Source organism: Sus scrofa, chromosome 5 (assembly GCF_000003025.6).
Source record: "Sus scrofa isolate TJ Tabasco breed Duroc chromosome 5, Sscrofa11.1, whole genome shotgun sequence".
NCBI classification, from domain to species: Eukaryota; Metazoa; Chordata; class Mammalia; order Artiodactyla; family Suidae; genus Sus; species Sus scrofa.
The window spans coordinates 65433243-65503473 of NC_010447.5; the positions used below are offsets into that span (position 1 = coordinate 65433243).

The 70231-nt window shown below is 51.2% G+C and overlaps 1 protein-coding gene, 1 long non-coding RNA gene and 1 other non-coding gene across 6 annotated transcripts; 1 reads left to right on the forward strand and 2 right to left on the reverse strand.

Moving 5' to 3' along the window:
• On the reverse strand, nt 6094–8965 carry KCNA5 (potassium voltage-gated channel subfamily A member 5). Its single transcript, NM_001006593.2, is given in 1 exon segment — nt 6094–8965. A coding segment is annotated over 1 exon segment (1803 nt). The 5' UTR covers nt 8694–8965; the 3' UTR covers nt 6094–6890.
• Nucleotides 24558–38934, reverse strand: LOC100524923. Of its 4 annotated transcripts, XR_001303564.2 has the most exons (5): nt 33388–38934; nt 30733–30813; nt 29658–29732; nt 28397–28510; nt 24558–27133 (listed from the first exon to the last, which is right to left on the reverse strand). It is a non-coding gene; the product is annotated as an uncharacterized LOC100524923 (long non-coding RNA). The 4 variants fall into 4 exon arrangements; XR_002344128.1 differs by having other exon boundaries at nt 29658–33575; nt 34231–38934; XR_002344129.1 differs by having other exon boundaries at nt 24558–26995; nt 29658–38934.
• MIR9813 (microRNA 9813) lies at nt 46359–46428 on the forward strand. The gene has a single exon (NR_128498.1). It is a non-coding gene; the product is annotated as a microRNA 9813 (primary transcript).

Below are 70231 nucleotides of genomic sequence, written 5' to 3' on the forward strand. Positions count from 1 at the left end.
ATTCTCCTCTGTCATGTTCCATCACAAATGCCTGGATTCAGTTCTCTGTGCTATAGAGCAGGATCTCATCGCTCATCCACTTCAAATGCAATGGTTTGCGTCTATTAATCCCAAACTCCCAGTCCATCCCACTCCGTCCCCCCACCTCTGGCAACCACAAGTCTCTTGTCCAAGTCCATGAGTTTCTTTTCTGTGGAAAGGCTTATTTGTGCCATATATTAGATTCCAGATGTAAGTGATATCATGTGGTATTTGTCTTTCTCTTTCTGACTTACTTCACTTAGTATGAGAGCCTCTAGTTGCATCGATGTCACTGCAAATGGCATTATTTTACTCTTTTTTATGGCTGAGTAGTATTCCATTGTGTATGTATATCACATCTTAATCCATTCTTCTGTCGATGGAAAAAATGATCTCTTTACATATACACAATGGAATATTATTCGGCCATTAAAAGGAAAGAAATAACAGCATTTGCAGCAACATGGATGGACCTAGAAATTATCATGCTAAGTGAAGTTAGTCAGGCAGTGAGACACCAACATCAAATGCTTTCACTTACATATGGAATCTAAAAAGAGGACACAATGAACTTCTTTGCAGAACAGATTCTGACTCACAGACTTTGAGAAACCTATGGTTTCCAAATGAGACAGGTTGGGGGGTGGGGGGATGCCTGGGGGTGTGGGATGGAAATGCAATAAAATTGGGTTGTGACGATCATTGTACAACTATAAATGTAATAAAATCCATTGAATAAGGAAAAAAATTAAAAAAAATAAAATTTTAAAAAGCAATCTCTTTATTCATTCGCATGCTCGATTTCCGATTCTCCCCACCAGTGTAGGACACCAGTCAGGGGAGTTTCCTTGTCAGTTAGTTGCACTGCCCAGCATGGTGGCTGCTGCATGGTAAATAAAGTTGTCCAATCCTTATCTGCTGAATGAACAGAGAACTGAATGAATGAGAGTATTAAGGACACCAGATTATAAATGTTTCCTTTTTTCTCCCCTGGACGGTGAGCTGCCTGCCTGTGGGATCCAGGCCTTCCCAGTGCTGTAGTTCCATTGCTTACACTGGCTTGACATTCACAATAAATGCAGGTTGAATTGAGTAAAATCAAATTGGAGGAGACAGATCAGGGCTTGGCAAGCAGGGCTGTATACCCAGGAGGCAGCCGTCAAAGGCAAACTGCATACGAATGAACTGATGTGGCAGGAATGTGCCTGGGGAGGCGGAGGGGGTGGGGTGGGGGTGGGGGGTGGGCAGGATAAAGAGAACCGGGAGCAGAGTGGAACACAGAGAGGCATCCAGCCTAGGAGTCTGGGCAGCCAGACCTGGTCCCAGTTTACTTTAACTAGGGTGTGACCTTGGGTAAGGGGCCTCCTCCCTCTGGGTCTGTTTGCTCATCTGTAAAGTGAGTGGGACAGACCAGATTATTTGCAATGTTCCTTCCAGCTGAAGCATTGCCTGGTGCAAAGTTTGCCATTAGAAAATCCATGCCGTGTCTGTGGGGGAGGGGAGGGAGTGGGCTGGACGGGGAGTTTGGAGTTAGTAGATGCAAAGTATTACATTTAGGATGGATAAGCAATGAGGTCCTGTTGGACAGCACAGGGAACTCTATCCAGTCTCTTGCGACAGACCATGATGGACAATAATATAAGAAAGGGAATGTAGGCATGCCCATTGTGGCTCAGTGGGTTAAGAATCTGACTAGTATCTGCGAGGATGTGGGTTTGATCCCTGGCCTTGGCTAGTAGGTTAAGGATCCCAGATGTGGCTCGGATCCCGCATTGCTGTGGCTGTGGCTGTGGCCGTGGCTGTGGCTCTGGCCGGCAGCTACAGCTCCAGTTCGACCCCTAGCCTGGGAACTTCCATATGCTGCAGGTGCAGCCCTAAAAAGACAAAAAAAGAAAAAAAGAAAAAAAAAAAAAGGGAATGTATATATGTGTGTGTGTGTGTGCGTGCGCACGTGCACGTGCACACGCACCTGGGTCATTTTGCCATAGAACAGAAATTGGTGTAATGTGGTAAATCAACTATAATAAAAAAAAGAAAAAGAAAAGGAAAATATATGCCAATTAAGAGAGAAGGTAGCAAGCCTGTTGCTGGGTCTGGTGGCCTGAGGGCTGGAGTCGAATCACACTGTCCCCACCATGCACACTGCCCGAGGCTGCGCCAGCCCGGGCCCAACGCTGCAGCCAGAGACGATCCCACAGGGCAAGTACCTCTGCAAAACTCCCAGAGTTATGTCAGGTCCAGGGACAAACCTAGGGCCCAAAGAAAAGGAGGCCGTCCTCCGGCAACCCCAGCCCGAGTCCACCAACAGCTGGGAGAAACCTGCACCACACAGACCCCCCAGGGCAGAAGGTGCAGTTTGGCGTTTTCTTTCTCCTCCCTAGAAATAAAGCAGCCTGTCCCGCAGCCACCTGGAAAAACAAAATCTAACTTTCAGGAGGAGGTAGAAGCAGGCACCATCTTCCTAATAAGGCTTTCCTGGATCTAGGAAATCCCAGCCTGAGATGGGCTCCTTAAGCCGGGGTTGGCATTTGCAAGACATGCAAGTTCGGTGAAGTAAAAGCAAATCAGGGAGCCAGGTCAGAGCTTTGCAGGCAGGACCGGATGCCCAGGAGGCAGCCTCTGCGTAACAGAGAAATGGTTTTGACAGGAACGTACAGCTCCTGAGCTTGGGCTGGTTATAACGTTTTTTAAATGACTACATTTCAGTGATTATATAAGTACCTACAACAACAGCCTCAGTTTTGCCTCTTGGTCTACAAAACCCCAGATTATTTACTATCTGGCTCTTTTCAGAACTTTTGCTAACCCCCACCCTAAGTAATTGTTGAGACCCCCTGCCATTAGGAAAATCAGGACTCCTGCTATGGTCCTGAGGAGCCAGCCTGTAACCCTGGCCTTCGTCCCTAAATGATGGTGATGGGGACAGGGGGCCAGTCTCCCCCAGCTCATCCGTCCAGTCCCTTCATCCTGAATGGCCTCCTCTCTTCCTGGCTACTCTTTAAGATCTCCAGAACCTTCTCTCTCTCTCTCTCTCTTTTTTTTTTTTTTTTTTTTTTTCTTTTAAGGGCTGCACCCACAGCATATGGAGGTTCCCAGGCTAGGGGTTGAATCTGAGTTTAGCCACTGGCCCACACCCCAGCCACAGCAACTCGGAATCCGAGCTGCATCTGTGACAGTTCACAGCAACACTGGATCCTTAACCCACTGAGTAAGGCCAGGGATCGAACCCGAGGACTCATGGATACTCGTCGGGTTCCTTAACCACTAAGCCACAACGGGAATTCCCAGAAGCTTCTTTTTTGTACACTTTTTCTCCTCCCTTTCCCAACCCTGACCCATCACTTTTCATTTTGGAATCCCCTATGAGACAGTGGTTCACACACTTGCAGGACTTGATTCGTCCTATATTGACTGCTTCCCCGGTAGGACTGGAAGCAGATGAATGCAGGAGAGCATCCTCATAAGAGTCTCAGTATCCCCAGCACAGCAAGGGCTGTTGGACCAGGGGCAGCTGTTGAACAGCGGTGTGCTGATGAGGTCAGCCGCAGGCAAGAGCACCTGAGCATCCCAGGGACACAATCACTGTGCAAGGCCTGCCGTCTCTGGAGGTGACTCTCCCCACCAAGAACAATCTACTCTGAACCTGGAAGTGTTCAGATCATTAACAAGAGAACAAGTCACAGACCCACCAAGGGTGGGAACTCTGTTTGGCTTTCACTCCTGGGAGTGTCCCTGGGCAGAGTGGATCAAGAGGCTGGAGCCTTTTAAGCCGTGACAAGACTCTTCTTTCAGAACCTGTCCTTGCTTGGAAATTAAGTAGCAAATGTGCAGACAAAAAAGTAGGTGGTGAAAAAACGGGGGCCAGTGGAATTTCCTGGCTGGTGCAGCAGGTTAAGGATCCGGGGTTGTCGCTGCTGTGGCTCAGGTGGCTGCTGTGGCACGGGTTCAAGCCCTGGCCCAGGAACTTCCCCATGCATGAGTGTGGCCAAAATAAAAAAGGGGGAGCCAGAGGCTCTGCAGGAGTGCAGCTGTTCTTACTTAAACGCACCGTAACTGTGCATCCGTCCCCTCTATGCAGTGGTTGCCAAAGAGGGTAGATTATAAATCCAGGGATGGTTTCCTGCTGTGAAAGCCAAGATGCAACATCTGGATAAAGGTTTGGCTGAGGCCACTTCATGTAATCTCCTTGGGAAGGAAAATCAGCCACAGCAGCGAAGGGGAGGGGGAACAGGATGGCCCCCCAGGTGAGAGACCCTACATTCGCATTCCTTTCCCTCCAATCACAAGAACAGGCAAAGCCCTGGGATGACTGGAGTGACACGGGGGCGGGGGGGTGTTTAGAGAATCAAAGCAACAGGTGTACTGAAGGTGGAGTGAAATACCTGCCCTGCCTGGTGGGTGCCCCCCTGCCCGCCCACCTTGATGCCCCAGGACAACACTGGCCTCCAGGACGAGAGGCTGCAGCAGGGGACTGGGGTCCCTCTGGAACACCTTGCTCCCCTTTGCAAACCTGCTGGGCAGCACCCCTACTCCCACCCCAAATAGAAAGACTCAGACTCTCATTCCCACCCCTCCAACCCTGAGGCTTTGTATAAGCTTTCACCCATTTACTGGACCTTATAAAGATGTAGTCAGTCTATTTGGATCAACACCTATCAGGCATCTGGACACACTTAAGAGGTGCAGTTCTCTCTCTTTGTGGTTGGAGCCTAAAGAGAATGACCTTCAGGACAAAGGCAGTGCCTCCTCTTTTATCTTCAAGGGACAGTAGAGCCCGAGGGGTGGCCCCGCCTCAGCCTGGAGGGGTGCTCTAAACCACACACACACTAGCTTCACAGCTTTAGGGGGCTGGGAAGTGAGACGGTGTGGAGGAGAGCTTTGGCAAGCTGCCCCGGCTTTTAGGCAGACTGTAAATTACAAATAAATAAAGCATCTCTGTTCTCCCGCCTTGACTTCAGCGTGTAATGAAAAACAACAGAGCCCTGCCTACACAGTCCCGTTTCCTCCTCAGAGGTGCTGTTCATGGTTCCCCACTGGAAATGACTCCAGGCAGTCAGACACTGGCTTTCTATCACCGCGTTGGCGTCTCGCTTAAAACCACAGTCCACAGACATCAATTTCCTAGATCTTCCCTCGTTCCCCTCCTCACCACTCCCGGGGAGACCTGGACGTACCCCCAAAACTAGCCATCAGGCTCCCTGCTGTCCTGGGGGCCTTGTGGGTGTGGACCACCCGTCTGCCCCCCCCCCCCACTGCCCGCGAGAATGCCAAAAAACCTGTCCTTGGATTATTCAGCAGAAAAAGCAAATGCAAAAATCAGGAGCCCCATGTGAGTAGCTAATCCCAGAGAGAAATCACCGCCAGTTTATACCTTCTGTGATGTTTTGCCACAACCATCCAGTAACCAGGGGACAAAAGGATTTGTTCCGAGTTTAGGGATTACTGGGGGCAAGGCTACATGCTGGGAGAAACCAGCTTCTAAAGTGGACAAGCAAATCCTTCCATCCTCTGGCTGCCTCTGTCCACCACCAAGGCAATGCTGTCTTTCTTGACCTTAGGGTCTGGGTGGGGCGAGGAGCATAACCAGGCGCTGCTGCTCCCTCCCTCCGTGATTTGATTTTCAAGGCTGCATTTCTGTAGAGAAGCTTCTGGTCTGGGAGAACCAGACTGGATCCTTAGAGCTGCTGAGAACCATACAGGGTTTAAAACTTGCAGACAAAGGCTGGGAAACCTCACCCCAGGAGACTGCAGCAGGACTGCCCAGGGGTCTGGTCATCTTTTGCCTTTTGGGTCCATTCACACTTTTTCCTGATAGGTGGGTCTAATGCCACCCAAGCTTGTCCCTGTCCTAATGCCCTGAGACTAATAGAGTTCACCCCTCTGTCTTCGAAGCACAGAAGGGGTCCAGCAAAGAGATGATAGTCCAATCATGAGCTTTGCAAATTTTCTACCCTGGTCAAGGCAGCGTTTGCTCTGACTCCAGAACCAGAAACTGCAAGGGATAGACCTTTTTTTTTTTTTTTTTAATTTCCAAAAGATACATGAGCTCTAGAAGAAACTAACACTTGCCTCGACCAAGTAACATTTTATTTCCTGGGATAAAAATCAAGAGAATGAATTATCAGAAGTCTTCCTCCAACATCGATGCTTTTTGAAGAAAGTTACAAGAACTGGTTAAGGCGCACAGAAAAAGTTAGACTTGCTTTCTTCCAGAGCATTCTCTGCCCTAGACACAAAGCACCGAAATCACAACTCAGAAAAGAGAGAGGCTTGCAGATAACAGGAACCAGAACAGCCAGACCAGGGTCTCGGACTGTAATAGAAATATCACAGGAGAATGTTGCCATAACCTCCTCTTTCATAAATACAATGTATGTCTTGAAAATATATCCAAAATCTCTCCATCTGAACTACAGTACAAAAATCCACTCGCCAGCCATAAAAATAATATTTTCTCATGTACACAAATATAATTATATGTAAAGCAAATTTGGAACACAGGGATGGGGGGAGATTACCAATTCTCTGGGGATTGGGCTATTTAAAGCCATTTTTGTTTGGGTTATCCCTCTGCTGGGTCTAGGAAACTGGCTACAAATACATCCATCTCACAGTGCTCACCATTTCAACAGCTCCTGCGTCATGGAATGTGGTACTTTTTAAAAATAGGTGACCCTGGGTGTCATGGAAAGAAGAGGAAAGAAAAACTAGGGGATCAAGGAGACGCAGGAGGGGAGCAGTGAAAGAAGAAGGGGCGGACCTAGGTTACAGGGTGGGCTAGAAATACTCTTCGCCATGAAGTAGATCCCCAAGGTCAGGAGGCCCCCCGCTGTCCCCAGCTCTCTGCCAACTATCCACCTGCATCCCCCTTACAAATCTGTTTCCCGGCTGCTATCCAGGCAGAGGGCATACAGAGATCTCCGCAAGTCCACATTGCTCTTGGCCTTGAGGTTACACTTCTCTAAGGGGCAACTGCCCCTCCGGGATCCATCTGCATTATCCAGGGCCCCCACAGCCTTGCAGAGGGACCCCTTGCTCCAGCTGGCCTTCCGCTGGCCACCGCTGGCCAGTCCTGTCCCCTGGCTCTGGCTGCCCTGCTCTTCCTTAAGGGCTGCCTGCTCCTCGTGGTCCGTCTCCCTGTGGTAGAAGTAGTTGAAGTTGGAGACAATGACGGGTACAGGCAGGGCGATGGTGAGGACCCCAGCGATGGCACACAGAGAGCCCACGATCTTGCCCCCCACGGTGACGGGCCTCATGTCCCCATAGCCCACCGTGGTCATGGTAACCACGGCCCACCAGAAGCCATCCGGGATGCTGGAGAAGTGGGTCTCTTGGTTGTCGGCCTCGGCGAAGTAGACGGCGCTGGAGAAGAGGATGACGCCGATGAAGAGGAAGAAGATGAGCAGGCCCAGCTCCCGCATGGAGGCCTGCAGGGTCTTGCCCAGGATCTGCAGCCCCTTGGAGTGGCGGGAGAGCTTGAAGATGCGGAACACGCGGACCAGGCGGATCACTCGGAGGATGGCCAGCGACATGGCCTGCTGCCCGTTCTGGCCGCCCCCTCCCCCACCCCCTGGCTGCTGTTCCACCAGCTCGGTGCCCAGGGTGATGAAGTAGGGGAAGATGGCCACCACGTCGATGATGTTCATGATGTTCCGGGAAAACTCAGCCTTGCTGGGACAGGCGAAGAAGCGCACCAGAAGCTCGAAGGTGAACCAGACGACACACGTGGTCTCCACGATGAAGAAGGGGTCCGCCAGGGTCCTGGGCAGGAGAGGCGCCACTGTGGGACCTGAGGGAGGCGGCGCCGCCGCTGCCCCGCTGCCATTGGCCCCTGGGGCGGGTCCAGGGGGCTGGTGGTGCACCGGGGGATGGCGCAGCAGCTCGCGTTCATCCCTGAACTCAGGCAGGGTCTCCAAGCAGAAGGTGATGATGGAGATGAGGATGACAAGGACTGAGACGATGGCGATGGCCCTCGCGGAGCCCGAGCTCTCCGGGTACTCGAAGATCAGCCACACCTGGCGCTGGAACTCGTTGCGGGGCAGGGGCTTCTCCTCCTCCTTGATGAAGCCCTCGTCCTCCCGGAAGCGCTCCATGGCCTCGTCCCCCAGCTGGTAGAAGCGGATCTCATCCGCGAACACGTCCAGGGAGACGTTGACCGGCCTCCGCAGCCGGCCCCCGGACTGGTAGTAGTAGAGGATGCCATCGAAGCTGGGCCGGTTGCGGTCGAAGAAGTACTCGTTCCTCAGGGGGTCGAAGTAGCGCAGGCGCTTGGCGGGGTCCCCCAGGAGCGTGTTGGGGAATTGCGCCAGGGTGCCTAGCTGCGTCTCAAAGCGCAGCCCCGAGATATTGATGAGGACGCGCTGGTGATGGAGGGAGCCCGCGCCCAGCACCTGGTCCTCCGCCACGCCCAGGGCGGGGTCGCCATCTCCCTCCTCTTCCTCCGGAGGCAGCCACCTCGACTGCGGCAGCTCCTGGGGCGGCGGCGGCACCGGCCGGCCTCCCGGATCCGCGCGCCTCTCTGCTCCGCGGCCCCTTGGCTCCCGCTCCTTGGGTCCATCTCCGAGCGCAGCCGTCGGGGGGCAGCGGAGCTCTCCCCCTGCGGTGCCGGCCTCCCCTCCTTCCTTGACGATCATGGCACCGCCATTCTCCAGGGGCACCAGGGCGATCTCCATGGTCCGGGAGCGGGGGGCATGCTGCGCCCCTGCGGACTGACTCCCGCGCCCCCCTCACACCCTGCTGGGCGACCCGCGCCTGACGCCTCTTCTGCTGGCCGCCGGCACGGCTGTGGGGCGGGCTGGAGTGGCTGGCCGGGTCCCCTCGCTCGGTCCTGACGTCAAGAAGCCGCTGCCCTGCCCTCTGCCTCTCTGGGTTCTGGCAGCCCGTTACCAAGCAGCCAAAAGCCGCCTTCCAGCAGATGCAACCTCCAGCCGCCCGGCGCGGCCTCCGCCCCGCGCGGCTCCCCGCCCCCTGTCGTCCTCTCCTTCCCCCGCCTCCCCTCCGGGCTCAGAGGCAGCGGGAGTCTCCCCGGAGGGCGCAGCTGGGGCCCGAGCGAGGAGGGAGGGGCTGAGCGGGGCTCCGCCGGCGGTGGGAGGAAGGAAGGGAGGGAGAGAGGGAGTGGGGAGGATGGAGGAACAGGTTGTACCGAGAGCGCTGAAACTCCAAGGGCAACCAGATGAGAATAGCTCTGGATTTCAGTTCACCTGGGAAGCCCGCTGAGCGCCGATGGGCTCAGGGGGAAATGAATTGCCCTTGGAGGGATGATTTTGAGATGAGAGGGAGTATGAGAGAAGGCAGTGCTTTTTACGTTTCTCCCTTGGAGGAATAAAGGGTCTCTCTTCTTTGGGCAGAATTACAAACAGGAGGGGGCAGGATAGTTATGGACCTTGGGAAAAAAAAATGTATATATATATGTCTGTATCTCCAGATTGAAGGTGAAGCATCTCTTTTCCCATCTCCCTGCATACATTGGTACCAAAAGGTAACTGAGGGAAAATTTAGTGTGTCCTGCCGCTTAGTAAAGCCCCCATTCCCAGTGCAGACAGCGGTGGTCAGAGGGCAGATGCCACCCAGCAGCCCTAGGCAGCCAGCTGGGTCTGGGAGATTCGCTGCCCTGACGCTCACAACCTCGCTGCTCTCCCCACAAAGCCATTAGCAGAAACCATGAGCAGGGAAGGGGAGGAGGGAGAGAGAGAAGCTGGTGAGAGTGGTTTCTGCCTGGTGAAGCTGGGAGCCGGAACCAAAAGCACATCTGTGTAGGGAGTTGGGGTGGGGGCTCTTCAGGAGAGGGAGCCCCGGAGCTTGTGGAGTGCCCGGGGCTGGAGAATTCTCAGCAGTAGAATAACAATCCATACATACTTGGCTCTTTTGTTGTGTCAGGTCCATTTTCAGCACTTTACAAATATTGACTGGCCTATTCCCTTGGCAACCCATTTTCTCAGCAATGTTATTATCTCCACTTTTTAGAGACAAGGAAAATGAGACACAGAGAGATGGACTAACTTGCCTAAAGTCACACAGTTAGAACACGGTAAAAGCTGGGATTTAAACCCAAGCAAGCAGAGTTCAGGACCCTGTTCCTGTCCCTGTGCTCCTCTCTAGAAATGAGTCACCCCCTTTCAGATATAAGGGTAAAAGAGTTCCTGCTCCCCAACATCTGGGCTGACAGTTTTCGTTCCTCCTGCGGGAGGCAGGAGGGTGGCTAAGAGGACAGCTGAGTGCTTCTGGGTTAGAGAGCCAGGCTATCCGGCTCGCCCTAGCCCTGCTGGGTTTTAGCGAGGAGCATCCGTCCAGAGAGAAATATGCTTCAAGGCAAGTCTGGCCCATCCTGGCACAGCTTCCAGACGTGTTTTTGGTTTTACATTACCAGCAAGTCTCTGTCTTCGAATATCTGTTTGATTGTCTATTTCTGTTCCTGTAGGTTGTTGGGGGTTTTCATAGGTGATGTTACAGCCTCTTGTCTGTGAATGCAACACACACAGGGGTGGTTTGGGAACTGGGTACACAAGTGTTTGTTGGAATGTGTGGACTCATAAGCTTTTGTCAGTGTTGGAGGAGTGGGGGGTCCACCTGGCTTTTTTAAGGGATGGCGAGGGTGGATGTGTGCTTGGCGGATGCAAGTTTTCATGGTGTGCCACTCTGCATGTGTGGTGGGCTGTCCTAGCAGATGTGCATGAGTGAGGAAGAGACGTAAAGGTGAAAATGAGTGTGTGGAGGCATCACTGGGTAAGTGCAGGGCTTTGCATGCCCCTCCCCAGACCTGTGCTATTCCTGCTCTGTCTCCTCTGGGTTTTTCTTCTTCTCTTGCTCTGAGGTTGCCAGTTGGGATCAGGTCTGCCCCTGCCCCTGGAACTGCGGAACTGGAAAGGGTGGGCTCAGCGGCCTGGAGGGCCTCTCTTGTTCACTGACCCACACCTCTTGTACATACAAGGATGTCGTCTAGGCTCACAGGGGTTCCTTGGGCTCGCTGGGGGAAAGAGCTTGTCTTCCATGGACCAAAGAATCAGAGCACCACGTAAACAGTCCTTTAAGAATGTGGTACTTTGTTTTTTGGCTGCACCATGATAAGTGAAAATTCCTGGGCCAGGGATCGAACCTGCCCCACAGCTGCAAACTGCACCACAGCTGTGGCAACACTGGCTCCTTAACCCACTTCACCACAAGGGAACTTCTCAATGTGATACTTTCTTAAATCTCCTTTCCATACCTTTGCTAGCTTGCATCGATTTCCTGTAAAACGACCTTCCAATGTCACGTGCAACAAGCAGGGGGATTACTGCAGGCTCTCCCTTAAAGAAAGAACTAGCTTTGGAGCTCAGGGAATGCAGTTAGCTGACAGCGCCCAGCTGTTATCACCTCCTGGCTCTGCCTGCTGTCATCCTCCTGGGGAGCCGCTGGCAAGGACTGAACATGGCAAGTTTACAAGGACCTGGCCAGTTCTGTGTCTGCCCAATGCAGAACCCTGCAGCTGTGCAGTCTTGGCACTGGGTCACCCCACTGGATCTGCTAAGACTTTGTAAGAAAATCATTGTCTGAGATTCTTGCTCATTCAACCCTTCCTCCTGCCCTTTTCTTTCATGGTGTCAGAACAGCATCTTAGTCTGAGGATGTCCCTTGCTGAGTTTTGCAGTCTTTTGGCTTTTGTTTTTGGTTTTTTTGGTTTTTTTTTTTTTTTTTTTTTTTTTTGTCTTTTTGTTGTTGTTGTTGTTGTTGTTGCTATTTCTTGGGCCGCTCCCGCGGCATATGGAGGTTCCCAGGCTAGGGGTCGAATCAGAGCTGTAGCCACCGGCCTACGCCAGAGCCACAGCAACGCAGGATCCGAGCCACGTCTGCAACCTACACCACAGCTCACGGCAACGCCAGATCGTTAACCCACTGAGCAAGGGCAGGGACCGAACCCGCAACCTCATGGTTCCTAGTCGGATTCGTTAACCACTGCGCCACGACGGGAACTCCTGGCTTTTGTTTTTAATCTTTCTTTTATGGCCTCTCAAAAAAGGCATTCCCAGATTAACAAATCTGACTAGCATCCGTGAGGATGCAGGTTCGATCCCTGGGCTTGCTCAGTGGGTTAAGGATCTGGTTGGTGTTGTTGTGGCTGTGGTGTCGGCAGGGAGCTATAGCTCCGATTCGACACATAGCCTGGGAGCATCCATATGCCATGGCCCTAAAAAGCAAAAAAAAAAAAAAAAAACCCTTTTGCACTCCTGACTCTACCTCGTTGTCTTTCTTTACAGAGGATACAGGTGCACATCACGTACCTGAAATCTGCTTTCTTCTCCACCCAATCAGTCCTAGGAGTGAAGCTCTTTTACCCGCGGTGCTTGACGGCCACCATCACCCATCACCTGAGGATCCTGTTAGGAGGCAGGATTGACCCCTTGGAGGGCTTAGATTCAGACCCGCTCCCCAGTGGGGGTGACACTTCTAGCCTAAGGTCACGATTTGGATGGTGTCTCCTCTCAAACTTCAAATGGTGTCTTTGTTTTTTTATTTTTATTTTTTTGTCTTTTTTTGCCTTTTTCTAGGGCCGCTCCTGTGGGGAGGTTCCCAGGCTAGGGGTCTAAACGGAGCTGTAGCTACTGGCCTACACCAGAGCCACAGCAACTTGGGATCTGAGCCGCATCTGCAACCTACACCACAGCTCACGGCAACGCCGGATCCTTAACCCACTGAGCAAGGCCAGGGATCGAACCCGCAACCTCATGGTTCCTAGTTGGATTCGTTGACCACTGCACCACGACGGGAACTCCCAAACGATGTCTTTGAATGAATTATTTGCAACACCTACATTATATCCCTAAAATGAGCTCTCCAGAGGAAAACAAAGGAGAGCTCTCCACTCAGTTCACGGGACGGGTCCTATCAGATGGCAGCAGGACACTGGGGGCCTGCAGAACTACGGGGAATGAACATTATGAGAAGAAAGGCGCAGAACTACGGGGAATGAACATTATGAGAAGAAAGGCGAGCCCCGCTGAAGTGAGAGGAAAGGGAGAAGACTGGGAGGAGAAAGAAAATTAACTGGCACCTTTCTTAATCCCTCCAAAAATATTCATGGAGCACCTACCCTGTGCCCGGTTCTCCAGGGTCTGGGAGATACCGGTGACCAAGACAGACGTACTTCCTCTCCGGACTTACATCCCAAGGAGGGCGAAAGTCTCTGAGCATCTAACCACAGTTGTGAGGGGCACCTCTAGAATATAGGGTGCTGTGAGAAGAGTTGGTGGGGTCTGACCCCCATCTAGGAGTCAGGGAAATTTTCCACTGTGTTTTTGTTTGTTCGTTTGTCTTTTTAGGGCCACCCCTCTACCCCCACCTATGGAGGTTCCCAGGCTAGGAGTCAAACCAGAGCTACAGCTGCCGACCTACACCACAGGCACAGCGATGCCAGATCCGAGCCGTGTCTGCGACCTTCCTCACAGCTCACGGCAACGCTGTATCCTTAGCCCACTGATCGAGGCCAGGGATCGAACCCGCAACCTCATGGTTCCTAGTTGGATTTGTTTCTGCTGCACCACGACGGCAACTCTGAAACTTTCTAACTTGATGATTTGGGGAAAGCAAATTATTTCTGTATAGATGGAATGAATGTTCCCAAGGCCCTGGGGTGGGAGGGACAGAGCTGGTTGGAGGAACTCAAAGAAAGTGATTGTAGTTGACAGATAGGGGGGCAGATTTCTGGGAGATTGGGCCAGAGAGGGGGAGGAACGCAGGCGAAGAGCTGGCTAGGTCAGATTTCACAATCCGCCCCCCACCCCAACCCCAGCGGGAGATCTGATATACTTCTTTCCTTCCACACTCAGATGCTTTGCTTGTGTCTCTGTAAAGCAAATGTGCCAACATGCTTCTGTTTTATCTCTGTTACTTATTTTAGTCTCTTCTCCCCGTCCACTCTCGCTAAAATGGATACCTGTGTGTGTGTGTGTGTGTGTGTGTGTGTGTGTGTGTGTGTGGTCTGTCTGTATCTATCTCTCTACCATCTATCTCATACATAAATAATATCTACCACACCATTTGTCCATGTATAGCTACGGATGGTAGGAAGGATAGATATTAGAGAGAGAGAGAGCTTGACATCAAGGGTCATACTTTGCTCATCTCTGACTGTCCTCACCACACCAAACCTGGTACCATGTCCATATTATGAATTTCAATAAGTACACATTGAACCCAACTGAACCAAGGGAGAGGAATTCCACTCTGGAGCAGAGAGGGAGGGAAAACCCAAGGGATGGGAATGGAAAGAGGATTCGCTCGACATTCCCAGTGGTGCTGGAGGTGGACCTGACAAGACAGTGAAAAGACTCATCTGGACAACCAAAGATGGGAGGCAGTGAAAAAAATCTACTTGGGCCCCTTATGGTCCAGGTTCTGTATTTGCCACATTCTCTATTATTACACCAATGGCCTCGGCTTTGTGGGTGAAAACAGCTTTGTGGATAGAAAGAATTTAATATGTTGGACTGGGTGCTTTAATTCCTAAATTAAGATTGTGCTTGAGAGCTAAAGGTAGTGTGGCTGTGTTTCTAATGTAAGAATAAGTTAAAACAGAAAAACATGGATATCTGCTGAATTTTTTATCTAGGTCAAGGGAAAAGCTTCCCCTGTGGGGCAAAATTTAAAGGGACAGTCGGGGGCAAAAATAAAATTCTGTCCTAAAATAAATAAATAAATAAATAAATAAACATACATACATAAAGGCGTTTCCATCATGGCTCAGTGGTTAATGAATCCGACTGGGAATCATGAGGTTGTAGGTTCGATCCCTGGCCTTGCTCAGTGGGTTAAGGATCCAGCGTTGCCATGAGCTGTGGTGTAGGTCACAGACGTGCCTCGGATCCCAAGTTGCTGTGGCTGTGGTGTAGGCCGGCAGCTGTAGCTCTGATTAGACCCCTAGCCTGGAAACCTCCATATGCCATGGGTGCGGCCCTAGAAAAGACAAAAAAAATAAAAATAAAAATAAAATTCCGTCCTAATGATGTTGCTCATCTTTGCTGTCAAACATCAATTTCCCCCCTTCTCCCACCAGGTTGGAGGGGGTGACAGACATGGGAGCCTCATCAGAAATATGATGAGGGGTTCCGGGGACAGCCTGGACAGACACACCCTGCAAGCCCGCCAGGGTGCTGGCCAGTCGGCCAGGGCTCGGGCTCCTCCCCTGCTTCTTCCTTGCAAGGGGAGGAGGTTCTGCTGAGCGGAAGGCATCTCTCAAGCAACCCTGCGCATCCCTGGGCATCCCTGGTCACTCCTGAGGGAGCTTGGATTTCTTACGGAAGAGAAAAGGACTCTGGGCTGTTTCCCCTGTCCCTTCCCCATCACTCTGCTAAACCAGTTATTTCAAGTTCCCCGCATCACCCTGAACCTCCTCTCCATTAAAAAAAAAGAAAAAGAAAAAGGAAATTGAACAAAACCATCACGGTGTTTCCTTCACCAGGGAAGCCGCACCCCCAGTTTGGGGAAGACTTGTTTTCTTGTTTTCCCCACGACTCCTTGGTCAGCTCTGTGTCTAAGGAAACACAGAGCCCCTGGGAGTCAGGAGCTGGGAGACAGGACGTAGGACTTCTTAGGCTGGACCAGAGAGAGCCAAACAGAAGGCGGCATAGTTAAACCAAAATACCTTTTAAAGAGTTAAGAGTAAAACTTGAGGAAGGAGTCCCTGTTGTGGCTCAGCAGGTTACAAATCCAATTAGTAACCATGAGGTCGCTCAGTGGGTTAAGGATCCGGCGTTGCTGTGAGTTGTGGGGGAGGTCGCAGACACTGCTCGAGTTGCTGTGGCTGTGCTATAGGCCAGCAGCTGTAGCTCTGATGCCATCCCAACCTGGGAACTTCCATATGCGGCAGATGCAACCCTAAAAAGCAAAAACAAAACAAAACAAAACCAAAAAGCTTGATTAATAAGTCATTGACAGGCGGGGTCTTACTGCTGAATGTTCCAAAGTATGGTCCTTATTATTAAATACTAGAGTAAATAGTAATTGAGTAAATATAATTATATTAATAACAGAGTAAACAATAATAATAGAGTAGCTAGTGATTGGTAATCAGCAAAACCCTCTCTCACATAAGCCTCTTTCCCAGATTCCTTTCCCTGGCAGATCTGTGCTGGAAAACATCTTAACGAGGGGAGCAGCTGTTCTCTCCTCCCCCCCCGCCCCCCCCACCCCGCCCTTTCCTTTCTCACTTGCCCCTCAATCCAACACCTTGGGAAGGAAGTTCTGGAAATGACCATCCTTTCCTGTTTGATGGAATCAGCACAGGTGGGGTAAAGCAAAACACGGGTGCAAAACAAATGAGTTTGCATTTGCAGGGTGTTTGCAGGGGAGACAGGCGTCTCTGCTGCATTAAGAGATGGAAGCAGGAGGCCAGGCTGAGGGTGAGGGGAGAGGAGAGATTATGCTGAAATTGACCCAGATCCTGAATGAGCCCTCAGAAGGCCGGTAGGGTTTCCTGTTGAGAGGGATTAAAATGAGAGCCATTCACAAATCAAGGCTCACATCTGGAGCTTGGCTTTTTCTATCCCCCCGACCCCTCCTTTCCTAATATTATCCAGGAATAAATTCATTAATGGGTCCAGCGCATTTTTCAGAGGCCGAGCATAGAAGAGAAAGTGACCCAGATGGAGAGAAGTGGGAGGGGCAAAGGATGCTAGCCCTGGGGAGTGAGGGTCTTCCCTCCCTGCTCCCAGACCCCCTTCATCCACCGGCGGGTGGGTTAGGGATGCATTGGGAAGATTTTTCTCTTGTCCATCTTTCCGTCCTCACATCTCACCATGTGTTCACTCACATAACATGAAAACCCTTCTAAGCCTGAAATCACGAAATGAGAGCTTCATTTTTGGTTAGGGTTAAAGATATTTAAATTGATTTTTACTTTCTCAATAACAACTGCAGCATGTATTTCCTAACTCTCTGCTTAGGCACCTCGATCAAGGAAGGCGTTATTGAGTATTTTATAGTCAATGGCTTGTCTAGCTAGATTATTGCCCACATTGTGTAAAGATATTTTAATGAGTTTAGGTTATGTATCCAGGTACATGAAGAAAGCACTTTATTTTAAAAGTGCAAAGCACATGTAAAACTGTTTCGTTATTATGTAAGGAGTGTCCCTTCTAAGTTTGGAAAAAACAGGTGATCACTCTGTGATTCATGCAAGCCAGACAGCACCCATTTTTCTCAACGTCTTTCTCAAGAAAAATCCTCTTTATTCTCATTTGATTACAAGATGGTCAAGTCACGGAACAGGATGAGGGCTCAGTCGTGGTTTCAATATAACTGGATCTGGAGAGAATGGCTTCCAGAGGATTTCGACTCAAAGTCTGTTCCATGGACCAGCATGTCATGACCACCTGGAAGCTCATTAGAAATGTAATTCCCAGAGTTCTGGTTGTGGCTCAGCGGGTTAAGAACCTGACTGGTATCCATGAGGACGCAGATTCGATCCCTGGCTTTGCTCAGTGGGTTAAGGATCCAGCGTTGCTGCAAGCTGCAGCATAGTCACAGATGCAATGCGGCTCGGATCCTGCATGGCTGTGGCTGTGGTGTAGGTCACAGCTCTGATTCGACCCCTAGCCTGGGAATTTCCATATGCCACGGGTGTGGCCATAAAAAGACAAAAGAAAATGTCATTTCCAAGCCCCTCCCTGACGTACTAGATCAGAATATGGGAAATGAAACCCAAGAAACTGTTCTTGGCTCTCCGGCTGATTCTGATGCCACCCGAGTTTCAGAACCACTGTCCAAGACTAGTACCACCTAGGACTCTGGCCCTTTCATTGGATGCCTTGGGGCATAAAGAATCCAGCAGCTGGGATGTCCATTCTCTTGGCTATGAGCTTGGATGTGGATTGAGGTAGATCTGCATAGAGGGCCTTCGACCCCTATCCACTACAACACTCAGCCTCTCTAGGCTTCCGCTTCTCCAGTGAAGACACAAATAGTACCCACCTCCTACAGTTGTTCTAAGCGGTACATGTCTGGAGAATTATAAACCCTCCATAACATTAGTTGGCGCTGTTAGTCCTAGTTAGCCTGCGTAATCTGGCAGCTTTCAAAGGTATGTGCAGCCCTAAATCATCCGCACTGGCCACCTGCAGTGACTCGTGAGGTCACCATATTATTAACAGCCTTTCTCTTTGTTGATCCGATGAGCTAGCCATGGTCTCCCAGTTTGATGGAAAGTGGAACAGGATCCCTGGGCCTTAACTTCAGCATCACAAATGCCCTCCTCTCAGCCCCCCGGCCTTCCTGTTAGTATTAGTTTCCTATTGCTGCTCTAACAAAATACTCCGCACGTAATGGCTTAAAACAACAAGAATCTAATTTCTTTCTTCCTTCCTTTCTTTCTTTTCATTTCTTCCCTTTCTTTCTTTCTTTCTTTCTTTCTTTTTTCTTTTTTTTTTGACTCACCCATGGCATGTGGAATTTCCCAAGCCAGGGATCAAACTCACACCACAGCAGTGACAGTGCCAGATCCTTAACCCACTGAAACACCAAGGAGCTCCCCAAATCGATTTTCTTATAATTCTGAAGGTTAGAAGTGAAAAATGGATCTCTCTGGCCTTAAGGGTTCAGCTGGGCTGGTTCCTTCTTGAGTCTCTGGGGGACAATCCATTGCCTCAGCTTTTCTATCTGCTAGAAGCCCTGCTTTCTCGGCTTATGGCCTTTTCCTTCAACGTCAATGACAGTGACAGCATCACTCCAACCCCTGCTTCCTTGGTCACACCTTCTCCTCTCACTCTTCCGCCTCCTTAAGGCTCCTTGTGGTTACGATAGCTTCACCTATATAATCTAAGATAATTTTTCTATTTCGTGATCCTAAATTAGTCCCATGTGCAGAATCCCTTCTAAGATGTAGGGTGATATGTCCACAGGTTCCAGGCATGAGGACCTGGACTTCTCTCAGGGACAATTAACTCTGCCACATGGTTCCTGCCCCTCCTAGGCAACAAAGAGACTCCCGGGATAGGACTTGGAGAGCTGAAAGCACCCGAAGCTGTTGGCTCTTCAGAGCCTTTCATTTTACAGTCATCCAACATCTGGAGTTTTTCCCTGGGCAAGGAGCAGAGGCTGAGCAACCGGAGACCCTGGTTTCCAACCCCGATCTGCAAAGTCCAGGCTTGGTGGTTTCACCAGTGGATGAGCTCCATGTAGCAGGGAAATAAAAAACTCATGAGGTGTCCATAGGATGAAGTCATGATTTTGCAGATCCAGACTTGCTGGAAGATGCAGGGTGACTCTAAGGGCTGAGTCATACCAGGAACATTTCAGTCTCCCTGTCTGGGGAGTGGAGTTTATCCTGTTTTCTCCTTCTGTAGAAGCTGTCCCTCTCCTCCTGAAAGTCCCCAAGCACAGGTGAAAGATTTGTGAATTCCAAGCCTGGTCTCCCATCCACCACTGCCACATTTCGAGAAGCCAGAAGCAGGGTGATTTCTCACACACAGCAACCACTTCTTTCTCTGGTCAAGACAGAAATCTGGGAAATGGCAATTATCTCATAGTATCACCAACCTTGCAGCATGACATTATCAACTGTTGGAAATTACATGGTTTTCATTTGCTGCTATTTTCACGTCTGTCGTCTTCTCTGCCCCCTCCCCAGCCCAGTGCCAACGCCCCCCCCCCACCCTCCCAGCCTCTCCCTTTCTTCTTATTAATTTTGCGAAATAGCTTTCTTATTTGTAGCAGGCTGATGCCACTTGCAGGAATATGATATTGAGGATTGTAATAAGGGCTTTCACAGTTTCGGGTGGCGCTCAGCCATCAGCCATTAGATGCTTCAGCTCAGCTTCAGAGCCTTTGTCTTGGACAACGAAGAAATGGCTAGAAAAGGCCCCAGGACATTTCATTTCGTGAACTGTCTGGCTACTCTGGGTGATACTGGAAACCAATGACCGAGTTGCGAGGGCTGCTTTTCTGGAGGAACAAGTTGTGGGCGTGAGGTGTGTGTTTCCGTGGAGAAAAGAGATTTCCACTGACGCTGTCTTTAGGCAATGTAATTAGCATGGCAGTGGAAAGCAGAAAACCAAGACTTTGAGTCCCACTCTGCCCCTCTGACTCTTAGCTACATGGCCTAGGCAGGTACTTTAAACCCTCTAAATATATATATATGTATATATATATATATTTTTTTAATTTTGGGAGATCTGGTTGTGGCTCAGCAGGTTAAGAACTTGAATAGTGTCTGTGAGGATGCGGGTTTGGATCCGGTGTTGAGTGGGTTAAGAATCCTGTGTTGCCACAAGCTGTGGTGTAGATCATAGATGCTTCTCAGACCCCAAGTTGCTGTGGCTGGGGTGTAAGCCGGCAGCTGTGGCTCCGATTTGACTCCCAGCCTGGGAATATCCATATGCCGTGGGTGTGACCCTAAACACAAAACAAAACAAAACAGAAAGAATGGATAAACAACAGATCCTACTGTATAGCACAGGAAACTATATCCAATATCCTATGATAAACCACAATGGAAAAGGATGTGAAAAAGAATGCATATATACTATAACTGAATCACTTTACTGTACGGCAGAAATTAACACAACATTGTAAATCAACTATACTTGAATAAGTTAAATTTTTTTAAAGAGCTAATTTTAGTTAATCTGGTGTCTATTATAAAATCGTGACAGTTAACATGTCTCGAGCTCTTGTTAACGTGCCTTCAACTATGCCTTTTACATACGCTTTGGCATCGAATCCTCTAATAACACGCTAAGAGGTAGTGGTTATTATCCGTCCCAGTTTAGAGACATGGAAGCTGAGGGCTAATGCAGTTAAGACCCTTGCTGAAAGTATATTGAGGAGGCCATGGTAGGGGCCTGGCAGCTGCTGGTTATTGTTATGCATTTATAGGGCCTGGGCCTGTCTTCTGAACTCCTGCGGAGCCGAGGGCGGTTTCTCCTTCTGACTTTCTATATCCAGCTCCCAACCTGCCTTCAGTCATGTCCAGACCCTGATAAGGCCTCATGGGGAAAAGCCAGTGACAAAGGTATGAATGACCAACAGCCCCGTAGGCCTGCTCAGGACTTTGCCTGTAAGCTCACAAGAATTTGGGATGAGAATTTGGGATGTCAGCATCTTATCCAAACCGAGTGACTCCAAGAGGCAGCAACTTTCCGCCTGGTGTCATGTGGCTTCCCAGGTGGGGGTCAGCTGACTGCATCCTCAGAGAGGACACTCCCTGTCAGCCCCGCCCTCCCATGCACTGGTCCAGCCTGTGCAGCTTGGCCGAGGTCAGAGGGAGTGAGGAGAAGAGGACATTACTGAGACAGATGTTAACACCATCAAGATTGGAGGTCCAGTTTTCAGTCTCAAAAGGAGCCTTCTTGGAGGCCATGAGAATTTACCAAACACTGGAAATTTAAAAAGAACCCCCCCCCATTTTTTTTTGGCTGCATTCTCAGCATGCAGAAGTTTCCAGGATAGGGATCGAACCCATGCCACAGCAATGACAGCATCAGATCCTTAACCCTCTGCACCATCAGGGAACTCCCAAGGGCTTGTTTTTTTGAAACAGCATTGAGAGTTGCCAGGAGCTTCAGCTGGACCATGCCAGCTTGCACTTGAGATAACATATTTTTAAAGATCTGGGCTTTTCCAGGAAATTTCTCTGGGGACATGCTGAGCCCTTGACCCTATCACCCTCTCAGGATTCATCAAAGACAGCTAGGGGACAGGTTAGGATGAAGAAGTGGGGGGTTGGGGGTGTCACGCTGCTTGGAACTAAATGTGAATCCCGTCTCTGCACAACTTACTGGCTGTGTGACCTTGGGCTAGGCATTTAACTTCTCTGTGCTTTAATGTCCTTATCTGTAAGATGAATAATAATAATAGTAATGGCACTTAACTAGTATGCATTTTTATAACTCTTTATTGTTGTAAACATCGTTAATATTTGTAAACTACCCACATCGGTGTCTGGCACACAGCGGGATTATGTAAGTGTTTATTAATAAATGAAATGTTAAAGACGCCTGGCATCCTCAGTGAGGTGCCGTCCCTGCCAGGACGAGAGCCCAGCACATTCCTTTTTGGAAGGACTATAATTAGAGCCAACCAAAGGACGCAGGAATTTCTCATGAATTAAGGAAATGTGGTGGCTGGGCAGGGAGGCAGTGTGGGAAAGTCGCAGGCTTTGGAATTAGACAAATCTGGATTTAAATCCCACTCTACCTCTTACTCTCTGTGCAACCCTGAGCGAGTCTCTGAATCTCTCCAAGCCTCCCTTCTCTCATTTCTAAAATGGGGAGAGTAATACATGGTGTGCAGTGTTGTTACCCAGATCGATCATCCAAAAAGGAAGTGGGATGCAGGAGGCCCTCAGTCAAGGGCAGCTCTGTTGTCACCGTGGCCTTCATCACCAGCACCTCCATCATGACAGAGCTTTTTTTTTTTTTTTGGCTTCTTAGGGCCACACTTCTTGCAGCATATGCAGGTTCTGAGCCTTCGGAGTCATTGAATCGGAGCTGCAGCTACCGGCCTATGCCACAGCCATAGCAACACCAGATCCTTAACCCACTGAGCGAGGCCAGGAATCGAACCCACATCCTCATGGATACTAGTCGGATTTGTTAACCCTGAACCATGACGAGAACTCAAAGGAGCTTTTAAGTCAGTGATTCTACCCAGGAGGAGTCTAGGGAAGGGTGTCAACGTTAAGGGATAGGAGATGAGCATGAAGGTGGAAAAATATATGCAATGCAATAATGTTATCTGGTGTATGGAAGATGAAAATACAACTGTTTTCCAAATACAGACCAAATAAAGTGAGATGCAACATTTCTCTCCGGAGAAAACGACTCCCTGGGGAAATTGCCAGATTGGCGAGCGAGGGCTGGAGGATGGAGACGGGGAGGTTTCATTTTCCAAAAGTGCCCTGTATCTCCAATTGGTGCTTCAATAGACATGAAGCCCATATATACAGTAAGTATGAATTTTTCAAAGCCTCACAGACAATGAATTCACATGTGCAAAATGTTAATTCCTTACAGTTTTCTATAACCAGATTCAGAATATTTTTAATATTGAGGCTTCATTCTAACAGCAGAAAATTCATCTCGTCACTTCCAGGAAAACCCGTTAAATCTGGCAATGTCGACACACTCCCCAAGAAGTCCTAAAATGATGTTTCAGGTTGATACTTCCATCAAAGTCAGGCTATTTCTCCCATCCTGTTTCTTTCTTTCTGCAGCTGGATGTTAAGCTCACAGTAGCGGGGTGGGGAGGGCATGGGGGGAGCAGTGCTTACAGACACACACGTGACACATAGAAGTTCCCAGGCTAGGGGTCAAATCGCAGCCCACGCCACAGCCACAGCCACAGCCACGCAGGATCCAAGCCTTGTCTGCAACCTACATCACAGCTCACACGGCAACACTGGATATTTACCCCACTGAGCGAGGCCGGGGATCGAACCCACGTCCGCACAGATACGAGTCAGATTCGTTTCCACTGTGCCACAATGGGAACTCCCTAGACCTAGATATGTCTTCATCTCATATTCCAGCACCAGAATAATCATTTCTGTTGTCGTTCTTGGCCTCGCTGCTCCACCCCAGAAATCCCTTGAGATGCTACCGAAGCCCCATTCAAAATCTTGGGAGGTTTCCCGTGTCATCTCTGATGTGTCCCCCTCCTGTTAGCTCTAAAACTCTCTGTAGCCCCACCAAGATGCTCTTCTCTTTCTTAACTTTTTGTTTCCCCTTCTGGGAGTGGGGCATGGGAAGTTTTAGTTGCCCTCCTGTACGATGACCAGATTTAGCAAATAAAAATATAGGACACCAGTTATATTTGAATTTCAGATAAACAAGGAATACTTTTTTAGCATAGGTATGCCCCAAATACTGCTTGGGACATATTTTTGCTAAAATTTTTCTTGGCTTTTTTGGAGGGGAAATTCAAGCATAGTGGGAATCCTGCGTCTTATCTAGCAACCCTAACTCCTGGGCTAGTGTAAAGCCACGGGGAGCTAGGGGCGCTGTCTCAGGCCCTCCCTGGTGTAGGCGGGCCATACCACCCTCTGACCTTAAGGCTGCTGCCTGTGCAAGCCCAGCACACTTCTCCACGTGGAAATAAACAAAGCCCAACCAAATGGGAACAAGCAAAGGCTATGTATTCAGAGCTGGCTATAGCAGGCTATTAGCCACCATCGTTTGTGTCTTGGCAGAGATTCGAAGGCAGACAGAGGTGGGAAAGCATGAGAGTGGTAAAAGAGAAAGCTTCAGGTGTGCCTTGGTCGGGGGCTCTTGGCCTAGAGAACACACTAATGCAAGCGGAAATCCTATGTGGTTAGAATGCACACTTAGCTTTCTGTGATTGGTCCTACATTGGAAGCAGGGACAAAGATTAGGGAAGCTTTCAGTTATTAATCAATCTGGTGTTTGGGCCCAGTGTTTTTTTGGGGTTTTTTTTGTTTTTGTGTTTTTAGGGCTGGAGCATAGGGAAGTTCCCAGGCTAGGGGTCAAATCAGAGCTGCAGGTGCTGGCCTATGCCACAGCCACAGCAACGCTGCATCCGAGCCGCATCTGCAACCTATACCACAGCTCAGAGCAACCCTGGATCCTTCACCCGCTGAGGGAGGCCAGGGATGGATCCTGCATTCTCATGGATACCAGTCGGGTTCTTAACCTGCTAAGCTATAGCGGGAACTCCTTTTCCTTCTTCCTTGAAAAAGTAAGCTACTTTTAACGTTGTTTTCCCTCTGCGTCTCTTCCTTCTTCCTCTCTTTTCATCTTGATCCCATGTGAGGTTTGGCACCCGGTGAGCTAAAAGGTGAATTCAATCACTGGGGAGGCAGTGTGTCTGGCAGAGGGGTGAGGAAGAAGATGCGGGCTGAGGGTGGAGGGGGAGATATAGATACCCGATACCAACTTTCCCACTAGGAGTAGCTCCAGGACTTGCATACTTAAATGGCCCTGTTTATGGGAATAAATGCCTTTCACCTTGACCCAGTCCTGGAGGAGGCAGAGCCCCAGTCGGGGAGTCAGGAAGCCAAGACCTAGCCCAGCTCCATCACTAGGGTGATTCAGGGCCAGTCTCTTTTCAGCTACAGAAAGCATTTTCTTCACAGTTTGTAGATCCTAAGGTAGGTTGACCATCATTGCCACGCAAGACACCCAATCCAGTGCTGTTACAGACATGATCGAGGCCAGAGACCGAACTCGCAACCTCATGGTTCCTAGCCAGATTCATTTCCGCTGCGCCACAACGGGAACTCCCAAACTTCTACCATCTTAATTAAGAATGTGGCTGTGTGTTGACAAATTCAAATAACTTTATGTTTTATAATTTCACACACTCTTTCCACATGAAAGAGCCCCCTGCACAGCACCCCTGAACCAGGTCACATTGTTATAACAAAGTGCAACTTAAAAAAAAAAAATGATGGACAGCTTCAGTGCACTGAGAATTTCCCCCCAAACCCTCCCCACCACATTGCCTTCCCCCAGGCTCTCCCTGCCACCCAAATCTTGTTTCATTGAGACGTGACCCAGGACATTTTGCTTCCTCTTGTGCTACTTAAATCAGGGAGAGGCAGCCACAAAGGACTGGACACGTGTCAGCTCTGAACCCTGGGATGACTAAGCCGTCTCTTATTCTGGATGCTAAGCAAGTGAACAGACCTCACTTCTGAGTGTGTGTGTGTGTGTTTAAAGATTGCCTTAAAATAGGCCCCCACCTGCAAAGGCACTCAACCTGCTGTGGAAGAGTGTGTGGGATGTGTTTGCATCCTGCGTAGCTGGGAGGAAATTTTCTCTGAGTATTCTGTCCACAGGATGCAGCCCCGCCTGGCCTTGAGTTCATTAACCAGAGCACCTGATGGATAAACAGTCCCCAAATAACCTTATGAAACCTTTGTCAGGTCTTTAAGGTTCTTGGCAGTGGAGGCATCACCAAATATGAACTTCTCTACTGGAGGGAAAGAGCTAACGGGAGAGATTATAAAGGAGAAGGAGCAGCAGCTCAAAGGCATAGAGGCAGCTCCCTGGAAATCTGCATTCCGGACACCCATCCAGTTCTGGTCTTAACCAGCCCAGCAGAGGTTTGCTTCTGCCAACTCTGTGGTTGGCTCCCTTTGGTTGACCCTAGTTCCCCCTCTGGCAAGCGGATGGCGGCATTCATTACACCCCATCCCTCCTTTTCTCACATCCCTCTTTGGAAGCTCTCAGTGGACCATATATGCAGAGATTTCTTACGGAATCCATGTTTCCCATCAGGACAGAAGTGTTAATGATCCCAGCAGCTTTTATTTGGCTAGCATGGCACTTTCCAAGATTTACAGAAGAGACAAACAAAAAACACCAACAGAGAAAATCATAAATGGAAACACACGTGTATTCAAAAGCAAAGTATTTGGACATGTATGAGTAGCCCTTTCTGCTGCCCCATACACACAGAATCATACAACTGTGTAAATGCACCTTAGGTAATAGTGAACAGACAGAAAGATGTGCAGGGGAACTGTTGGCATAGCCCCAAGAGAAATCACACAGACCCACACTCCTTAGATTAGATATTCTCAGCCATCCTCTCTGCCTGCAAGGGGAAGATCAAACCAGCCTTGCCTTCCCCATGCTCCCAGCCCTGCTCCCAGCCCTGACTGCCCATGGGGGAATATAGGGGTCTAAATGCACATTTATTGAGATACTGTGCCAGGGGTGGGGACCACTGAGAGTTCAGTCCCTCCTCAGAAGGACTCACGTTTAGTAGAGGAAGGAGGTGTGCAAATAGTGACGAATCCACATGAGATGTGCGTTCAGGAAGCTGGGTCCAGTTCTGTCCTCCTGAACTCTGGGAAGGCGGCGAGAATTGTTATTGTCCTTTCCTCATAGGATGAAATACTTGCCCAGAGGAATCTGCTCAGCACGGGTGGGCTGTGGGCCGTATCATCTTTCACCAAACTCTCCATGGGGAGGGCTCTGCTAGTTTCAGTCCTTGGCCCCACCTTGTAGGTCAGCTTCTCCCACTTGCCTCTCAGGTATGTCTGGTGGTAGAAGTTAAGGGAAAGGCTGATGAGACTGAGGGTGAACAGGAGAATGGTCACATTGAGCCTGCCAGGGAACGGACACTCTTTGGCAAAGAGACTGCAGGAGGAGTAGGCAGCAATGGTCACACATTGGCCCTAGGGAGAGGAAATATGAGAGGAAAGAGAAGACAAGAGAAGGTGAGGGGCAGTGCTGAGGGCAGGAGGGAGTCTCCCTTGACTTTCTTGTCATTCCCTCTATCAGCAGGGGTGGACCTCCCATGGCTCAGGAAGAACAGGGATTTTGAAGCCTGGTAAAGCACCATCCCCAGGCTTTCCTACCCATGATCCTAAGAAACTTCCTGATCCTCTTCCTGGTCTGGTCCCCAGGTTGCCCCCACCCAGCCATGTCGTGTTGGTTGACACTGACGATGACCTCAACTCATCCTGAGCCCCAAGAAGGACAGCTCAGGTTGTCACCACCACCTGGTATTGGTACTCCCCAAACCACAGGGTCCCCAGGCCCCTGGGGGTAGATTGGTGACCACAGACACACAGGCCATTAGCCCTCCAAGGTCATCTAGCCCAGCCGCCTCATTTCACTGAAGATAAAAGGCCTGAAGCATGTTAGTCACTTGCTCTGGGCCCACATCTCATCAGGGAGTCTGGGTTAGTTCTAGGATCTGGTGAGCTGGTGACTGAGACCCTTGCAAGTTGAGAGACTAAGGAAGATCCAGTGATGAGAAGGACAGATAACTCGTCACTGGTGCAGCCAAGAATAGAAGCCTGGGCTCAGCTGTGGCCCTTGGTACCAGAAGGTCTATCTCACCAGCTGCAGGATGGTAAGAGTTGCTTCTAGCACAGGTAGGGCTGCAGGTGGGCCCCCAGACTGGCCAGTCCATAGTACAGGTACATAAAGACATGGACCAAAGAATTCAGCATCCTGACAAAGAAGGCTGCAGAGTGGGGTAGGGAGAGAAGAGAAGTAAGTGGAGCAGAGCTGAGTGTTCTCTGGGCTGTCTCTTTCATGTTTCAGTCCTCCGAGCTGCAGGTGCATCTCTGCACAGCCCACAAAGCCCCCTGGGAGGTCCTATCATGAGGAGATCCAGCATGAGTCATCCAAGGTCATGGGGTTAAGAGGATGCCAAGGAAAGATTCTTACACCCCTCTCTCTTGCCTGAGGGCCATGAGCATCCCCTAGCAGCCTGTTCCCCCACACCAGGGAGGGGTGGGGTGGGGATGCCATGGAGCAACAGAGGGAAAATGGGAGCAGAGGCCAGGAGTCATAGCCACAGGGAAGGGGAACCTGAGAGCCAAAGCCTGAAACTACAGGGATGCAGCCCTCCCAAGCTGGCACTCACCCCAGCAGAGAGAGGCCTCACCACCAGTCCTGGGCCAAGGCTGCCCAAGCCCCTGACTCACCTTGACCCCTGGCACATATTTGACCCCAGCCCACTATCTGAAGAGCATGGTGCTGTGGTGGTAGACGTGCAGGAAGCTCATTTGCTCTGACTCCTTTCGTGATAGGAAGATGACCTGGGAGGAAAGAAAAGAATTAACTCTGGGGCCATGGTTTCTCCAGACTCATCTCCTGGGGCCTCAATGACCAAGGGCAGGGTGATTCTGACTGTTTTGCTGGAAGAGAGGCTAAAACTCAAGGGAAATGACACCAGTCAAATGCCTGTACAGCCCCTACTGTGGGCCAGGTATATTGGATGTATGAAACATCATATAAACACACATAATGTTCTGTGGTTTATGCTTATCTCCATTTTACAGATGGCAAAACTGAGGTCCAGAGTTGAGGTAATTTGTTCCAGGTTCTGCAAGTACTAGGAAGCCCATCTAGGATTTGAACACAGCCTGGCTTCAGAGCCTGGGCTCTTTCCAATATTACCTCCCACCCCTCAAGGCACTGGGGAGTAAACTCGGGTGTCGAACACCCAGCCCAGGACCCAGACAGTGGTAAGACAAAGTCCCAAAGGTTCTCCGCTCAGACTCCATTTTGGCAAGATTCATTTCACCCTCAAAACCATGACCTCACCCCAGCTCACGCAGTCCTACAAGCCTTCCAGATTCACAAGCAGGGCTTCTTGTTCCTCAAAGCACTTAAAGATGGCTTTTGCTGTTTAATGACCTTTGCCACATATGTCAGGCTTTTAAAATGTATTTATCTTCCCATTTTCACTTGACCTGGAACCTGGTTGTAAATGCTTCCTCAGGGAGCATCCTTCTTCCTCCGGGTCCGGGGACTAAGCATTGGCTCTAACATCAGCCCCAGGTGAGGCCATAAGGACACTGGAGGGAAGCCTATGCACAAAGCACCTTCAGAACCATCCTAGGGAGTTCCCGTTGTGGCGCAGTGGTAAACGAATCTGACTAGGAACCATGAGGTTGTGGGTTCGGTCCCTGCGCTTGCTCAGTGGGTTAACGATCCGGCGTTGCTGTGAGCTGTGGTGTAGGTTGCAGACACGGCTCGGATCCTGCGTTGCTGTGGCTCTGGCGTAGGCCGGTGGCTACAGCTCCGATTGGACCCCTAGCCTGGGAACCTCCATATGCCGCGGGAGCGGCCCAAGAAATAGCAAAAAGACCTAAATAAATAAATAAATAATAAAATAAAAAATAAATAAAGAAAGAACCATCCTAGACACAGCTGATGGTTAATTCCAAGGAATGGACTCACCACCCACTGTGAATTACTCCCTGCGACCAGTAATTCAATGGCCTTTGAGAAGCACCATCAGCACACGCTCGCCATCTGCTGGGAAGAGATGGGAATTGCAGTCAGACTGCTACCCTGCTGGTGGTACCCCTGGCCCTGGCAACACTGACTTCAGCCCCAATCCTCACTGTCCCTCTGCAGCCCCTGCTCCCACAGTGCCTACCTGTCTGCAAAAAAAATGCCCATTAGCATAGGATATAGTGGGAGAAGCTGCTCGGAATGATAACAGAAGGATTCTCCAAACTGGAGCCAGGCCTTTTTTCTTTTTTGGCTGTACCCGCAGGATGCAGAAGTACCGGTACCAGGGATTGAACCCAAGCCATAGCAGTGACTCAAGCCACAGTAGTGACAACACTAGATCCTTAACTGCTAGGCCACCAGGGAACTCCTGGAGCCATGACTTGACCAGCACATGGATCACCTGAGGGTTTTTGTTGAAAAGCAGGTTCCCAACCAGCGTGCCTGGGGTGAAACATGAGGTTCCACTTTTCCAACAAGCCCCCAGGAGATGCTCACGCCGCTGGTCTGTGGACCATACTTTGAGCAGCAAGACTTGAGCCCGCTGTTCAATGATCCTTGATTCAATACCCACATCACTGCCTGGTGACTTGCTGAGCCTCAGCTTGATTTTTTTGTGCTGCAAGGAAGCCTTTTGTTCTGCTTCCAGTTGAAAGAGAGAACAGATAAAAACAACCGATATCTACCACTTAGCTACCACTTTGCGTGTGCCAGGCCCAGGGCAAACTACTTTCAAACATTTTCTTCCTATTGTTTCTTTTTATAAAGTAGGCAGTACTCTCCCATTTTATAGATAAGAAAATTGAGGTCTGTATAAGGTAAGTAAGCAACCCATGATCACACAGCAAGGAACTGGCAGGGCTGAGAGTCACAGTGAGATCTTCTGAACCTGTACTGAACCGATCACGGCCTCCCATCGAAGTCTTGAATGGTGACACCTGGATAGAGCTCTGGTTTTTTTTGAAATGCATCCTATGACCCTTCTCTCCAGGCCCAACCCTCCCACTCCTTGTCATACCCTTAACCCCAGCTCACTCCAGCTGTAGTTCACCGGCTGGCAGAAGCAGCTGTAGCTGGCCAGGAGCGAGGTGGCCATGAACTAGGAGGAAGAGAACAGAAGATCAAGTGGTGATGCCCGCCCCACCCCCACCCTGGTGGGACCTGAATGAAGCCCTGGAGGCAGTGGCCTCCTCCCATCACGTTCTGGACACCAACCATCCCTCCCCAACCCCAGTGACACTTGGTGAATGACTGCCAGTCAGATAAAGCCCAGGGAGTGGCCAGAGCAACGGCTGGGGCTTGTGTGCATCTTGCTGGTCTCCAGTGTTTTGTATGTGGGCAAATATGGACCACAAACCCGCCCTGGGGCCCTACAATGTATGGGACCCGACGTCAGGAGGGGACAGGAAGATCTGCACACATCAGCACGGCCCCAAGAAGCTGAGAGCCTCTCCGATGATGGGTGGGGGTACACGGAGGGGAGGAGGAGGGAGCTCCTAACTCCAGGAGTTGCAAGTGGAGGCTCCTAGTAGGGGAGGGGCAGCCCCAGACACAGAGAAAGAGCGGAATCGATGAATGAGGGCTCTTGAAGGCTGTTTTAAGGAGCTTGAATTTTATCATTCATTTATTCCCTTGACAATGAAGCACTGACTGGTTCTAAGCATCTTTCCATGCTGGACCCTGCTCTGAGCCCGGAGCCACCTTGATAAAACAGAGAAAAATCCCACCAGGAGGGACTCTATGCACTCTTGGCAAAGGCAGCTACCAAGGGCTTCTGGGCAGGAAGCTGACATGGGCACGTCAGACTTTCAAAGGATCATGGTGGCCTCGGGGTCATCTGGGACCACAGTTAAATGATGCGTTCTGGGAGTTCCCGTCGTGGCGCAGTGGTTAATGAATCCAACCAGGACCCATGAGGTTGCAGGTTCGATCCCTGGCCTTGGTCAGTGGGTTAAGGATCTGGCGTTGCTGTGAGCTGTGGTGTGGGTCGCAGACGCGGCTCGGATCCCGCGTGGCTGTGGCATAGGTCAGTGGCTACAGCTCTGATTAGACCCCTAGCCTGGGAACCTCCATATGCCATGGGAGTGGCTCAAGAAAAGGCAAAAAGAAGAACACACAGAAAAAAGAAAAAAATGACACGTTCTGTGGGGCATGTCCTCACAAGGTAGCAGGCATGATGGGGGCCCGTCTTTACAAAGAGCAGTAAGGGACAGCCCTGCCTTTGACACCCTCACCATCTGGAGCAGACACAGGCCCGTTGCAAAACAGGGGAGCCTAGAATCTGGGTATTGCTGGTAAAGGTTTCACAGGCTCCAGGGGGCAGGGGGCTGAAGGCCGTGTGCGCCCATTCCTCCCCCCCGGCTGATTTCAAGGGACATCGCTGCACTGGGAGACGACTCGTACATTTAGAGCTGGCAGGTTGGTGGGGCCACCCCCTGCACCAGGGAGAGCAGAGATGAAAAGCAAAGGAGGGGACAAATAATCCAGCCTGGGGGAGTCAGGGAATCTTCGTGAGGGGTGACAAAGGCCAGAGGCTATGGGACATGTGGGGATTTGTCAGGGCACCAGAAGAGGAGGGCATTCCAGGCAGAAAACCAGTCATGTGCCAGGGCCTGGGGCCTTACCCAGCAGGGCTGAGAGGCAGGGGAACAGGGCGACCTCAGGGAGTGTAGCAAGTGAGGCTGGAAGGAGGGGTGAGGCCAGAGGGGACCCGGGAGGCCCTGGACACCCAGCGGAGGAAGGACTCAGCCCGCTGGCTGGGAAGCCGGCAAGGTGGCAGGGGACAGTGGCGTGCCTCTTATGGCACGTGGATCATTCCATCAGCAGTGCAGCAGGAGGAAGGGAGGCAGGCCACTAAGGGAGAGGCGGTGAAGGGGACTTAGCTGTCAGGACCTGCTTCCTCAGGCTGGACCACCTGCTGGTTCCTGCGGCACCGAGCCGGGCGGGATGGAGGTGAGATCTGAGGCCAGGGCGCTCTGCCACCTGCCAAGGTACCTACCTGCCCTGTGCCTCACGACCGTGACAGAGGACGACATGAGCAGATCTTCACAAAGGGTGTAGGCCCTGCGCCGCCACAATGACCACTTTACACACCGGCCACCGGAACCACTTTCTCTGGGGGGCTTTCCTGACACCCCAGCTGGGGCCCTGCCTCTCCTGCCTGCCCTGTCCCCTCCTCTCACCTCTCCTAACCTCCTGTTTCCGCCATCTATCTCCCCCTAGATCGTGGGCACCTGGAGGGCGGGGTGCCTTACCCAGCGGTCATCCTGTGGATTCGGCCCGCCTGGCACAAGGCGCATGCCCAGTGCACACCGGCTGATGGACTGTTGGCTGCAAGCAAGGCTTCTGGAAAGATCACTGGGTTTAGGGCTCAGAAAACTGGGCCAGGCAGAACCAGGAGGGGGTGGAGGGTTCTTTTAGGTGTGAGGTGGAGAATGGACTCCGTTCTCGCTTGCCACTGACCCTTATTTCTTCATTAAAGGAAAAGGAGAATGGGAGTGAGGGGACGGGGGTTTCTGTCTCCACCAGGAAGACAGTGCAGCCCAAAATGGCCTGGCCTCTGGTCCCCATGGGTCCTCATCAAAGCTTTTCTGCATAGCAAGATTATGGTTTTATTTATCCCCTGTCACCCCCCCCCAAAAAAAGAGAGCCTAGGACTCTGCAGGGCCCTTACCTCATAGAACATGTGCCCCGAGAGAACCATCAGGCCCAGGTTGTAGGCAGCCAGGGGTCCTGCCAGCCTCAAAGGCTCCTCATGGGACATGAGACGGGGGCCCTCCACCACCAGGAGGAGGTCGAAGGCCCAGAGGAGGGTGACAGGCAGCAGCGAGCGTACCAGGAACCAGGAATGGGTCCTCAGGTCTGGCAAAGCAAGAAGAAAGGGGGCAGTGGAGCTGGCCACCAGGCCCACCTGCCACCCAGCCCTCCCTGGCAGCTCCCGGGGCTCTGCTGGTCACCATCTCCTCTTGCTCCAAACGACGGGCATCTGTCTGGTGGAATAGACAAAGGAAAGCCACTATCAGGTGACACCACCTCCTACCTCCCTTTTCTAAGGCCTACAGGTATTTATTCCAGAGCTTCTCCAGGGCCTGGGCCATGGTGGGCACCCAGGGGTAAAGGCCACACTGCGGTCTTGGGCAGATCAGCTCCCTCTGCCTGCTCCTCCCTCCCCGACAGCAGGAGCGGAGGGTCTAGGAACCCGGACCCTGGGCTGGGAGCCCCACTGTCCTGCCGCTGGACACGGGGTGACCATCCACCGTCCCCTTTGGGGCCCACAAGGCCGTAACTCTGCCTCCATCTCACACCTTTGCGGCTCTGCTTGGCAGCCCCCCCCGCAGCGCCCCCTGGTGGCAGGGCCCGGGAAAGGGGCGAGGCTACTGTGCAGCAACAAGGGCTGAGGCAGGATGCTCTCCCGTTTCCCTCCTCTTCTTGCTCCACCTGCAGCTCTTTTCCATCCCTGGCTTCTCCCCATCTCGCCCAGCCCAGCCACACCCAGTCCGTCCCAAGTTTGACTCACCCCCACAGCTCCTCCCAGGCTCCTCTGGTCAGTGCCTGTCCGACGTGCTCTGGCCTCCAGGGGTGTTGAGGCTGGTGGTGGTCCCAGGGGCAGGTCCTCGGGCTCCAGCGTGTAGGGCGGCCCCACCCGCTAGAAGCTCTCTACTCCCGAGCTCTGATCTGCGGATGATCCCAGCCCCGCCGCTCCCCCATCCCAACCCACTCGCATTCACACTCACACACGTACTGGGGACTAGGACCTGCAGCTGCCGTCTTTGCCCCGCTGGGCACCCTGCCAATGTCACGGCCCCAGGGACAGAGGGCAGGGGGCGGCCCAAGGGAGGAGGACTCTCAGAGGGCAAACGACAAGGGTGGTGGCTTCCGAGTGGGGGGACAAAGTCAGAGGGGTCAGCCCCCACCGGGAGGCCCTGTCCCCCATTAGGGCCCTACGCCCTGCCCCCCACAGTTAGCAAAGGCGATCCCCCTGAGAGAGGCAGGCAGCAGGGTCATCACACCCTTAGGCTTCCACGGCGCAGTCACACGCCCCGGGTCTCAGGTTCACATCTCCCTCCTTCCTGCCTCCTCCATCCCACGCAAGGATTAAGCTATTTCCTTCTAAACCGGCTACATCCTCACACTTGCTCCAGCTCCCCGCTCACCAATAGGCTGAAGGCATGTGGGGGGAGAGGCATTCCCACCCCAGCTCTAAGGAGGAGCTATTGAAACGGCTGTCTGTCCAAAGACCCTGTCTTGGTACATCCTTCCCTCCTCTCTGGATCAGACGCGGGAAAAGACCCAGATTTAGAAGCCGGGTGGCTGGGCGGAGGGGCGGGCAGCCCACGCTCAGTCCTGCTCCATGGTGATTCGAGGGCAGCTCCTAAACCAGAGCCTCAGTTTCTCCTCCTGACAAGACTGTGATCTTGTGCAGCCTTGTGAAGACTCATGTGTACGTAGCCCTGGATTATCCGTGCCCGAGCCCCGAGGATTAGGAGACTAGAAGAACTAGAGAACCTAACCAATCATCCCCATCGCGAGTATTTGGTTTAGCGACCGGGCCGGCGGGACAGGCTTGGTTCTGTCTCTTCACTTGTCTGAGCTGCCCCCGCCCTCTCTCTCCACCCGGGAAAGTGTCCCAGCTGGGCTGTAGCTGGAGGACGAGTCTGTGTGCCTTCCCACCTAAGTCCACGCATTTCCTCTAGAGTCAGGCCGGTGGTTCAGCCGGGACTTCAAGGCTGTCCTGAGTGCAGTTGGACCCTCCCCGTCATAGCCCAAGGCGCCGCTTCTGCCATCGCCCTAATCTGGTCTTGTCACCCGGTCTGGACAATCACACCCACTCCCCATCCTCCACCTTCGTCTTCCTCCTTTAGCGCCGGTCCCTCCTCAGCCACAAAGCCTCCTCCTCATCCCTCCCCCCTCCCAACAGGAGGTACCACGGCGGCCAGCTTGTGAGGCTGGCCCTGCAGAGTCAATGTAAACTCGCCCTGGGGAAGGGACCCTGTCCTGTGTCTACCAGGCTGATGGCAGGAGGTTAAGTACAGAGCTGAAGGCTGTGGTCGCCCTCTGCGGGGCTTCACGACATCACCCCTTACCGGTGGATGGCCTGGCGCTTGTTACAGGAGACCCTTGGAAAGTCCCCTGTGTGGGACCCAAAACACTGAGCCGGCACCTAATCCCCAGGCGGCAGGTGGGGTCCAGAGAACGGGACTGTGACTCTGGGCCAGGACACACCCCATTCCAGAGCCCCTTTCTCTGAGCTCAGCACAGATATGTCTGGAGGAAGGAGCCCGCTGGCCTCCTACGATGCTCACCCCTTTGTCAAGTGCCCTCTGGGTTTATAGGTCATGGAGCTTGTCTCCCACCATCTCAGAACCATAAAATCAGGTCATGACTGGATGTCATCAATTCCTTCTGCCCCAAGCAAAACAACAGAGGGTATAAACCCCTCACCCAGTTATTACCCCCAGCCTCCCAGGGTCCTGGCTGTCCCTTAACAGGGAACAAAGCAGTCTCTGGGGCTGTGAGGTGAGCAGGATGCCTGCTCAGGGCAGAGAGCCGGGGCTTGTGTGGGTGACAGCTGGGACTTGTGTGGGTACCATCGTGAGAATAGTACACAAACACTGGCACAAAACAGCTACCATGTTAGGTCATTGATGTGAGCCACCCTCTGTTCTAAAACCAAATACACACTAACTAATGTCACCCTCACAACCCAGGAGCTATGTACTATCAACCACCGTTTTTACTGAGGAAACTGAGGCACAGAGAGGTTAAGCAACTTATCCTGGATCACACAGCTCCTAAATAGCAAGGCCAGGACTCAATCCCAGGCAGTCTGCCCACACATGTGTGCTGATGACAACATACCCCCAGGAAATTTCCACATTTTTGTCTGTATTTGCCTTCATCAGCCCTCCTGGCCCCAACTACACCCGTTTCTGTTTGCTTTCCTTTCTCTCACTCTCCCTTCCTCTCCTTGAGAAACTCAAGTGCAAGGACGAGGGGATCAGAGGAAAGCAGGGCTCAACTGGACAGCCACCACCAGGAACGGGGAGGGCGGGGATGAAAGTGTGGTGGAAGGAATGCTGGTGCGGGGGGGGGTCCGGAGCAGGGAGGATGCCCCTGTGTGGATGGAGGTGCCTGTCCGACAGCTGGCAAGCCCTGCCCAAATCTAAGGAAGCCTGATGTGTCAGCACAGCCCCTCTGCCCGCCCCCCCCCCTGCCTGCAGAGGACACAGCCCCTGCTCCTCTGCTTCCTGGCCTCTTTGTGGCTTTGTCCCTGGATGCTCCTGCTTGGAGGCAGCACTGGATGAGCAGGGACAGGCTGCACCCCAGGGCTCCCACCCTGGCTGGGCTGAGAGAGCTCATTGTCAGTGTGGCTCACAGGTGCCTGGACAGGGCACCCCTGCCCGCCCCCCACATGCAGCAAAGGGCCTTTGTACAACACGGGCCATTACCAACGAGGACAAGGGCATCATTCACTTCCTGAACAACAGGATTTGGCAGATGGCTGTGCCAGGGCAGCGACCAGTCACGCACATTCCAGGAAGGAGGGCGGTATGTGCTTCTCAACAGAGCTTCAGGGAGAACTAGGAGACGATGTTGAAACCACGCTGGGGCTCTCTCCCACCTCCCGGAACAAGAGCTCTTTTCAGCCTGTGGTTTTATGGCTTCATGGTCAGCGCTGCAGACAGAGGTCAGGTTTAGCCCTCGCATAAGGATGTCCTGGGTGACCTTGACATTTCTCTTCCATTAGCAGAAGGAAGCGCCAGAGTCCATCACACCCCATTTCTGCCTCCCTGCGCATCTCATCTTTGCAGGCCTCCCCAGTAATCTTCCTCAATCCCTGATTTTGTCACTTTTTTTTTTTTTTGTCTTTTTGCCTTTTTCTAGGGCCGCTCCCGCAGCATATGGAGGTTCCCAGGCTAGGGGTCAAATCGGACCTGTAGCCCCCTGCCTACACCAGAGCCACAGCAACGCGGGATCTGAGCCGCGTCTGTGACCTACACCACAGCTCACGGCAATGCCGGATCCTTAACCCACTGAGCAAGGGCAGGGATCGAACCCGCAACCTCATGGTTCCTGGTCGGATAGGTTAACCACTGTACCATGACGACGGGAACTCCTGTCACATTTTTAATTAATTCCATCAAATGTCTCCTAATCAGAAGCATTCTACCCAGATTCTTCACCTCTAACAACATTCCCCCAATAACAGCCCCACACAGAACTATGCCTCACTACCTAAAATGAACATCCCTCCTTATAACCGTCACGAGCTTTCTTCTAGCATTTTATGACTATGAAGAAAATTATGACAAAGGCATGGGCTGTGACAATTACATGACAAATCTGAGCATCACTGAGCAAGGGCCCAGGCTGACCAAGTTCAGCACGAATTAGGAGGCTCAGAGCGGTGCCTACTCTTCTGGCCCAGGTACCAAATAGTGACCGGATCGGGAGATAGAGAATGTTATTCCTTGTCTATTCTTTTCAAGTTCAGCTCAGGCTGATACTAAAATCCTCCCTGGGTGCGTCTGCGGGTGAATAGATAAATGAAAGGTGGTCCATCTTCCACAATGGGTGAAAAGGAATGAAGCACTTCCTCAAAAAACTCAAAACAGAACTGCCGTAGGATGCCGCAGTTCCACTCCTGCGTATCTATCTGAAGAAAACGAACACACTAATTTGAAAAGACACGTGTATCCTGAAGTTCACAGCCACAGTATTTACAATGCCAGGATATGGACACGCCCTAAGTGTCCATCCACAGATGCTTGGATAAGATCTGGGTGCACAGACACACTCGACATAAAGTATTCCGCCACAAAAAGATGAAAACTTGCCATTTGCAGCAACATGGGTAGATGTAGAGGGTGGTTTGTTTAGTGAAGTAAGTCAGGCAGAGGAAGATAAATACTGTATGCAATCACTTACACATGGAATCTAAAAGTTAAAACAAATCCGTGAACATACAAACAAAACTGACTCAGATATAGAGAGCAAACTAGTGGTTAGCAGTGGGGAGAGGGAAGGGGGGGCAAGATTAGGGGAGGGGATTAGGAGACAGACTACCATGGATAAAATGAGCCGTAAGGACATATTGTTCAGCACAGGGAATATAGCCAATATTTTATAATAACTACAAAATGGAATATAAACTTTAAAACTGTGACTCACTATGTTGTATACCTGAAACATAAAATACGGTACATCAGGTATATCTCAATTTAAAAAATGATATTCTAAGAGTTCCCATTGTGGCTCAGTGGAAACGAATCCAACTAGGAACCATGAGGTTGTGGGTTCGATCCCCAGCCTTGCTCATTGGGTTAAGGACCTGGCATTGCCGTGAGCTGTGGTGTAGGTTGCAGATGCAGCTCAAATCCTGCGTTGCTAGGCCAGCAGCTGTAGCTCCAATTCAACACCAAGCCCAGGAACCTCTATATGCCATGAGTGCAGCCCTAAAAAGCAAAAAAAAAAAAAAAAAAAAAATTAATTTAATTTAAAAAATGATATTCTAATTGAGTCTACAGCATAGACGAACCCTGAAGACATTATGATATGTAAAAGGCCAAAAATAATTCCACTTATATGAAATGCCCAGAATAGGCAGATCTGGAAAGAAGACTAGTGGTTTCCAAGGGCTGAGAGACAGATTAACTCCTATTGGGTGTGGGGTTTCTTTCGGGGGTGATGAAATGCTCTAGAATGAGATAGTGGCGATGATCACATAGCTCTGAATATTCTAAAACTTCTGAATTGCACATTATTAAAAGCCACCATAAAAGAGGTCCAGGTACGTACTGAGACACCAGGAAGAGGATGCTTTGGTGAACACCCCCACCTGGCTGGTGTCCTCGGATGTCTTGATTCTAAGACAGAGGAGGTTGAGAAGACCCCCACCCATGCCCGACAAACACCACACTCATTAGAATGGAAACCCTGTGAGTGGGTGGACTTGCCAGTTGATCGCTGTTGAGACCCTGCTGCCTAGAACCCACCCCATCACACACACGTTGCAGACACTCGGTGGATACTTGCTGAATCAACAAATGAATAGATGAATGAAACCGCACATCTGGGGCCTGGAGTGTATCCAGGGAATGACCTCCATGTGTCAGTTAGTTTGGGCTGCGGTGGGGCTGCCGAGTGTCCAGGTGACCGCACACGGTCACCCGCAGTAACTGAGGTCTGGCCGCAGACAAGCAGGCTGAGCCCAGGCTGTCCATGTCTTTCCCTCTCTCACCACTAGAGGGCAGGTGCATCCCATGGATTCCGCCAAAGGGGTCGGCTCGGCTCCCTCGCCAAAGGCACCTCAGGCAACCAGGCGGGAACAGACCAGATCAGGGCTCTGCCAAGATCCCTTCTAACTCAGAGGTGCCAGGTGGAGAAAGGCCTGTGGCCTCTCTCTGGTTGTGAAGGGTGAAACAGGAGCTCAGGTCCTCTGCTGCCTCTGCTGTGGGGATCCCCAGATTAAGGGCTCCCAGCCTCTCTGTGTTCTGAACCAGGCCACCTTCTGGGGAGACAAGCTTGGGGGTGCGCCTTCCCGCACCCTCTCCCTGAAGTGAAGAGGCCAGGAAACTGCTGACAGGAAGAAGCAGATCTGAGGAGTTGGGGGGGAAGGGGATCTGGGGGTGGGGGGTTGCCCAAGGCTATGTTTGGGATAAAGGTCAGTCATGGCCAGGCTGTCCTGGGGGCTTGGAAATATGCCTCATCTCAGATGATCTTCAAGGTCCTTCAGGAGGTGGGAATTATTCCAAGTTTGCCGATGAAGAGACTGAGGGTCAGAGTGGTTAGCTTGCCCAAGACCCTAAACTGCATACCTGGGGAATTCCCGTCGTGGCGCAGTGGTTAACGAATCCGACTAGGAACCATGAGGTTGCGGGTTTGGTCCCTGCCCTTGCTCAGTGGGTTAAGGATCCGGCGTTGCTGTGAGCTGTGGTGTAGGTTGCAGATGCGGCTCGGATCCTGCGTTGCTGTGGCTCTGGCGTAGGCCAGTGGCTACAGCTCCGATTAGACCCCTAGCCTGGGAACCTCCATATGCCGTGGGAGCGGCCCAAAGAAATGACAGAAAGACAAAAAAATAAATAAATAAATAAATAAAATAAATAAATTGCATGCCTGGGATGTGACTGAGTAGGGACTCAAACCCAGGAGTGGCCTGGCTTCAGAGTTCCTATTGTTCCTACTGATTCCCCCTCGAGATGGCCAAACATGAGTAGACCAGGGCTTTGATGAAGGTGCGAACTCTGGCTGCTGCATTCTGTTACTTGAGTCAGAGAAGTGGGGCCGCGACTCGGATCCATCTCCTGATTCCCCGGGCACCACACAGGTACTTCCGGTGGCATTTCCTCCTCTGTAGAGCTGGTGGCGGTGACCTCCACTGCCCTCCACCCTGCTCTCCGAGAGGCAAATGAACCCGTTCCGCTCAGGCCAGACATGGAAAGGAAAGAAGGCTGCAGGCCTGAGACAGCATGCAAACCCCCTCCTTTCAAAGGCATTTGTGAGGATTTGTACGTTTCTAAGGCAGATTCCAGGCCTTTTCCTTTTTTCCTGTCCTTCTCAGCCACTCATTTATTTGGATTCAAGGCAACAGCAGGGAACCGTGCTCCTTAGGGGACCATGCTGAGTGCCTTGGGGAGTAGCATCCTGGGGGGAGCAGCATCCCAGGGGGAGCAGCATCCTGGGGGGAGCAGCATCGGTGGGATGTGAGTTTTGGTAGCTCTGAGACCACCTCTAAGTCCCAGTGAGGCTCTGCCAGACCAGGGTCTCAAGCCCTCAAAGCCCAGGTTCCTTGGAAGAGAGGATGGCTGGGCATCTGGACCCATGGTCTCACTCCTCTGCCGCTGCCCCTAGGGCTGGCAGCTGGGTCCCCAGGACACAGGGGGCAATAGGGCTGCACATCCCTGCCTGGCCCCTTCTGCCAGACACTCACCCTGGGCCAGACTGGATGAAACATTGGGGCGACGGGCCCCTCCCTCCCGAGTCACAGCCCCATCTCTCTGCTGGCCGCGTATGCTCTGACATAATCATGCCTCCTACTCCTACTGCAAGGAACACTTTGCAGGTGGACGTTACTTTTTCCCAGGCACCCAAATGCCCCAAAAGTTCTCCTCACTCCTGCCATCGGGACACAGCACCAGGCTCCCTGATTACTCAGATACCCCGCCTCCTGGGGCTGCACCTCCCTCCCGAGCTAACAGTGAACGGAGTCCACTGCTGGGAGCAAAGGTGTGTTCAGGATGGGGAAGTGCCTGGTATCTAGTGGGGTGGGGACCTTCCTCCTCTGACCTCTTTAAGGGGAACAGGAGGACTCTGCCCCCAAGAGAGGCGAGGCGGGAGAGGAGGGGGACCGGTGGGAGCAGGTGGAAGGGGGCTGCATGAAGGCGCAGCTGCAGCCACAGGGCCAGCAATCCGGCCACACAGGGCTCAGCCCATCCTCCTCACCCTTAGAGACTCTGGTCGTTCAGTGGGTCTGTGTCCTCCCCTGGATGGGGCACTAGGATGCCCCTTCAGGCCCTGCTGCCACGACCGAGCACAGGGGTCAGTGACAGCAAGGACCTGCCCAACCACTTGCCAGCTTTCTCCCTACGACGCACCTGTGCACAGTTAACACACACGACACAGACGGCAGGGGGTGGCACCTGCTGCACTTCCTACAGAGAGAGTCAGGAGCAAAGCGCTTGCAGTGAGTAAAGAAAGACATGAGCTGGGTCTCCAGGTCATTCAGTAAAACTCAGTGACACCATGGGCTTTAGGAAGAGGAGACCCAGGACTTGAGATGCTGGCCTAAAGCCACAAAGTTTTTTCTTGTTCTAGGATGCGAGCTCGGCTTTCCAGACACTGTCCAGTGGAAGAATGATTATACTTTAAGGATGCTGTAACCCTGTGTTTTTCAAACTGTTGGTAAAGACCTCTAGAGAGCCATGAAAGCAATTTAGTGGGATGCTTAATTTTTAAAATAAAATCAGAACAGAAAGAAATCAAATAGAATAGAATTAGAAGTCAATAAAGTTTAATTTCCCCAAATATTTGTTTCATGTGTGTATATGTCTTTTTATACACACATGTGTGCGTGTGTGTATTCACTGCATATGAGGTAAAATTTTTTTTTTTTTTCGTACGGGTTGGCATCAAAGAAAGTTTAACATTTACTGGTTTATGTTCCCGCTGTGGGGCAGCAGGTTAAGGATCTGGCATTGTCTCTAAGGTGGTGTGGGTTTGAACACCGGCCTGGTGCAGTGGGTTAAGGATTCAGTGTTGCCACAGTGGCTCAGATTCGATCCCTGGCCCAGGACCTTCCGTATGCCACAGGTGCAGACATTAAAAAAGTAATAATAGAAGTTCCCATCGTGGCTCAGTGGTTACCGAACCCAACTAGAACCCATGAGGACAATGGTTCGATCCCTGGCCCCGTTCAGTGGATTAAGGATCTGCTGTTGCCGTAAGCTGTGGTGTAGATCTCAGAAGAGGCTCGGATCCAGTGTTGCTGTGGCTGTGGCATAGGCTGGCAGCTACAGCTCTGATTGGACCCCTAGCCTGGGAACCTCCTCCCAGAAAAAGAAAAAATAATAATTAAATAAAAAATTTAAAAAGTAATAATAAAATAAAAATAAAGTACTGGTTTCAACCATGGTTCTAGTGCAGTCGGCATTATGCTTTTGGACAGTGGTTTTGCTCTTTCTCGACTTTGCTGTTCTCATCTGTACCTTGAGACTCATGGTAGGCCCATCCCGCAGGGTTCAGAAAATTAACCAAAATCTTGGCAAAGTAAGTGCCAAGTGTTAAACATCCATGTGATTGGTGACACGTGCTCGGCAAGGACCCATGTTCCAAGGGTGACAAGGACCCAGGGCAGTCAGGCCAAGCAGAGAGTTGTATGTGACCCGAGGGGGGCAGCTGTCCCCCTGCCCCCCTGCAGGGCCCGAGCCTGACCCCTCCAGCAGTTCATTGGTCACGCGTGGCTCAGCGTCGCCTGGTTCCTGCCAGACGCAGTTGCACGGACAAGGCTCATCTTTCCCTTTGCAGGAGGACAGGGTCTCCCGAATGAGAGTGGGGCAGAGAGAGGGGAGGTCGAGTCTTAGGGTAAATCGCACTCCTTCATAATCCCGTGAGGGCCAGGCCCCCGTTTTCCAAACTCACTCCTTCCACCCAGAGCAGGAAACCACGGGCTTCGGAGATGCGTGGGGGAGGCCAAGGACGCCGAGACGGTCCCTGCCACGCCCTGAGCTGTGCGTGTTTGCTGTTGACCATAAACTTCAGGGGTGTCGGCGGCCCCAGGGAAGGATGCATTGGGTGGGAAGGCCGAGGGCCTGCCGCCGTCTCTCGCATGCAGGGAGCGTGCGGCGTTTTATATTTAGCGGATGACTCACCTTCGGGAGCATTAGTCACAGCCTCCCAGCTCTGTTCTGGAGGCTGGATGCCGGGCTCTCGGTGGGGTGAGATCAGACAGGAGATGGGGAGACCGAGCAACAGAGCTTGGGAGCCAAGAGAACAGACCTGCCGGGGAGACCAGCGCCGGAGGAGGAACCTGGAGGCGGCGGGGGATGCGGGCGGCTGAGGCTGAGTCAGGCCCTGCAGAGCACAGCTGTCCCCCGGAGCGGGACCCTCCTGCTCAGGGTTGCCCTGAACACCCAGAGCCACTGGGGAGGGAGCAAAGAGGGGGACAAGCCCAGAGTGCCTGGCCCAGATGGCATGGCTGCAGCCTGGCTTCCAGAAGCCCTGCAAGGAGGCTCTTCTTGGCTATATTAATAATTCCGTGAATTTTCCAAATTCACTCCTTCCTCCAAATTCATGACACCAGGGGCTTCAGAGATGCACGGGAGAGGCCGAGGATGAAGAGATGTGCCGCCCCATCCATGGGCTGGCAACAGCGGTGACCGACGGCCAGACCAGGGGCTGCAGAGGGTGCCACCCAACCCTGCCACTGGACCATGCTGGGCCAGGAGCCTGAGTGGGACGGAAGGGCAGAACATCTGAGAAAGATGCTCTGTGTCCAGAGAGGGGAAAGGACAGAGGAGGCAGCAGCCTCTCGGGTCCAAGGAAAGGCTCTCGAGTGTGTCTCCGGCCACCGGTGTCAGATGACCCTGGTAAGCGAGGTCACCCAGGCCTCCCACCCTGACTCCTCCTGAGAGCATGAAGGGTTTGCTCCAAACAGGCCCTGATGGTTCCCAAGGACATTCAGGTTCCAAAGCCTCTGTCGGCTCTGGAGCCACAACTCCATCCCAGCCCCCGATTACACTTTGCTGGGGGATACGCATGTTAATACTCGCTGTGTCTCTGTTTACCATTCAGAAAGGAGAGCCCAGATGCAACTGACAAGGGCTTAATTTCTAAAATATACAAACAACTGATACAATTCAACAGCAAAAAAGCCAACAACCCAATGGAAAAATGGGCAAAAGACCTGAATAGACATTTCTCCAAAAAAGATACACAGAGGGCCAACAAGCACATGAAAAAATGCTCATCACTGATTATTAGAGAAATGCAAATCAAAACTCTGAGGTACCACCTCACACCAGTCAGAAAGGCCATCATTAGTAAGTCCACGAATAACAAATGCTGGAGAGGGTATGGAGCAAAAGGAACCCTCCTGCACTGTTGGTGGGAAAGTAAATTGGTACAATCACTATGGAAAACAGTATGGAGTACCTCAGAAGACTAAATATAGAGCTACCATTCTTGGGTGTATATCCAGACAGAACTTTCCTTGAAATAGATACATGCACCTGTATGTTCATTGCAGCACTATTCACAATAGCCAAGACATGGAAACAACCTAAATGTCCATCCACAGATGACAGGTGAAGAAGCTGTGGTATATATACACAATGGAATACTACTACTCTACCATAAAAAAGAACAAAATAATGCCATTTGCAGGAACATGGATGGAACTAGACTCTCATACTGAGAGAAGTAAGTAGGAAAGAGAAAGACAAATACGATATGATATCACTTATATCTGGAATCTAATATACAGCACAGATGATCTTTTCCATAGAAAAGAAAATCATGGACTTGGAGAACAGACTTTGGTTGCTAAGGAGGAGGGGGGGGAGTGGATGGATTGGGAATTTGGGGTTAATAGATGCAGACTGTTGCCTTTGGAATGGATAAGCAATGAGATGCTGCTGTGTAGCACTGGGAACTATACTCACTTGGGATGGAGCATGATAGAGGATAATGTGAGAAAAAGAATGTATATGTGTATGTGTGACTGGGTCACCTTGCTGTACAGTAGAAAATCGACAGAACACTATAAATCAGATGTAATGGAAAAATTAAAATCATTAAAAAATAAAATATAAATGTGCAAAAAAAAAAGAACCTACTTACAAGATTGCTTCAAAAATTAAACACACACACACACACACACACACACATACAAGGAAGGAACACAAAGTCAGTTTGTTGATGTTCTTCGTTTAGACGGGGGTCAGGCCACAGGAGGGGAAACCGTCCCTGGCTGAATCCCGCTGCTCCAGAAAAGGCGACAGCCATTTGGAAGCAAGCTCCAGGGGCTGGGGCCCTGAGGCCAGGGCAGGGCTTTGGGACTCGCAAGCTGGGGTGCGGGCCACCCCTTTCTCTGTGCATCCTAGCTCGCTAGCTCAGCTGCTCAGGTCCATTTGCCACCAGGGAGAAGGGTGCCCCCTCCCGGAAGGTCGGAGGATGTGCTCCGCTAAACCTCTCTCCTGACCTGGGGGAGCCTGGGCGGTGCCGAGGGAGGAGAGTGGGGCCAATAGGAACAGAAAAGCCCAGCCCCGCCCTCTGCAAGGACTCGCCCTCTGTCTCTGCTCTCTCAGTAATTCCTCTTCTCATCCAGCAAACGGCAGGCTCTTGAGCACAGAGCCTTGGGCTTCTTTTGTGTCCGTCCCAAGACCCCCGCGGGTGCTGAGTACACTTTACACACAACCAGTCATAACGAGATAAGCAAATAATCAGAAAGGAGATGTGAGAGCTGATGGGAAAGAGACCTGGCGGGCCTCACAGGACCTGGCTTCATATTCCTTTTTTTTCCTTTTCTTTTTTTTTTTTTTTTTGGCCTGTGCCCATGCATGCAGAAGTTCCTGGGCCAGGAATCGAAGCCAAGTCACAGCAGTGACAAGGCCAGATTCTTAACCTGCTAGGCCACCAGGGAACTCCCTGGCTTCACATTCCTGACCTCTGGCTTCAATAATCCTATCTAGATTATTGAACATAGCATCTAGGTCACAACAACGTTTGGGAAATTTAAACAAAATAGTCTTAGCTCATAAAACACATCCGTAGTGGCCGCCTGTGAACTGAATGAATCTCATGCCAGTGCAAGCCTGCATGTGAGAAGAAATGAAGGGGGGGATGCATTAAAAGTAAAGGCCGCCTGCTGGACACCTTGCCCCTGTCACCTTATAATGCTCAGAGCAGCTCTATTTTACAGAAGAAGCAACTGCAGCTCAGAGAAGTTGATTTATCTGCCCAAAGCCACACAGCAAGCAAGTGGCCAAGTCCTACTTTGAATGGGTGCTTATCTTATCCCCAGTCAGAGTTCATTCCTTTCAACCATGGTGCTTCAAACATTTGGGGAAGTTTCGGGGAAGAAATCATTTTTATCTTTTTCAAATTGGGCTTTGATGAAGGCTGTGGGAGACCAAGGGAGGAAAGAATGGGTGTGGGGTAGGGGCTGCAAGGCAGCCTCGGGGCACCCCTTTGAGGTCTTTGAGGTCGGTGGACTCAACCCCAGAGAAAAATAGAGCAGGATCATGACAGGAAACTCAGAGGTCACTTCGGGGCTCAGCGTATCTGGACTGGTCAGGTGCAGGAAGGCCCTCTTGTGTCAGATGCCACAGGCCCGGGAGACTGGGCAGCTTGGAGGGTCCTGAGAGGTGGGAGGAAGGTGGCAGGGGTCCAAGCTCCGACTGCATATGTGAGTATGAGGTGCACACTCCCTGTTCTGGTCGCTATTGTCACAAATGTGACGACTTGGGACAAAGGCGTCATGGTCCTTCCCTTTACAAGTACAGGTCCCTGGAATCAAAGTGCCAGAGAGGGAATGCTCTGTCCTCCCCACATCTCTCCTGATGACCTTGAAAACCTCTCCTTGAGGTTGAAAACCTGTTTCTGTCTGGAATATATAGCTTATCCAACCGAGAAATTCTCCCACTGAAATTGACGCATGAAACCCATGAGGAATAAACACACTTGCCACTAACCTGTTTCCTGGTCCCTCCGCCCCTGGACCTACCAGCTTGCCCATCACCTGATGCCTGGCACTTACTGCCTGGGGTAGCCAGTGGCCTTTCCATGGTGCCCCCTGTAGCCCTGCTCTGTGCACCCTTGGTAGAGCTGGGACACTGTGCTTCTGGGCAGTTTCCATTGTGCCCAGCACAACAGTTGGCATGTAGCAGGCATTTAATTATATGGAGAATCTATTACGAAGAGGGCCATTCAGCATTTCTACAAACACAGGAGACATCACAATGCAGTCCTATCACTTACTGCTGGTTATTTACTAATTTGCGATCGTTTGATAATTGAAAACCCAGCCTTGGGAAACAGAACAGGCTCAGGAGCCTGGGACCGGTCTGGGGGTGCTCGCAGTGCCCCATCTTCCAAGTTTTGTTTCCTGTACACGTTATTAGCTGAAGATGTCAGGATGCTTTCGCGATGTTTGGAACAGGAGAAAGAGACGAAAGGCATGTAAAGGGTCTCAGATCTTCTCCATCAAGTGGATTCTTTGAGGTTTTGGCTGCACGTTGGGGGTTGGCAAATACAGAGCTGACTGAATACAGTTCTGTTCTTAGAAATGCAGTTGGCTATGACTCTTGGGAGCCACTCTCCCTCTTGCCACCATCCCAGGAGCTTCCCCTCATGCATTTGGAACCACCCAGGCTAAGAAGGTAGCTTCCTAAGGACACATCCTGTCAACACCTTCCTCCTTAATATGCATCCAGATGTCTCTAAGGCCACAAACTGCAGTCCATGCATGTGTTTACAATCTGCTGATAACTCATCAAAACATTCTTGGCCTGAAAAGCTGGTAGGAAACCCAAGATGCCCAAGGAGCATTTTTGTTTGCTTGCTTGCTTGCTTCTTCTTCTTCTTTTTTTTTTTTGCTTTTTAGGACCACACCCACGGCACATGGAAGTTTCCAGGCTAGGGGTCGAATCAGAGCTGTAGCAGCTAGCCTATGCCATGGCCACAGCAACTCGGGATCCGAACTGTGTCTTCAAACTACACCATAGCTCATAGCAACACCAGATCCTTAACCCACTGGGCGAGGCCAGGGATCGAACCTGCCACCTCATGGTAACTAGTCGGATTCGTGTCTGCTGAGCCACTATGGGAACTCCAGTTTATTTGCTTCTTCAAGATGCTCCCTGCTCAACAACAGGGACTTTTGCCATAGATAAGCAACCCCCGTCACACTGAGTGAAGACTGGGACCCGCGTGGCTCAGGGCCAAGGTGGCAGTGGCAGGATCTGGTGCAGGAGGTCCCATTCTGCTCCCCTCACTTCCCTGTGTGGTTGGAGCTGAGGTCCCCAATTCTGCGCTTGCCTTTTCCCTGGATCCGGCAGAGCCTCATGGGTGCGGGCTCCACAGACCTGCTGACCCCACTCACACCAGCAGCTTAGGAACCTAACGGACCCATAAGATGTGGATCTTTTCCACTAGACTCCAGTTTTATAAACAATGAGCTCATCACTTTCGGCCTGAGATCCCAGCGTAGCTGATGACTGGTCCACATTGGACTCAGTTTCAGCTTCCTGTACCTTTCATCACTATCTGTACCCACTGTGCTCTCTGGAATAAGAAAAGCCAAAACAGATGCCTTCTAAAGACCCAGTGGGAGTTCCCGTCGTGGCTAGTGGTTAATGAATCTGACTAGGAACCATGAGGTTGTGGGTTTGATCCCTGCCCTTGCTCAGTGGGTTAAGGATCTGGCGTTGCCATGAGCTGTGGTGTAGGTTGCAGACGTGGCTTGGATCCCACGTGGCTGTGGCTGTGGTGTAGGCCAGCGGCTACAGCTCCGATCAGACCCCTAGCCTGGGAACCTCTATATACCTCGGGAGCGGCCCAAGAAATGGCAAAAAGACAAAAATAAATAAATAAATAAATAAATAAAGACCCAGTGAAGTACAAAGAGATGATTAGTAGTTTAGCAATTCTAATTGTGGTATAATATGTATTGTTATTTAAAATTATAGGATAAAGCAAATACATAATTATACTCATATACAAGCTAATGATACTTGTAAAAAAAAAAAAAGTGAAAGAAAAGAAAAGTCCAAATAACAGTTCCTAACGCATGCAGGATTCTACGTCCAGGCAATTTACCTGATTTCTGATGCCTATAATAGACCTATGATATCCGTATTGCCATCTCTATTTCTGCAGACCAGTAAAGAAAACCGAAGTTAATAAAAACTGTCAGCTTATCTAAAACTTTACGGCCTGTATGTGGCATTCAAAGCCTAAATCCAATGCCAAATCCCCTTCCAAAATCCCCTTCCAAAATCCAGTTCCTTTATGCTTTAATGGGCCTCTGTCCTCAACTATAATGAGCCTTGGTCATTCAAAGGTAGGTTTAATTATTTGTGATTCTTTTTTTTTTTTTTTTTTTTTTTTTTTGGTTTTTAGGGCCGCACCTGCAGCATATGGAAGTTCCCAGGCTAGGGGTTGAATCAGAACTGCAGCTCCCAGCCTATACCCCAGCCACAGCAATGCCAGATCTGAGCTGTGTCTGGGACCTGCACCACAGCTCACAGCAACACCAGATCCTTAAGCCACTGAGCAAGGCCAGGGATCGAACCTACATCCTCATGAATACTAGTCAGATTCGTTACCACTGAGCCACAACAGGAACTCCTATTTGTGATTCTTACTGAGGTGAAAAAAGGGGTTTGTGCCTTAGAGAAATATTTTCAGTAGCATGGACAACTTAAAAAAAAAAAAAAAAGGCATGCTGGTTAACTTTCAGAAAACTGTTAGCCAGAAATGCATAGTTCTTCAAGAATTCAAGTTCAGATCCCCAAGTCAGGCCAGCTGTGTGGGTGGTCACAAGGGGATTTCACAGGGTTAGAGGGTGCCTATACCTACTGTGAGCTGTTTTCTGTTTTTCTGAAGATTCAGGCCTGGAGTTCCCATCGTGGCTCAGCAGAAACAAAGCCAACTAGGAACCATGAGGTTGCAGGTTCGATCCTTGGCCTCACTCTGTGGGTTAAGAATCCGGTGTTGCCACGAGCTGTGGTGCAGATTGCAGATGTGGCTTGGATCCTGCGTTGCTATGGCTGTGGTGTAGGCCGGTGGCTGCAGCTCCAATTAGACCCCTAGCCTGGGAACCTCCATATGCCGCGGGTGTGGCCCTAAAAAGACAAAAAAAAATAAAAATAAAAAATATTCGGGCCTTCAAAGGTATACCCAGGTGTGCATCCACCTGCCCTGGAGATGGGGGGTGGTGACGTTCAGAGCTGAATTTCAGGCATGATCCAGTCACATGATGGGTTGAACCAAGAACAAAGACATGGATCAGGTTGAGAAAGTACGGGCAGGATGAATCAGAGAAAACATTAAGCAATTGATGTATTTCTTGGCAACTGAATAGCATGGTGCTGAAAAGAAAAAAAAATTGACTCATACCCATAGAATTGGTTGTGCAAACAAGCATGGCCTCAATTACAAATATCCAGCTAAGAATGGAACCAGCAATGGGTTGTTTTCCTTATGTGAAAGGGACACAGAAGGCCTTTTTTTGCAGCATGGCCCTTATTTAATTTGGATGGCCTTTCAGCTTTTCCTCCCACAGTCACCAACAGCTTCCCTGCTAAACGGCCAGGCCTGTTCATCTCCACTCTGTCCCACAGGACTTTACAGCTCCAGGTGAGGACCAAGCTATTTATGGGGATGGAGGATGGTAGCCTCCGTATCAAAGACATCCAAGCTCATCTAAACACATCACGTGTCGGGGTTCCCATTGTGGCTCAGTGGTTAGCAAATCTCACTAGCATCCATGAGGACGCAGGTTTGATCCCTGGCCTTGCTCAGTGGGTTAAGGATCCAGCATTGCTGTGAGCTGTGGTGTAGGTTGCAGATGCGGCTCAGATCCTATGTGGTTGTGGCTGTGACACAGGCCAGCACCTACCAGCTCTGATTGGACCCCTAGCCTTGCATGGACAGATGGATGGATGGATGGATGGGTAGATGGGTGGAAGAACAAATGAAAAAGTTGAAAAAAAAAATAAAAGATAAATAGAATTTCCACCTGTCAGGAATAGGGATGGGTGCTTTTATATAAGTTCTCTATCTGCCTGCAATACCGAAGACCAGCCTGCAGGTGCTCAGAAAGAAGTAAGACCTCAAATTACTTATCAACAACTCCTGGTAAAAAGCCCAACCAGAGAAATTATATTTAGAGAGGAGATTCTGGTGACAGACACTCTGTTGGGCGTTCTAAATTCTATGCCCTGTCAAGCTAAACCCTGGAAGCGCTGGTCCCTCAGGAGCTTGGCAGGGCTGTCTTCACTAAACTGCAGTCTAATACTATGCCCTCAGCTGTCATTAAGATTTATTGTGAAAACCACTCCTGCATTTGTTGTACACTTGTGGCTGGGGAAATTGTCCACTTTGTCATTCAAAGTCACATGTGAAAATGTTGTTCTGGGAGTTTTCTTGTGGAGAAGTGAGCTAGGGATCTGGCGTTGTCACTACAACAGCTTGAGTTGCTGCCATGGCATGGGATGGATCCTTGGCCTGAGAACTTCTGTATGCATGCCGAGGGTGCGGCCCCCAAAAATGTTGTTCTGTGATTTTTTTCCTCTTTCCCTTTTTACCTTGGCTGACAGGAAACTCAGAGACATGATGATTAATCATAGAAATTAGATTAGCCTGCAGAATTAGCATAATTTTTTTTTTTTTTAGGGCCAAACCAAAGGCCTATGATAGTTCCCAGGCTAGGGGTCGAACTGGAGCTACAGCTGCTAGAATATACCACAACCATAGCAATACTAGATCCAAGCCATGTCTGCAACCCACATCACAACTCACAGCAATGCTGGATTCTTAACCCACTGAGTGAGGCCAGGGATCAAACCCACAACCTCATGGTTTGTTACCAGTGAGCCAGAATGAGAACTCCCCAAATTTTTAATCTGAATACACTTTAGTAAGCTAACTATACCTATATCGATACTTTTATCTATGTTATCTATGTGCTTCTTGGTAAAGCAGTTCAGATTATTTTGGGGGGGGGAAAGAAGCAGTAGATAAGTAAAAATAAATGAATGAAAAAAGTGTGATATTTATATAAAGCCCCAGCCTTTACCTTAAACGGAGGCTGAAAACCACAAAACAAAACTAGTCCCCAAAGCACTTCTATATGGCCTGGGAATCAAATGCACTCGAGTGCACACAGTTTTACACACCTGTCACATGCCCTAGAATATCCGCAGACACACACTCACTCACCAACCTGCACCCCTGCCCTGTCTCCTACACCTGATTTGGCAAAATCCACCCCTCAGCATGCAGATGGGTGAGCAGACACCTTGCTCGCAGAGCCAGGATGGAACTGCCCTGTTTAGCGCGCATCCTGCTCGCTCTCTGCCCATGATGACTGCCATCCTCCGGCTGATACTCAGACGCGGGGACCCGACTCCTCTCCCAGTCACGCAGTCTTAGGCGGGAAACACACACAAGCCTTTGTAAACCTGCTGGGTGCTTATAACTCTGTGCGCTGTCATTTCCTGTACCTCCACTCCATCCCAGCCCTTGTGTGCTTAGATGCCTGGATCTACAAGACTGAGGGGAGATGGAGGCAGAGGGGTTAAGTCCCTTCCGTAGGGCACCCAGCCAAGACCAGGGCTATCTGATTCCACAGCCTGCACCTCTCCCCACTGAGCTCCTGACTCAGACCCGAGGCCAACCTAAGGTGACCGGGATGGCGTGTGACCCCAGGGAGATTTGACGCCCCAGCCTGCACCTGCTAGATCACAGCCCCCTGTTAAATCTCTTCCTTGATGGGCACCCCTCAAACCTGAGGACAGGCGTGAAAGGCAAATAACAAAGGTGGCAAGTGAGAGAGCAAGTTACGAGGACCCTCATTTCGAGGGGATCTTTTGAATAAGCCCTAAGGCGAGTGTTCCAGCAAAGTCCAGCTCTCCCCAGTCAGCCAGGGCCCATGGGCACCCATCTAAGGCAGGTGTTCCCAGCCTCAGCACTAATGAGACTGTGGACCTGGGCATCTTTTCCTGCAGTAGGTGCTCCTGTGCATTGCAGCATCCCTGGCCTCTACCCACCAGATGCCAGCAGGACCTGCCATTAGCTGTGACAGCCACAAACATGCCCAAACATTGCCAAATGCCCCCTGCGAGCAAAATCACACTAGACTGAACACTGCTGGTCTGGGGCCTCTGGGGAACCACTACAGAACAGGGTTTGGAAAAAGCAGAGGCTATAGGAGGTGGGTTAGGGGTGTAGGACTGCTGAGCCAAGGGAAGCCAGGACCAAAAGAGGTTTTCACGGACCACTGCCTGGCCCCCGGCCCGTGGGATGAGCTTACAGTCCCCCGCCCTGGGGCTGCAGAGAGAGACATAAATGAATGGTACAGACCCTCCCAATTTTCTGGTGTGTGACAGTTTGCACCCCCATGCTTTGAGATTTGGGACAAGCAGGCCAATCTGGGCTGAAGTTTGCCTTCTTCCTCAGCTGAAGGGAGAACCAGCAGAACTGAGGAGCGTGTCAAGGGGACAGCCGAGGTGCAAGTTCCAGCCCCCTCCCCACAAGGACCAACTGTTTCCCATCTTAGAGGCTTCTCCTCCCAGGAGCACTCAAGGTTCTGGATGCAGATGACATTGACCCAGGAGAAAAGACCCAAAAGACCTTCAGGCACACACGTCATACGTCACAGAGGACAGCTGCGGAAAAACTGGATAATCTGGCTCTCTCAGGATCTCAGAGCATCCTGCCATGCCCAGAGTGTGTGGGCCTTAACAAGTGAGGCTGGGAGGTGTGCCTGATGGAGAAAAGCTAGCATCCTATGCCCCCTCCCGCAGCAAGGCCCCCACCCCCTTGAAGCTGGCCTGGAGGTCAAGGCACTCAGGGGTCTGCGGGGATTGGGTCCTGGGCAGCTACATGGGCTTGTGGGCAGAACCAGGACTTAAGCAGCCCCAGCTCCTCCTGCGAAGCCTGATCCTCACCCCTTCTACCCCCAGATGCAGACCTCAGGATTGAAAAAAAACAAGATCAATTTTGAAAAGTCACACCAGAGTCTTGAAACCCACTGGCTTTGGAGAGATCCTGCCACCTTGCTCTCTGTCTCCTTGCTCCGGGGGTGCGGTCCTCAGCCCCACAGCAGCAGGGATTCCCCGGAGCTGGTTAGACATGCAGATTCCTGGGCCCCATCCAGAGCATCTGAAGCCCAGTCTGCATATTAGCAAACTCCTTGGGTGATCTGGGGCCCAGTAATATCTGAGGGGTGCTGCCTCCCCCAGAGCAGCCGCTCACAGTAAAAGTGCCCTTTAATTTCACAGCCCCTCCTCCTGTGATCCCACATATCCACCCTCATCTTAAGGAGATGCCACACACCCTCGCAGCCTTGCTCCCACAGTCCCGTGTACCCAACAGCCAAGAAGACCTCCGACTTGCCCGCCCCTCTCCATCTCTCCTACTAGAATTGCTTTGAATTACACCTGTTCTATCCTCAGCACCTCAGGGCTTCAATAGCACTTCATTGGCTTAATGACAATGAGTCACTGGCTGTTTTTGGGCTTAATTGTGGCTGTTTCAATAAACCCAAGACCTTTATTGAGGCTTTTATCTGTAGGGGTAGCAGCAAGGACTGGTCCCGGGGCACAGAGCCGGCAGGGAAGTCGGCTGAGCTGAGAGAGTGGGTGGCCCTTGTCTCCTGACATTTGCTCCTGGAGCCTCTGCCTCCAGGGTAAAGACCTGGAAATCTCTGAGAACAATAGCTTAAGCAGTGCCTGAGATCACAAGGAGGGTGGGCGGCAGGCAGAAGGCAAGGCTGTGCCCCGAGGCCACTCCTTGGAGCATTGACCTCCCCCACCCCCAGCCCAGGGGCAGGGGTGGGGGACGGACGCAGATGGACCAGGGGCTGCTCCCAGGTTTCCCAGCCCCATAGGCAGCATTCCCCAAAGTCTACTATAGCTCCAGTACTACCTCCCAAAGCTTTCTCTGGGCCTTAGCAATTTGAGCTGAGAGTTAGTGATCCCATCTGTGAAATGGGAGGGCATAACCCCGCTCTTTATAAGAATGCATCCTTTTTTTTTTTTTTTTTTTTTTTTTGGTCTTTTTGCCTTTTCTAGAGCCGCTACTGTGGCATATGGAGATTCGCAGGCTAGGGGTCTAATTGGAGGTACAGCTGCCGGCCTACACCACAGCCACAGCAATGTGGTATCCGAGCCACGTCTGCAACCTACACCACAGCTCACGGCCACGTCGAATCCTTAACCCACTGAGCAAGGGCAGGGATCAAACCCACAACCTCATGGTTCCTAGTCAGATTCATTAACCACTGCGCCATGATGGGAACTCCAAGAATGCAATCCATTTTGCATGCAAAGATAACCACAGCTTTGCCATAACCCTTCTGGAGAGAGCTGGAAAGACACATGGGGAAAACCATGAGCTGGCCCCTCCACCGCTCAGGTAGGCTCTAGGACTCTCTCCCAGTGGACTTTCTCCCAGGTAAAGGCCTTTGGGAGCCCAGCCAAGGTTTTAAGGACCAGCTCCAATTCAGACTCTTGTCAGGTCACCTTCCCAAGCTCCCCTGCAAGAATGAAGGACCCTCCCCTTCTTCCTTGGCGCTCCCTGTGTAACTGGTGTGGCCTTCCTCCCGGCTGATTTCCATTTCCCTTCTTTGGGGATATCTTGGTTCTGGAGGCAGCCCGATGCGAGTTCAATACCAGCTCTCCCACTTAACTCAGTGCCTTGAGCAGGTGGCTCCACCTGTGAGGCTCAGGTCACTCGACTGTAAAATGGGTATAATAATATCGCGTGCCCTCCAGGAGTGGTGTGAGAAGTAAACAAGGCCAGGCATCTCAGGGACACTGCTCTGCCCCGCATGGAATCTGAGTCCCTCGGTAACCAGGACTTGCTGGGGTATTGACGCCGATGATGCTGAATTTTCATGGCAACAAAGCATCCGGCCACTTTCAAATCACCTCTGACCTGTGCAGCGTCCAAGCAAGTGCCTTTCTTACGGTAACTGACCACAGCTTGCTCGGAGGATAAGGGAGACGATAAAGGAAAGGAGAGCAATTAGCTCAGTGCCTGTCACCAAGGAGCTCAAGAAATTTGAATATCCCTTTCTGCAAAACACAACTTTGTCGTACAGAAGCTTCAACAGCCTGAATTAAGGCTGCTGGTGAAAAAAAAAGGGCTTAGAGAGGAAGAGATGGGGACCCCCGGGGAACTGTAAAGTGATCTCTAAAGAGACCATGACCTTGTGGCTTTAAACAGGGCATTGGTTGGGGTGACATCAGCTGCATGTCTTGCAGAATGGATGCAAATCAAATCTTTCATGTCCTGCTCTTATCCTCGAAATGCCTGCACGGATGAAAAAGGGAGGTGATGATAGGGCTGATGCGCTGTAGGAAGGTTGAGGGGAGGACATCGCGGTGGCATGAGGGGCTTCAGATGAAGGCGGATGGCGTCCCCAGGAAGAGCCTCCTTGATCCCCAATCAAGGGACTTGGATGTTGACTCAGGGGCCTCAAGAGACTGGACCCAGGGGAAGAAATTGAACACTAGCTGCCCACCCCCACCTTCCCCCAGATCACCTTCCCCAGGTAATTCTATCCACAGGTGGAAAGGAACGCTGTTTCCGCCCTGCACCCTGGGGAGACCCAAGCTGAGCCCAGAGCAATAGACAGAGCACATGCATAGGCAAGCCCCCCAAGCCCCAACACACATCCCGAGCCTGCTGCTCCCTCCACTTCAATATTCCCAGAAGTGATGCTCGCTGTCAAGTAAAGGAAAGAAGGAGTTCCCATCGTGGTGCAGCAGAAACGAATCCGACTAGGAACCGTGAGTGAGGTTGCAGGTTCGAGCCCTGGCCTCACTCACTGGGTTAAGGATCCAGCGTTGCCGTGAGCTGTGGTGTAGGTCACAGCTGAGGCTCAGATCCCGCATTGCTGTGACTGTGGTGTAGGCGGGCAGCTACAGCTCCGTTTAGACCCCTAGCCTGGGAACCTCCATATGCCGTGGGTTTGGCCCCAAAAGGACAAAAAAAGACAAAAAAAGAAAAAAAGAAAAAGAAAAAAAAGAAAAGGAAACAATTCCACAATGGAGCCTGGTGACAGAGGGGAAGACAGCTGCTACCCTCCCCTTTCTCCTTCCCTCTCTGGGGACCTCATCGCCTGCCATCTTCCACCACTGTGTGCAGCTAGTTCAGATGAGCCCAGGCCTCAGAGAGGTGTTTGCTAGCTGAAGACTCCTTGGGGTCCACCTGGGGAGAGGAGGAGGGTTCCCTGCAGTCTAGAACTCCTGGGCTCCAGTCCTGGACCTTTGCTGCTGGCTGTGACCCTAGCCAGGTCCCTGCCTTCTCTGGGTGATAGTTTCTGCCAGTGGGATGGAACACGGAGAGAGGCAGAGAAGGACAGGATGGCTCTGGTGTAAAGACTGGGTCACCCCCTGGGCTGGCGTTAGGGGTCAAAACTACGGCATGGGCATTTTATGTTATAACTGTGGCATATGCTAGCTGGTGGCTCACTAAACCTGTTTTGCAGACTTGGACATGCAGCTAAAGTGCATTTCCCAGCTCCCTCTGCATCCAGACGCAATCTGTCAATGTTCTCACCAATGGGATGTGTGTCACACCCCCAGCTAAGGCACTTAGGAGTGGGTGTGTTTCCTTCTTCCTCTCTGCCACAAGCTGGAGCCCCCTCGCCCCTGTGTAACTGCCACCGAACCAGAAAGCCAACAGACCCATACTGGGTTGTGATGAGTTGGGTGAGATATAAACCTTTGGGAGTTCCTGTCATCGCTCAGCGGAAATGAATCTGACTGCATCCATGAGGACCCAGGTTTGATCCCTGGCCTCCCTCAGTGGGTTAAGGATCCAGTGTTACTGTAAGCTGTGGTGTAGGTCACAGACAAGGCTTGGATCCCGAGTTGCTCTGGCTGTGGTGTGGGCCAGCAGCCACAGCTCCCATTCGACCCCTAACCTGGGAACCGCCATAAGCTGTGGGTGCAGCCCTGAAAAGACAAAAACAAAAGATAAAACAACAACAACCACAAAAACCTTTTATTGTGTTGGATCCCTGAGGTGTCCAGGATTGATCACCTGTCCTTGCAGCTGGGATTACTTACTCCAAATGGTATAGACCCCATTGTCCATTCTTGGAAGGATGAATCCATGGCATCCATTGCAATTCTTTAGATACCGGGTGGAAGTGGCACTGAGATTCCAGGTGGGAGACCTGTCTCCCGTTCCAGGCTCTAAAAATGCGCAGCTGAATGATTGGGAAGAATCATTTCCTCCTCTGGCTCTCAGCTCCTCATTGACACAGCGAGGGTGCTGAGTGAGATAATCGTTTCCATGTCCTGCCGCTCTAAGACGGCAGTGATGCTGGGCCACAGGGCTCAGCCCGCTGACCTCCACCTGTCCCTGAAATGCAAGCTGATGCCAAGTCCCCGGTCTGCGGGGTGCCGACCCTCTGCTGATCAGAACAGCTAAGTATTATTAGAGACGGTCCCCAGTAGCCAATGGAAGAGATGAGGCAGAATCAGGTGCTCAAGAACTGCTCCACCCAGGTTGCCCAGGCAACAGATGACGTGAACGTGAAATCTCCCAATATTCCTGGCTGCACCTCCACCCCGTGGCCCCTCTGTCTGGCACCATTTTGCCAGGCTCCAATCATATCACGGACTGGATAACTGGCCTCCCTGGAGCTGTGCAGGGCACCCTGCTGCCACCGCGGGTGGTGGCCTTGGCTCTCCTGGAACACACCGTGCCTGCCCACACCTCCTTGCTTTTGCCTGTGGGGTTCCACTTGGCCTGGAACAACATCCCTCACTCCCCCAGCTGAGGGGGGAGCTCTTGTGTTCTTTCAAGGCCAGCTTGAAACACGGCCTCCTCCGGAACCCCCTCCCTGCTCGTCATCCTTGCAGAATTAATTGTTGATTGCCCCTTGAGAGCATCAGTCACTTTGCTGCCCAGTTTGTCACTTGCATGCCTGTCTCCCCCACTGGACTGTGTCTTCCTCAGCACCATGACCTTGTCTTTGTCATCTTTGAATTCCAGGCACCCCAGGCTTATGGTAAATTTTCAATGAATATTCATGAATTGCATGAACCAAGTTGCCTTTTCCTTGCTGCCCTGGAGTCATACACACAGATGCCAAAATGTGCTTTTGAAAAAAAAAAAAATTTAAATGTAAAGCTGCTCAGAAAATTCCCCCTCCCAAAGAAACATCATTGATTATGGAGTTATGAAAGAGTGGCTGCTGACGCTGGTGCTCTGAGATGAGAGAAGGGGTCAGCTGTTTTTCTGGAACCAAAAAGGGATCGTGTCAAGTGGTGGGCTGCGCACATGCATAAAAGAGGCATAAATGGCTCTGCGACGAGACTCTGGGACATGGGATGACGAGGCCCCACCACTGAGGGCTGTGTCCAGATGTGGTCTTATGGTCCCCACTGACACCTGGCGGTCCTTCTGTGAGGCCACCTCTCTGCGGGCTGACAGGTGAGGCCATCCCTCGGAATTGGCCTGATGGAGCTGCTGATCCCCAGGGACCCAGAGAAGGAATGTGAGAACCAGAAACAGAACACGAGATGCACACGGGTGGAGGGAAACAGGACAATGAGCTTAACTTCCCATCAAAATGTTGACGGTGAGGCAACGGCAGGAGAAGCAGATTCCTGGGTGTGGTGAGAGGAGACCAGCGTGATGGAGACCATGGCGTGGCCAGCAGGCAGTCTGTGCCAAAGAGCATCAGAGGGTGTCCCCCTGCCCAGAGAGTGCCGGAACAGCCACTGAGAGGCTGGCATGGAGGAAGGAGGGCTGGGCCCTCTCACTGGAGCCCGTGCTGTGCTGTAGCTACAACCATTAGAGGGATCTGTTTCCACGTGAGGGCCAGCACGGCTGGGTGGCTTGTGGACAGGTCTCGGAAAGTTTACAGAATCACATCTGCATGCTTTTGCCCCTAGTCAATCACCCACTTCCTTCTTCTCAACCTGGTAGAGGCTGTCTCTACCAGGACTGAGATGCTGGGCTTCTATTGTTCCAGAAGGCTCCATCACAACCTGCCCTCCAGCCCTCAAATCAGGGAGACCCATGAAGTGGGCTGAAGGTGGATCCTCTCAAATCAGTCCCCCAACTATCCAGACACGCTCACCTTGGGCCAAGCACTTCCCTCCTCAGGCCAGCCCCCTCCCCGTGTCACAGCCTGCACCAGCTCTTCAAGGGGGACCCTCATGGCAGTTCCTCCAGTGGTCATGGGAAGACGTGGGACCACACTCACTGCCTCGTGCTGGTTTCCCATCCCATCTTTTCCTGCAGACTCTGAGCTCCTTGGGGTCAAGGCTCATGCTCCCACTTATCCAAGGGGCCAGCTAGTGAAGAATCACTATGAAAGTGCAGTGACAGCTAAAACGGATGAAGCATCTTCCGCATGCCAGGGACGAGTCCGCGTCCTTTGCATTCATTATCTAAACCTTTACTACTCTGTGAGTTAGGTATGTTACGACTCCTGTTCTATGAATGAGAACAGCAAGCGGCGGAGAGAGGAGCAACGTGTCCAAGGTCACAGAGCAGGCAGCTGGCGGACCCCAGGATCCCAGCCCAGGCCCTTGACTCGGGGCCCCACCCTTAACATGGCTCGTCCAACCACTAGGCTCCAAGACGCCTGGGTCTTCCTGGGTGGGGACGTCTGCACTGTCTTTGTCACACACGGGGCAAGAGCCTGTGCTCATGCAATAAAGTTAATGTAAGAAGAACCAACTGTATAGGCACCGAGCTGGGCAAGCTCTTGGGCACCTGACACCTGATTCATTTCCAGCAACGCTCTGGGGTGGCGGCCCTCTGTGACAGAGAGGGAGGAAGCTGAGTCTGCTTTGAAAATACGACCCACCCCCACCATGTTCTAAATCCTCTCAAATCATGTAACGTGTGTTTATTTGGCTGAGCCTCAAAATATTGCTGCTATTTAACTTTTTTTTTTTTTTTCCTTTTTGGCTGCCCCATGGTGTATGCAGTTCCCAGACCAAGGGTCAGAGCCAAGTTATGCAGATGTGGCCACACGAGATCCTTAACCCACTCTGCTGCGCTGAGGATCAAACCCGGCACTACAAAGACACCACTGATCCCACTGTGCCACAGCAGGAACCCCTGACCGTTTTTGACCAACAGCATGGCAATTTCATGTGGTTCAAACTAATATGTCAGACTACGTACGACTAGGAATAGCTGATTAATACGATCAGTGAGAGACCTGTCACCCTCAACCATAGATCTCACCCTTCAAAAGTGTTGTCCCCAGAGGCACCGGTTGTGCTCAGGGCTAGGGTCCTTGTGAGCATGTGACATGTCAAGGAAGGTTCAAATCCGGCCAGTGCTCACATCTAAGAGTCCAGGGAAAGTGACACAAGGATATGGTTTACTAAAACTCTTATAAGTAGGAGACTCAGGTTAGAGTTCTCAGGGTTGCCTTTCAATCTCTGCGTGACCTTCAGCAAGTGCCTTAGTCTCTCTGAGCTTCAGAAAAAATAAATAAATAAGAATACCCTTTGCTCCCAGGGTGGCTGTGAAGACACAGACATGGAGGATATTCTGCAGACTCTCAGTTGCACAGATAGCTGTAGGACCTCAGGCCACGTCCCTCCTCCTAGCCATTACTGTTCCCTCAGCATGTGTCCACCTGACCCAGTTTTTGGTGGTAACTTTTCAGGAAAGCCTTCTGTGCAAGCCCTGTATCACCTGGTCACCTGTCCAGCCTTCCTGGTGTCCTGCTGCGCTAAGCAGGACTCAGGATGGCTGGGAGGTATGGCAGGGAGGGCACCCAGAGCCCGGAACCCACCCCACCTCCTCCTCTTCCACCCTTGAGCCCGGAGAAGGGAAGGGGGTGGAAGCACACAAGCACCCCCCTGCCTGGCCTCAGTCCTGGGGGAGAAGCGAGGCAGCCCAACCTCCGGGAGCCAAGGAACAGCTTGCACTGCGGGTGCAGGCTCGTGCCAGGAGAGGATCTGAGTCACTCAGTGACAGCAGTGAGGGCGCAGTGCCAGCCCATCCACACAGCCTCCTGCCTCACAGCACCCCATCCTTCACGGGCACTGCTCTCCAGCAAGACCAGTGACACCACACAGGGGAGGTCCAGCACCCAGGAAGAGGGCTCCAAGCCTGCTTTAGGCTACCAGGCACACGGGGACAGCGGGGCAAAGACTTTCTTCCTTATGTCATCGTCTGGTGATACAGGGGTCCCAGCTGCTCTCTCGACCTCAAACTCCTGGATGCTGCTGACCAGTGACCCTTGTTTGTCCTCCATGTGTCCCACCATCCACGGGACACAGGCCATACTTCCCAGGCAGGCATCCTCAGCCTCATAAACAAGCTCAGACCCCCTTCCCAGCCATACCTCCCTCTGCGTCCTTTAGCGCACACCCCACAACCAATCTGACCCACCACTCCCCACCCTTCCCCCGGCACACTCACACACACCCTTGTTGGGTGCCCGTGGACATTCCACCCAGGCCCCGCCCCCAGACTGACACGCCCCCACGTCTCCCCCATTCCTTCCAAGGGAGACCCAAGTTTAGGGCCAGCTCACACGCTACCCTCATCACAAGCTCCCTTCCTTGACAATTCAGGCAACATGCATTGATGAAGCACCTACTATGTGCCAGGTTCCGTTCTGGGTACTAGAACACTAGAACATAGTAGGGCCTGAAAAAGCCTGGATCCCCGTTCTTTTTTTTTTTTTTTTTTCTTCTGGCTGTACCAAAAACTTCATGTGAAATTTCCTGCCAGGGATCGAACCCACGCGCCACAGCAGCAACCTGAGCCACAGCAGCGACAATGCTGGATCCTTAACCCACTGTGCCACCAGGGAACTCTGGGATCCCCATGCTTATGACACTTATGTTGCCGTGGGAAGAGAGGGAAAATCAACACGTAAGCAAAGAAATAAGACTCCAGTGGGAACGAGTGCTATAAAGAGAATCTAGCAGCGCCATGTGGTGGAGAGGGAAGGAGAGCGGAGGAGACAAAAGAGCGCCTTTCTGAAGCGGTGACATTGGAATTGAGACTCGAATAGTAAGGAGCCAAGACTGAGCAGAAGAGCGCTGAGAACAGCACGGGGAGACCTCGCCGAAACTCTGGTTGCTGCTGTGTTTAGGATCTTATTTTATTTCACAGACATCATGTGTGTTACCTGTCAATAGCGTCTCATGTGACATGCTTGCCTCCTCAAGGATAAGCAGGCAAAAAACACAGGAATTTGACTATAACCCAGATCTCATGTGACTGGGTTGTCACGCTTGCCTTCTCTCCCTCCCAAATAAACCACAAGCTTCAAGGTCCTTGAAGGCAGAAACTGTGGCTTACATGTTTGCGTACCCCCAAAATGCATCAAAATACCCCAGACCCTGCTGTGCCCACAGCAGTCACTCAGTGTTGCTGCCTTCTCTCTGGTTTCACTGGCTGGCCTTTTGGTCTGTACCCAAGTATGTGGTTTTCAAGCCTGGCCACACGTTAAAATCACCCATGAAGGAGTTCCCATGGTGGCGCAGTAGAAACGAATCTGACTAGGAACCATGAGGTTGTGGGTTCGAATCCTGGCCTGGCTCACTGGGTTAAGGATCCGGCAGTGCCGTGAGCTGTGGTGTAGGTCACAGATGCGGCTTGGATCTGACGTTGCAGTGGCTCTGGCGTAGGCCGGTGGCTACAGCTCTGATTACACCCTAGCCTGGGAACCTCCATATGCCGCCGGTGCAGCCCTAAAGACAAAAAACAAACAAATAAACAAAATCATCCATGAAGTTTAAAAACAGAACCTCCAGTCCACGGCAGACCGGCTGAGGCAGAATCTCTGGGGTGGGGGTTGTGTGTACAAGGCTCCCAACACAGCCTGGGTCAAGAACCTAACAGCTTGGTCATGAACCTCCCAAGAAGACAGAAGGGGCATTGCTAAGCATTCTGACCTGGCCTCTGACTTGATGCTGACCAGCGTAACCAGTGCCTGGGGGGCCCCAGCTTCTTCATCTGCAAAATGAGAGGCTTGCAAAAAAGCCCTCCAAACCAGGCCTTAACCTTGCTCAGGGCTTGCACAAAAGGCCTCCAGACTAGCCCATGACCTTGACTGGGGCTTGTGCTAAAGGCTTCCAAACCAGCCCGTGAGCACAGGCTCTCTCTTGTCCTCCATGGGTCCCACCTGGACTAGACTCAGTCCTGAGGACACGTCTCCGGTCTTAGCCATGGTCCCATGGTGCTTGCTCAGTACTTGGCAGCATCTGCCTGCTCAACCACAGGAGGCAGCCACCGCCAACTCTCTTCTTGGAGTTCTTCAGTAATGGGCGTTTCTCCCTGTGTCTCCTCTGAATTTCAAGCTTGGTGTAAAAAGCTGCCTCCTCGTGAGGTTCTGGTCAAGTCATCCTCACACAGACCACGAAGAAGAGCAGCACACTGGCTGGGACCCTGTAAGGGTGCCTCGTGTGGAAGCAGAGGGCATGACGGGTCATCTGTCTCCAGGCAATTTTCAAGGTAAGGTGAAGGGTCTCCTGTGTTTTCTGTGTTTCTTTCCTTTATTTTATATTTTTCATTTTTTAGGGCCACACCTACAGCATATGGAAGCTCCCAGGCTAGGGGTCGAACCAGAGCTATAGCTGCCAGCCTACATCACAGCCACGGCAACGCCAGATTCCAGCCATACCTGTGACCTATGCCACAGCTCACAGCAACACCGGATCCTTAACCAACTGAGCAGGGCCAGGGATCAAACCCGAATCCTCACATCGACAGTGTTGGGTTCTTAACCTACTGAGCCACAACGGGAACGCCCTCCTGTGTTTGCTTTTTTTTTTTTTTCTTTTTAGGGCCACACCCACAGCATGTGGAGCTTTCCAGGCTTGGGGTCCAATTGGAGCTGTAGCCACCCGCCTACACCAGAGCCAAAACAACATGGGATTTGAGCTGAGTCTGTGACCTACACCACAGCTCACAGCTACACCAGCTCCTTAACCCGCTGAGAGAGGCCAGGGATCGAACCCACGTCCTCATGGATGCTAGTCGGGATCATCAACCGCTGAGCCATGACGGGAGCTCCTCCTGTGTTTTCTTTTAAGCCACAGCAATCCCAAACAATGGGTCCTCAGACCATGGAGAGACCACACCTAGGAGAGCAAGGGAGAATAGGATGCCACCGCCACCACATGACATGCTGGCAGGCCCAGATGGCGCTCACTAGAGACAGAGGAAGGCCGGCCCTGCAGACAGCAGCCCTGCCCCTCCCCACAGCCCCAAGGGCAGCCTGAAAAGGGCCAGATCCTCCGCTTGGGTCTGGTGCCCATCCAAACTGCAAACCTGCAGAGCAAAGGGACACCGCCTCCTAACGGTCACCGCCCAAGATTCCAGACACTTAGCCTGGCCGGTCAGGGGGTACACACGGAGGTTACACTCCCCGTGCGAGCTTGAACCTACCCCTTGCCCGTGCTGAGCCTTGGGTTAGCCATTCGTGAAATGGGCCCAAAGGAAAAAAAAAAAACCACAAACAAAACAAAACAAAACAACAAAAGCCCCTGTCCAGGTCACTTCTCCAGGCAGAGCTGCAACTGAATGGTTACGTGTTAAGGATCATCATTTAGCATCTGCTCTCTCATCAGACTAGTTCTTGGGCCAAATAAAACCAGGCTGGGAAAGATAGTTGCTGAATGAAAACTGAACCTAGATCAGATCACAGCCTCGGGGCAGCTGGCTTTTGGTAGGGGCATGAGGAAAAGATCACAAAACACACAGAGGTTCAGATTCCAGCTCTGCTCCTTACCTGTGGGGACCGTTTGAGCGTCAGCCTTCTCCTCTGTGGGATGCTGACATTAACGTCCAGCTCACAGGTACGCCTGGCCAGGAAGGGGACCAGGACTTGGATGGGTGAAATCGACAATAATCCCGCACGTCATTACTTAACCCTGAGCCCTGCCATTGACCGGAACGCAATGAGCCGGGGATTCTCTCCAACGGGTTCAGTGTTTTCCAGCTTGACCGATGGTAACACTCCATCTAGGACCTCACATATACCTAGAAAAGCTCACTCCCTTTCATCTTCTTATCACTCATCCTCCCAAACCCTCAGAAGGCAGAGGAAAGAGCTTTTAAGCCACGGCACTGAGAGGCGAGGGGCCGAATCAAGATGCCAGAACAAGCTGAGGCCACGGTACGAGAACCCAAGTTTCTTAAATCTGACCATGTGCCTCAGGGCTCCAAACCGAGAGACAGACACAGACCTAGAGGACAGACTTGTGGTTGCCAAGGGTCGGGGGCAGGGAGGGCAGGGTTGGGAGTCTGGGGTTAGCAGATGTAAGCTGTTGCACGTAGGATGAGTAAGTAACAAGGTCCTCCTGTAGAGCACGGGGAACCGGATTCCATCAGCTCAGATTAATCACCATGGAAAAGAACATGAACACAAAGGTATACACGTGTATGATGGAGTCACTTTGCTGCTGGAGAAATTAATACAACATTGTAAATCGACTCTACATCAGTAAAATTAAAAATAATTGAAAGAAAAAAAAAAAAAAAAAGAAAGCCAGCAGAGAGAGAGAGAGACCTCAGCAGGACAGCAGACCCCAATGGCAGCTGCTTCCTCCCAGAACAGACCTGGAGTTCTGATCACAAGCGCCTTCCCAAGCCTGGCACTGCCTCCCCGGCCTCCGGGCCACCCTCCCTCCGGCAGCTCTGCTGGCCAAAGGGAGAGGCGACGCCTGCTGCCGTTAAGAAAGCAAACACGTCTCCGTTTCAAGGCCTCTCGGTTTTCACTCCACGACCTTCGATGCACTTAAAATACCGCTCTGCGTTTTGCAGCGGCCTTTATGTAAGTGGGCGGAGGAGGGCTGTGCTTGCCAGCCTGCCTTTCTGTGCGCCTCGCTTCCGCAAGCCTCCTTGGAAGGTCACCTTGCCACAGAAGCCTCCAACGGCTTCTCACCTTTTGCTGGGGGCTGCCTCGATTTTGAAAATTTCATTCATTTGTTTAAAAAAATTAACATGGTTCTGTGTGTTGATTCATCGTCTTCAATCAGCCTTCCCAGGCTGGCTCCCCCGGGGCTGTCCAAAGGCACAGACCTGGGGGATCCAGACTCGGGGGGGTCGGGGGGGGCTCCCTACCAACCTGAGGGAAGGACGTGCCACAGCAAGGGTCCAGCCAACTCAGTTCAGCTCAGTTTAACAACCACAGTTTGAGGGTTGTTCTTACCAGCCATGGTCAAGATCAGCACTGTTCAGTAGAAATACAAAAGGAGCCACATACACACAGTAAAAAGTACAAAGATCCTGGGAGTTCCTGTTGTGGCGCAGCGAGAACGAATCTGACTAGTACCCGTGAGGATGCCGGTTCCATCCCTGGTCTCGCTCAGTGGATGGGAGAACCTGTGTTGCTGTGAGCTGTGGTGCAGGTCGCATTCTGCAGCTCCAATTCCATCCCTATCCTGGGAACTTCCATATGCTGTGGGTGCAGCCCGAAAGGCAAAAAAAAAAAAAAAAAAAATTACAAAGATCCTCTGTACAGCACAGGGAGCTGTATCCAATCTCCTGGGACAGACCATGATGGAAAACAATGTATTAAAAAAGAATATACATAGAATATACATATATATGTAAGACTGAGTCACTTTGCTATACTGAAGAAATTGGCACAACATTGTAAATCAACTATTCTTAGAAAAAAATGTCCAAAAACATCTCATTGTATGAGGTGTATTTTTAATACTGCATCTTTTTTTTGGGTCTTTTTAGGGCCCCACCCACAGCATATGGAGGTTCCCAGGCTAGGGTCGAATCTGGGCTCTAGCTGCCAGCCTACACCACAGCCACAGCAACTCAGGATCTGAGCCGAGTCTGCAACCCATACCATAGCTCAGAGCAACTCCGGATCCCCAACCCACTGAGCAAGGCCAGGGACAGAACCTGCGTCCTCAAGGATAGTAGTTGGGTTCATTAACCACGGAGCCGCAAAGGGAACTCCAATACTGCATTATTTTTCATTTTCATTTTGAAATAATTGCAACTGCAAAATATAAGACTTGTCATACACCTTTTACCTAGATTTTCCACAGTTCCTGAATATTAACATTTACCTATATTTGCTTTATCATTCTCTATCTTTCTCTCCCTCTATAGATAGATGGGTACATACACACATACACACATACAACAAAATACATAGATAAAACAAAGTTGATGTTCATCTGTATTTTCCTTATTAAATGTTTTCTTTTTCCTGAAACATTTGAGAGTGGTTGCAGACCTGATGTACCCCTTGATCCCTAAATATTTCAGTCTGTTTCCTAAAAGCTGGGATGGTATAAGATTATAAAAACTCAAGATGTTAAGATTGATTTTTTGATTTTATATTGTTATCTATTATAGAGATCTTATTTAAACTTTGTCAACTGTCTCTCTACTGTCTTTTATAGTAAAATAAATACATGAATTTTTCTGGTTCAGAAAAAAAAAGTACCAAGAAACAGGTAAAATTCATTTTCGTAGTCCTTTCATGAACACAGTCTATTGACGCTTTAATCACTTTGGCCAGTCCTCAGTATAAAATTATTAGGCAATTTTGGTCTTTTGTACTAAACCTTTGAAATTTCTATATGTTTTACACTTCCGGCACATCTCAGTTCAGACCAGCATGTCAAGTGCCCGATGGCCACAGGTGCTTAGAGGCTGCCATACTATGCAGCCCAGGCATTGCTTATTCCAGATGTTGGGATATCAAAATGGGTGAAGTGTGGCCCTGGCCACTGAGGAGCCAAGGACAGGGACAGAGACAATTCCAACCAAGCATAAGAAAATAAGAAGAGGGGGAATGAGGTGCCCTTGGGCACAGGTGAGAGGCACGAATGCAGCCTACCCAGGGGCCTCCGGAAAGATCCTGGATCAAGCACAGTCAGAGATCAGAGAGGCTGGGAAACAATGGCTGAGGATAGGCCAGGGCATGTGGCAGAGAAGAGGTTGGCTCCTGCTTTGGGGGTGGTGGGGAGACTCACACCAGGCAGCAAGGCATCCAGAATCCGAGGGGAGAGAGTGGCAGCAGGTGGCTATGATCTGGACCACAAAGGGGAACGGTAAGGCCATAGCTTGGAAGAGCAGCAACAATAGCCATAATTGTGATCATTAGGCCATGCCTATGGGCCTGGCTGAGAAAAGATTTTCTGTTTTGATTGCAGGAGGGGGAAGTGAGCATGCGCGTTGGAAGGGGAGGAGTCCAGCCTTGCAGGAAAACGTGGGACTGCAGGGGTGAGAGAAGCTGATGAGGACCTAGGACAGAAGAGTCCGAAGGGAGAAGGTCAAGGGCCCCTTGCGGAAGTGGGCATCGGGCCGTG